Below are 72,089 nucleotides of genomic sequence, written 5' to 3' on the forward strand. Positions count from 1 at the left end.
AACGAAACAGATCCATTCTACTTCCTTGAATTTTCACAGCAACACCCATTCTAGGCTTAAAATAAGTGAACATCTTTTCATCCTCATCTTTACCCTTAGGTTGATTAAATCCTCCAAAACGTGGATCACTTGAGAAATTCGCAAAAGCCCTTTCTGCTGAACCAACAGGAGCGATTCCCAAACGTTCCATCGTTCTTAGAAAATTGGTTTCATTTCGGTACTCATTTGCTTTAAAAAAATTCATCAATAAAGGTCATTGGAGAACCACCTTCCTTCAGGGCGATGTAGAGTTTGAAAGTAAATGCAGGCTTAAGAGTCCTTATAGGTTCAACATCCTCAATAATTTCTTCCTCTGCTTATTGTTACTGAGGCTCATGTGGTCTAGCTTGAGAAGAATGGTATGGTTGAGAATGTTGTTGTTGACTTTGTTGCTTCCTTGAAGAGTCTTCTTCCTTGGTCAGATCGAAGTGCGTAGGACCCTCACGCATATCTTGTGGTCCCCTACTTGCTATCCTTGAGGATTTTCTTTGAGAAGACATTGTCCCAGTCTTTGAGAGAATTTTCGAACTTGATTCGCGAGAAAGATTAAAACTTTTAGAATTAAACTAGAGAGAAAAAAAGTAAGAAAGTGAAGTTATGTGCTCTAGGGTTTGTGAGTAAAAATGAAGAAGAAAGATAGTATATAAAGCAGTCGAAACGAGGTATACGCATCGTCATAAAAGAACAAATAAAAATGCCTTTTCAAAATGAATAACTGCCTTTTTGAAAATAAATAACTGTCATTTAAAAAATGATAACTTCCTTTTTCAAAAAAGAATAATTGCTACAACTTTAAAAACTTGGAAAGATAACATCAATCAATTGGCGATTAATAAGCAATCGTACATTTTCGAGTTTTTATCCGAAAGCTAAATTGCTAGAACCGAAATAACTTACGGTCGTAACCCTTGGTCTTCGAGTCGAGCATCTTCAGACTTTAACCCCGAGTCGAGCTTTTTCAGACTTTAAGAGATAAGATGTTAAATGGAGCAAATAGACTCAAATAAGCTTTTCTCTAGCGGTTTTGTGAATATGTTCACCAGCTGATTCTTTGAGTCAATGAATTGGATCAAGACTTCTCCATTTTGAACATGATCTCTAATAAAATGGTGTCGAATCTCTATGTGCTTTGCTCTTGAATGAATAATTGGATTTTTTGTGAGATTCATCGCGCTTGTGTTGTCACATTTGATCTCGAAACATGAGTCTTCGATTCCAAAGTCTCTTAGTTGTTGTTTTATCCATAAGATTTGAGAATAACAACTTTCAAGAGCCACATACTCTGCTTCTACTGTTGAAATAGCTACAGTACTTTGCTTCCTTGAAAACCAAGATACTGTTCTGTTACCAAGCAATTGACAAGTGCCTAAAGTGCTCTTCCTATCAACTCTGCAACCTACTAAATCTGCGTCTGAATATCCAAGGAGAGTAAAGTCTCATTCTTTGGGATACCACAAACCTAAGCTTGAAGTAGTTGCAATGTATTTGATGATGCGTTTTGCGGCGCTTAGATGAGACTCTTTTGGATCAAATTGAAATCTAGCATAGATGCAAACACTAAACAAAATGTCAGGTCTAGAAGCAAAAAAGTGAACCAATGATACTCTTATACAGTTTCTAGTCAACTTTCTTTCCTCATTCGTCTTTGTCTAGCTTCGAAGAACTTGACATTGGTATATCGGTCTTTTTGCAATTCTCCAATCCAAACTTTTTAACAAGTTCTTTAGTATATTTTTCTTGGTGAATGAAAATTCATTTCTTTAATTGTTTTACTTATAGTCCGAGAAAGACGGATAGTTCACCCATCATTCTCATTTCGAATTCATCCTGCATTGACTTAAAAAACTTTTTGCACAGGTTTTTGTTAGGTGAACCAAATATAATATCATCAACATAAATTTGAACAAGTAAAAAGTTTTTACCTTCCTTTTTAATAAATAAGGTAGTGTCTACTTTTCCTTTAACAAAGCCATTTTGAATTAAAAACTTACTTAACATGTCGTACCAAGTTCGAGGTGCTTGTTTTAATCCATATAGAGCCTTTTTCAGTCTGAATACAAAGTCTATTTTCCTTGGGTCTTCAAATCCGGGAGGTTGTTCCACATAGACTTCTTCTTGAATAAATCCATTTAGGAATGCACTTTTGACGTCCATTTGGAATAACCTAAAATTCTTATAATAAGCAAAAGCAAGCAATAATCTAATTGCTTCTAACCTTGCTACAGGAGCGTAGGTCTCATCATAGTCTATCCATTCTTCTTGCATATATCCTTTGACCACGAGTCTTGCTTTGTTCCTTATCATTTTTCTTTTTTGTCCATTTTGTTCCTGAAAACCCTTTTAGCTCCAATAATATACTTACCTTTTGGTTTAGGAGTTAATTCTCAAACATTGTTAATGCTGAACTGTCTAAATTCTTCTTGCATTGCTTCAATCCAATTTTCGTCAGTTAAAGCTTCTTATATGCTTTTGGATTCTATTTCAGAAATAAGTGTCACAACGCTAGACTCTTCTTGCCTTTTGGATCTAGTACGAATCCATTCATTAATATCACAAATAATGAGTTCTTTGGGATGACTAGACTTATGCTTCTAGTTGCTAGTCATTCTGACAGATTGTTGATCTTCTTCTTCAGTTGAATTTTCAACATCCGTTTGTTATTTTTCTTCTGGAGTCTGAGCTGCTTCAAGGGAGGTAGACTTTGTAGAGTTTGGAGCAGGTTCAGATTCTTTAGTTCGAGTTTGAATCGATTGATTTTGCAGAGAGTCTTGAAATTTGACATTCCTCGATTCTTCCATAGACTGAGTCTTCTTGTTGAATATTCTGTAGGCTTTGCTAGATGTTGAGTATCCAAGGAAGATTCATTCGTCTGATTTTTCTTCAAACTTACTAATTCGATCATTTGCATTTTTCAAGATAAAACATTTGCAACCAAACACATGAAAATAAGAAACAATTGGCTTCTTTCCTCTGAATAACTCATGGGAGTTTTCTCTAGAATATGCCTTAAAAATACTTTGTTAATAATATAACATGCTGTAGAAACTGCTTCAGCCCAAAATTGAGAAGAAATATTACTTTCAATTAAAAGAGTTCTTGCCATCTCTTGTAAAGATCTATTCTTCCTTTCCACAACTCCATTTTGTTCGGGAGTGTATGGAGAAGAGAACACGTGCTGAAAACCAAATTCATCATAGAATTTGGCAAAGTCTTGATTTTCAAACTCACCTCCATGGTCTATTCGTATTCTTAAAATATCATAACCCTTTTCATTCTGCACTTTCTTAGTGAATTTTGAAAAATGAGAGAAGGTTTTAGACTTACTTGCCAGAAAGTAAACTCAAGTAAATCGCGAATAATCATCCACTATTACTAGGCAAAATCTCTTTCCACCAATGCTTTGAGTTCTAGTTGGTCCAAAGAAATCCATATGAAGGAGCTGCAGCACACAGTTAGTGGAAACTTGATTTATTGATTTAAAAAAACTTCTAACATGTTTTCCCAACACACATGGTGTGCATAAGTCAGATTTTTGGTATTTCAGGTTGGGTAGACCTCGAACAAGCTTCTTGGAAGAGATTTTGTCAATTTGCTTCATGTTGATATGGCCAAGCTTTCGATGCTAGAAATTCGCTTCGTCTTGTATTGATATCAGGCATTGAGGTCTTTCTGGTTTTATATCCATAAGATAAATATTCCCATGTCTACGCCTGGTAAAAGATTGAGAGTGGTCTTTACTGGTTCCTGAACATGTCCATTCCTGAAAATTGATTTTGAACCCAGTGTCGTACAGTTGGCTTATGTTGAGTAGATTGTAGTTTAGTCCTTCCACCAAGGAGACATTATTGATTGTGAGACCTCCTATCTTTACTGTTCCACATCCAATAATTCTTCATTTGCTATTTCCACCAAAAGAGACTTTTCCTCCATTGATTTGAACAAGCTTTGTGAAACATCTTGAATCTGCAGTCATGTGTCTCGAACAGCCATTATCCAAATACCATTTAATTTTCTTCTTAATAGTGACCTGCAATTAAAAAAGAAACTCAAGCTTTTTTTAGTTCCCACATTTTCTTGGGTTCTGTGGAGTTAGTGCAATATACAGTCTTTGCCCAATCCTTCTTAACAGGTCTCCAAACCATAAGACATTCTTTCTCAAAGTGTTCTGAGCTGTAACACTTAGAATATTTGAGATCACTTCGACCAACATGTTTTACAAAGACTTTTTGAAAATGATTTCTATAAAAAGTTTTTGTAGGTCTCTGTTTGATTCTTTCATTTACTTTCGGAAAATCAATTAGATGAATGGTTTGAAGTCATTCCCAAACATGATTTGTTAAAGTAAGGTCTTTGTATTGAAATAATCTTTTCTAGCTTCTCAAATATTATTGAAAACCTTTTGAAATATTTGAAATGTCATTTTTCAAACATGTATTTTCTTTTGAAAGAGAGTCTGCATTTTATTTCAATATGTCAATTTTTGTCTAAATTATCAAACTTTTCTTTCCAAGAGATTTCTTGTTGCTTCAGTGTAGAATTCTCCCTTTTTAGCTCGGAAATCCTCTTAAGAAAAGTTTTGAGACTAAGACAAAGTTCATTAATATATTTTGAGACTTTAGTAGGAATTTTTAAATTGCTTATCTCAATTTCACTGTCTGAGTCTAAGTCTGTATTTGTCTCAAAGTCTAAGTCCGATTCTGATTTTGCCATTAAACAAATATTGGCATAATCATCATCACTTTCTTCGCATTTAGTATCACTCCATGTTTCTGCCTTGAAAGCCTTTATGTATTTCTCAGCTTTTCCTTTCTTTTTCTTCAACAAATGACAGTTGCGTCTAATGTGTCCATTTTTCTTGCATTCAAAGCAAATCATATCTTTATTGGATTCATCGTCCTCAGTTGATTTGTTCTGAGACCCTTGAGTGCTTTGATTCTTCCAATTGAATCTTCTTCCCTTTTTGTTCAGTTTCCTAAATCTTCTTATCATAAGTGCTAGCTCTTCATCGTCTAAATCTTCTTCAGAGTCTGTAACATCAAAATCATCGTTAGATTTTAAGGCAATAGATTTCTTACCTTTGGGATCTTCTTCATCATTGATTTGTTCCACTTCATAAGACTGAAGTGTGCCAACTAGTTCGTCTACGGAGAGTGGCATGATCTTTTTGTTTTTCCCTTATTGAAGTCTTTATGTGATTCCAATCTTTGAAGAGTCCACGCGGCAATTTGTTAACTTTCATGGGTCCTGAGATTGGCTATCCCTGATACTCTAGACCATTTACAATTTCAGTGAAGCGACTAAACATATCAGTGATGGATTCTCTTGGCTTCATCCTGAAGGCTTCATACTGTCTAAGTAGAATATTGATTCTTGTTTCTTTCACTCGATCAGTTCCTTCATAGGTAATGCACAGTCTATCCCAGACTTCTTTGGCTGTTTCACAAGAAGATTCTATTATATTCAGTGGGAGCTAATGCATAATATAAATAATAAATCGCTTTTATATCAAGAGCTTGTCTCTTGGTTATCTCTTCTTGAGTCATTTCGTCAGCTTCTGCAAATTCTTTTCCCCTCTCTGAGACTAATGAAGCTTTAGGAATGATTCCTTTTTCTACCACATCTCATTCTAGAGGATCTTTCGATCTTAGGAATGCCTTCATCTTGTTTTTTCATATGTTGTATTCCTTTCCATTGAAGTAAGGAGGTCTGGTGTTGCTTTGGCCTTCAACCAAACCTAGAGCCAACATACTAGCCATAGATCTTTAACTCAGAAGTAAAAACACTTCAATTTAATGAGTACGCAAGCTCTGATACCAATTGAAATGGCTAGTATGAGCACCTAGAAAGGGGTGAATAAGTGATCAAAGAAGTTTTTGTAAATCTTACCAAAACAAATTGACTTCTAAGAATAATAAACTGAAGTCGTGAACAACTATAAACTGTTATATAGAGCTGCGATTTAAAGTAAAGAGTTTAGGGATAGAGAATCAAAACACAAGGTTTATAGTGGTTCGGCTTAAACTAAACCTACGTCCACTCTCCCGCATTGACAGCCCACTAGCTGAATTCCACTAAGAATCAAAAGAGATTTTACAATCTCACATCCTTGATTTCACAGTGTAGAGACTTTGCTACAATTCCTTAAGGTCTCACAAGTATCTAATCTCTCTTTTGAGTATAAATTTAAGCTCAACGATTGAAACAACAAAGAACAAGAAGCTTCAGATTTTGGAATTTCTCTATCTTTTCACACACTCGAATAACTAGAGCATCTTCCTTATATACTCCTCAATGCCTTCATAATCGTTGGCACCTTCCAAAGGAGTTCTTCCAATTAACCCATTGGACAGAATCAATTAGGGAGATCTCAAGTTATTTAAGGAATATGATGATAGCCCACCAATCATGCTCGCTCATACAATCAGGTTATAGGTTTCCATAAGTAGAACCTTCCAAGTATACTTCGCCAATCAATGGGTCTAAAATGCTCGAATTAATTTCAGAGCGAATAATAGATATTGAGGTGCAATCTCCAGCCATGAAACCTTCTTCAACCGTACAAATCAAATCCTTAAAGATATACCCACATATGGATAAGTCTTCTTTAACAGATAATACTTTTCTTCATCAGTTTGGAAACTGTCAATGAGGGCAGACTTTAAATCTTGAGTCTTGAAATCTTCAGACTTTGACGATAGAGTTTTCAAGACTTCAGACTAGATTGATAGAAACGTTTTGTCAACTTCAAAACAAATAGGAAAGTTTTCTCCAACACCCTCTTTGGTTGTTGGCTCTTGACTCAAACTCTCTTTTCTCCTTGAGTTGCTTTTGCACCTTCATTGATAATTTGAAGCCCTAATTAAAAGTCCAATAAGGTTGTAATCAGACAACATCGGCAATTTTCAAACGAAGACCCCTAAAATACTAGCTATAGTTTGCTCATCTACCTCCACCACATTGCATATGAAATGCTCAAATTTGTTGGTGTCTTCTTCTCCGGACAACTCCTCTTGCTTCGTACTGTGGAATTTATCGAATGCTAATTCTAAGTACCTTCGATGCGATTGGAGGATCAAGTTCTAAAGGGTATTCAAGCACAACTTTACCCTTGTAAGTCACTTTTCGGCTTCGGAAGATATTGCTTTATTTAGTGGAAAACAGTCTTGATGGCATCCTCATATGAACTCTCAAATGAGAAAGAAATCCACTAGCTTATGTACTCGGATATAACTCCTGGAGAAATTGGAAATGGATCAAAGTCTGAAGAGAACCGATTACGTATTGTCGCAGTTATTTAAGAACAGCAAGCAAAGGGATAGTGTTTATTTGGGTTGTTCTTCTGCCTATTCATTAAAGGGTACTCCATAAAGTACACAATTGGCATCAGTACACCTCAACAAAGACCAAACTATCCAATGTAGTATTGTGGAGAATGGGGTTTAAATCCATGATAGAATATTCCCTCCTTACAAAACCGTATTGGAAGATCCACCGAGGCAAGTATACACAACCAAAGTGTCGAAATCATCCAGATACTGAGTATCAAAGCAAAAAAGATAATAAACTCAGAGGCCTCATAGGGGAAGAGTTTGATATGTGCATGATCGAAATTCAAGATCTCCCGAATGTAATGAATAAAAGGACGAGTATCATTAGGAACCTTTAAAGGAGACAAGGTAAGCAATTGACAGCATAAGCATAGGAGTTTTGGTTGTTTGGGTTTTGATGATGAATTATGCAAAAGATGATGAGGAACTTTATTGAATAGAAAGGGGAAATAGAGAGTCATCCATTCTTGTGAATCCAAAACGGACCAAATAAGACTCTACTCTCTTTAAACATCATTGAAAGAGCAACATGGTTAAGGCTCCTATATAAGATTGCCAAAGCAAGTGGTCCAAGAACTAATCTCTTTCCCCTCGCCATATTTGAAGCAAGTTTAAGGAAATCTTTTGAGACATTGAGGGTTAGATTAAAGAATACGTATTTCGAAAGCCAAAAAAGCGAAAAAAAAAATAATAATTGGCTTGCTCCTTAATGCTAACTGGGCTAGAGGTTTTGTAGTATCAATCAAGGAAGGTTCCATAAGCAAGACACTATCAGGAATCAAAAAGTCCTCGAAATCTTCAATTTGTTCTACAGGAATGCCATTTGATATGAACCCAGAGATAGTAAAGATGTCCAAAGGGTTATGGACATGGGCCCCAAGGGAAAAAGAAACAATTGGTCGACAGGGAGTATAAGCAAACAATAGAATCAAATAACCCCCTATTTAAGTTGTGGGGCAACATATTAGCCTCCAATGCCATCTCTATGTCCACATTCATCCATGATAGTCAAGTTCCCAAATCATGCTTTAATCGTAAGTACCAAGAGTGGAATTTTTCTTCAAACAGAGGGAAACTCCGAAATTTGGTAGGGGTAGATTTCCAGATATCTTTAATAGAAGAATGTCGTATGGGAAGTTTCTCATTCCTCTTGATCGAAAAGCAGGGCTTAAGAAATGATGGAACATGATTGTGATCCAAGAGGCAAGGATTAAGAAGCAGTGATTCTAGATGCTCCTCTACAGTGCTCAACAATTGAATTTGACAATATTTAGCTTCTTCAGTATGACGAAGATCATCAAATTTTGAGATAAAGGACTCAGGGACGAATGTGGGAGCTTTGGTTGCCATGGAAGACTTGAGAGTAGGATGTAGAGGGTTTAGGGTTTAAGGAAGAAGACAAAGGAGTATAAAGAAATAGATAGTAGGATGTATTATTCTATTTGGAGTAGAAGACAACAATTGAAAATAGAATGGGAGCCGTTGATTCATATCAACTGCGGATATGTCAGAACATAGAAAGGTATGATGATCATTTGGAGGGGATTGCGTGCATAATGAGATCTCTCCTTTAAAAGAAATAAATTTCCAATTATTTATTTTAAAAGAGAAATTTATTTCTTTTAAAAGAGGGCGTATGTTGACACCCAAAAATACCGTTACCACCACGTGTTGATCATGAGGGGTAAAAACCTTTGAAATCATCATCGCTGACACATGCAGGCTATGATTTAAATTGGCCTAGCCCATGGTAGTCATGGAAACGAAAGATGGCCAAGGATTTCATGAGCCTTCGAGCTAGATTTCAATGGATCTACAAGTAGAGATATATGATTTGATAATAAAGTAGTTGATCGCCACTTGTCCAAGCCAAGAGACGTTGTTGAAGACATTGCATTTAGACAAAATTGACAGTGAAATTTGGGTAGGAACGGTTGATGCTTAAAAGGGCGCCAAATTCAAATGAACGGTTAATATTTGCTGAACAAGCCATGAGAACATCATCGAACAAGTTAGAAAGCAACAAGATATGGATAAGGTGATTCAGCAAAGAACGTGGAGTGAATTTTAAGGAGGAAGCAGCCGACCAGTGATGTCTATCAAATTGACCTATAAATACCATAAGCAATCCAATAAGAAGCCTCCCCTGAACAACACACAAAATTCCTTTATCTTATCCTTTAGTTATCTTAGCTTAGTCTAGTTTAGCTGTAGCTTTAGATTCCCGTCGTAAATTCAATTCCAGAGAGTGTCTATATCATGGGTAGTGCTATTGATTAGATTACAATGCTATCCTACTGTCTGGTGTCATCGATTAGATTATGATGTTGCATCCTCATATCCATCTAAGAGTAGTGTCTGCTTGGTATTATTACCACCATCCAGTGTCATCAATTAGATTCCAACGTTGTATCCTCATATTCATCTAGGTGTAATGTCTATTAAGTGTTATTTCCATTGTCCATCGTTGTTGATTAGGTTACGACATTGTGTCTTCAAACTCAATTGAAAGTAGTGCCTTCTAGGTGCTTTTGTTAATATCCAGCATTGTCAAATTAGCTTTGACATTGTACAAACCACTTTGATTTTAATGGGCTTTCATTAGTATGTTAAAGTGAGTTTGGAACAAACTGTTAAATGGATTTCGACATTGGTTATTATTGATTTTGACCTCTTATTAAGCAACTTTATAAGAGTTGGAACTATATAATATATATCTTCATTAGTGTAACATCCTGATTTTCGACCCTATTTCGATTAAATGAAATGAGCTTTTCATTGATGCGCCTATGGTTTATTTCTCTGAGCTGATCACTTACGAGATAACTAATCTATTAAGTGAAGCCATTAAGGAATATAAAAGCGATAGACTTGAGAATTCGACCAGAAATCGACTACTCAACCGTGCTAATCGGCAAGTGTCAATACGACACCGCTAAAATCGATTAGAGACCGGAGATAGGTCGATTCGACAGAAGCACGTATTTAAATTGTGGGTGACTCCACCTGATTGCGAAACTCATGTCGAACTGCGCTAAACTAATTTTTCTATCGATTCTGTACCCGGTGCTCGTAATTGAAACTTTGAGATTTTTACGACAACTGAGAGTCGCCAATGAGTCAAAGATGCACAAACATGGATTGAGAATTATCGACCATGGGTTAAATGAGATATAGTCCCTAAAAGCTACCCGATAGGTTAGGTTACGCTAAAATTGCGTCTGATCAAAATTAACCACGAAATTGAACTCGGATTTAGGAATCGAAAGTTCAAGCATGTCACGATTTATTTTTAGGACATCGTCTCATCCTTTCGAAGAATTTTTGGCAAGCCCGGGATTTTGATGGAAAATCAAAATTTGGCAAATTAAATGGTGGAAATTTGGATTGGCAAAATTGAGGGACATTTTGGCCTTCAAAGTGAACTAGGTCGTGAAGACAATTGTGGAAATTGGTGTGGGCATCCTCCTCAACAAGTTTGTTCATTAAATTGAAGTTGTTTGGAGGGAAATTGAAGAGGAAATTCAAGAAATTCGGAGGGACCTCTTTAATTGGATTTTTGGACTACCAAATTGAATTAATTTGTGGAGAAATGGTGGAAATTCGTATGGCAGCTTCAAGGGGATTTCTTGGTCACCAATTTGACTTGAATTGGTGAGGATTTGAATGAAAAGCAAGGGAAATTCATAGGGTTGCGGTGGGGGTCTGTTTTGGCCTTCAAGATGGCTTGTTGGTAAAGCTTTGGGAGAGAAAAATTGCTTGTGGATGACCCTTGGACTTTAGGGGCTGGTTGAAGACTTTGGTAGCTACACTCAAGTGAATGATATTTCCCCCTTGGCTCTCATTAGACAGCAGCAAGACTTATTGGCCTCTTGTACCCCTTTGGTTCCCCCTCTCTCCCTCCCTTCTCCTCCTTGGTCGACCACCACACTTAGCAGACCAGCTTCTACTTCTGTTTCAACTTCTTCTTCTTCCTCAAAGCTCCATTTCCCTCCATTGTTGAAGCTGTAAACACCTAGGACCAAGCTAGCCCCAGGCCAGCACCGTTAGCCCATCTACTCGTGTCCATCTCTAGCCGCCCGTCGCACTGCTTGATCGCCTGTGCCAGCCCTTCGCCGCCTGACCGCCTCGTTGCTTGACCAGGCCACCGTCCACTGCCCGCCTGTCTGTTCGCCACCAACCCCTTCTTTGCGCCAGTAGCTAGCCCGAGCCGTCAGCCGCCGTTCCTCCTCGCTCTAGCCCCTTGGTATAGCTCAACTCAGCAACAACTCTCAGCTTGGGCTGAGACTTGTTGGCTATTTTCAGCCCTTTCTCGGCCTCCTTTGGTGTCGCCATAGGCCCGGGTTTTGGTCGTCGTCGCCGTGAGCCGATTCTCACGCTAAACCAGTGAGCTAACCTCCTAAGCTCTAATTAGAGGTTAATTGCACTTATAGAGGATTAGTTTAGGCTAAGTATATATTAAGGGGATTAGTTAGCTTTAATTGAGATTAGAGTAATTTAGTTAGGCCAACTATTTAGTTAGTTTAGTTAGTTAGTGGATCCTATTAGATTAAATTAGTTAGTTCAATTAGTTTAGTTCAATTAGTTTAGGTTGTTTAATGTAATTAAGTGGTTTAATTTAATTATTTTACAATTTATTTAATTATTTATTAATTAGCGTAAATTATACCGCGATAGCCAGTTGTCAGAATTTCGTGTTGATCGTCGTGGAAGTGTTGATTTGTTAAATTGATTGCCAATTTATGCAATTGAGTGCTAAATGATGATTTTCGATTATTATTTCAAAAATAGGGATTTTTGGTATTTAATTAGAAAAATGCCGGATGTCAGGTTTTGACACCAAAAATATTTTAAGTACTATATAAAATTGTGGAATTTTTAAAAGAGGGTATATCACGTTTTATGGTTCAATCTGATTGTGTGTCCACGCATAATTATTTTATCAGGTATTTTTAATATGAAAAAATAGGCTAAGTTCATTATTTGAAATTGAGGCATTTGAGTGCAAAGCACGATATCCTTGGCTGAGAATGGATATGCGTGTGATCGCTATGAAAACCCGTTACTCAATGAAAATCGAGGGTGATGCTCTTATATGGAATGCGTTACGTCAACGGACATCGGTCGTAGTGGAGGTTGGGCTGATGCTCCTTCGGGAATGCCGTCTAGATGTAAACGTTGCCGTGCCCAACAAAATGGGACGACGCCCAGTTATGCCGGATGACTACCAACTGTTGAGTTGGCCGTAGCCGTTGGGTCATAATTAATTAGGACACGCTTGAGTGAGTGAAATAGCCACGATTGATTATGGGACTAAATTGTGTGGCACGGAATGTAACATGTCATAACAATTTGGCCTTAGAATCGAGACTACTATGAGTGATTGATATCTGAATTGAAGTGTTCCAATTATTAAATGCATTTACTGTATGCATATATTATATGAGCTGTACTAATGTGCAGGAATGTGCTAAGGTGAGGTAAGTCTTATATGACATGTGTTTAGGCTGCCTTTAGGTAAATTATTGTCCTAATCGGGGTTTAGGGTGTAGACTCGCTGAGACATCGTCTCACCCCGTCGTGGTTTAAATTTTTACAGGTCCTTAGATGGAGGTGCGTTATGTACGAAATGGGGTCCCGCAGGAGATGGACTTTCAGCACTCCTATTTCCTTATCCCCAGGACTAACCTGACCCATGAGTTAGTTGAGTCAACGGTCTGGGTCGAAGAGGGCCTACCTCAATTGGTACCTCACCGATTCAGAGTGTGGTTTATTAACTTTCCTAACGAGGGTTGGGAGGGTCCCATATAGGGTTTTGACAGGCCTCCCGTAGAGACCAGGGAGTGGGAAATAGGGCATCCTATGGATATTGACACCCCTGATAGTGTCATGGAGGACCCAAAGCCCATGACTGAAGAGTTCGGAGTTTAGTTGGCTCAGTAGCTCTTTTTGAGCTAGACTCATGTACATAAACCTTAGGTTTGGCCTGACTGTATATAAAGTTTGTTTATAAAATATGTTTGTGTTAATTGGCCATCCCGTTTCTTCTATCTCATGTGTTTGTTTGTTGTCTAGAGATTGTTTAAGTCCGCTTCCGCATGTGTATAAAATGAATGGGTCGGCGACGCGTCCTAGGAACGTCGCAATTTGATCGACCAATGAGGGATGTGCGTGCACTCAAGGTTTGAGGTGTGACAGTTAGCATTTAACTCTCTCTGTCTAATACTAGCACGGAACCTAAGTCTCCTCTAATAAAAATCAAAATATAACATTTGGTGATATATATTTTCCTGCAAGATCCAAAACTGGCAAAACAATCACTAATCTCGTTGTAATGGTCGCCACTCTTGTTGTTGAGTTCCTAGTGTCGGGAAGGAGACACTTCCTTGCGTCTTCCTTTAAAACTTATGTTGGTGATGATAGTGTATTGTGAGCAACAAAGAATTGATCATGCTGAGGTGGTGTTGGATGTGCAATAATTAAAAGTCGATACTTGGGTTATGAATGATGATGATGATGATGATGATGATGATATTGAAAAGATTAAAAAAAAACATAAATTACATTCAGGTGTTCTTCACATAGCATGATTTGGAGTAGATTATTGGTTTGCGTGTGTTCTGTGTTGAATAACAGGTCAATTGGTCCTCTGGGGGACCATTCGGCTTGGCCCTCAAATATTTGAATCACGGTTGATCCGGGTTTGATGATAGAATCACGGTTGGTTCGAGTCTAATCGGTGAACCATGGTTGGTTCGAGTATGATGAGGAGCGGTTGAAACCCTTCGAGGTGTCCAGAGGTGGTCTTGAGCGGTTTCGGTGGATTGGGGTCGTGTTTAGGTCGGAATTGGTGTCTAATTAGTATTGTCATCTTGATTAGTGCATTTGATGTCGTCTACATGTTAAAATGTATTTGATTGGCATGGTTATTCCTATTTAGTATGACTTCTATCTTCCGTGCTTGTTTTTCAAATGTGTTTCAGTGTGTTATGCTGAGTTAATGCATGTTTGGCATGTCTTAGGGTAGTTCAAGTAATGTTAGGTCTTGGTTTTAATTGAAAAATGATAAACAATAATAATTTGAAAAGACATAAGTAGACACTATATTAAGGTTGTGATCTTAGGCATGTTGTATGATGTTTAGTCTTCATTTATTTCACTGAAAATCTGACATTTTTGAAAAATGTTTCCTAGGAAATTTACGATATTTTCTTGTTTTTTAGCTAAAACCTAAAAATGAATTAGAGATTATTTTCCACCATTTGATATGGAATATTTTCCAAAAAAAAATCATATTTTTTATATTTTATTATTTTTATTATTTTTATTTATTTTCTTTCTTTTTTTTTTTTCCTTTTTCCTTCTTCCTTGGTGGGACGGTGACAGTTGATGGCTAGCTTGTCGCTCGCCCTAGACTTTGAGGCTTGAGGCTTGCCTCGAGGTCACCATAGGCTAGTGATGCTCAAGCTCACCTATGACCGGTTGTTGTGGTTGTCAACCAATCAAGGAAGAAGAAAAAAGAAAAAGAAAGAAAAGAAAAAAAATTAAAAATAATTATAATTTTGATTTTTAAAATATTTTCATAAGAATGAAGATTCGAGCGCAAGCGTCGAGGACCTATGCATGGCCTTTATAAACCTAAGCTTGAGTGCCAAGGACTAGAGCTGGAGTGTCGAGGACTCAAGCATAGCCTTTATGACCCAAGCTCGAGTGATGGGGCATAGGACACGAGCACCAAGGGTTGGGGCCTAACCTCAATGGACTTGGGTAGAATTTTGAGTCCAAGCACTGTTATGTAGTTATATTTTAAAAATATTTCTAATTTTTAAAGAAAAAAATCAAAAAAAATTAAGACTAGATTTTCGTTGACTATGAAAATATTTTTCATGGACTCATTTTCTTTAGCAAATCAATCGTTAGAAAATGAGGAACATATTTTCCTAGAAAATGTTATTCGTGAAACAATTGGAGCCTTAGTAATATTTCATTTTAGAATCACATAAAAAAACAATGAGGTCATGTTTTGATAATGAATAGCATTTTAGGGTTGGATTTAGTTTGTTGTTTGCTGCATTTGTTTTACAGAAAATGAATGATATGAAAAATATTTTCCTAAAATAATTAGTTGTATCACTTAAAATAATTAGTCAATGAAAAATATTTTTATATCGACAACAATTTATATCTAAATATTTTTATACACGTCGTCCGTTCATTTTATAAGCATTGTAATCGATTTTTTTTTTAGAAAATGTTTTCTAAATCATTTATTGTCTAAACAAACGCTCCCTTAAATGGCATCATTAATTTATTCTAGGATGATAGCATCACATCAATAGAATCGCATGCATGATTAGATTAGGGTTTATTAATATGGCGAGAGATCCAGGGTTAATTTAAAGGCAGGTTCTTGAAAAAGATTCCCAACCCACTGCTGGACCAGCCACAATGAGGTGCACGGCCAGCACGCCTGATTCTCGTGAAGCCGATCCCCAGGTAACCAATCCTGGGGCAGGTTCAAGGATATGATGGTGCTCGCATGCATGATTAGATTAGGGTTTAGCTCATAGGGTCATGTCCTAGGGTTTAATAATATGGCGGTGTATATAATTTGTCCGACGCCCTATCATTTCTGCATCTCACTATTAAGTACTTTTATCTTGTTCGGATTATGGGGTTACGTGAATGTTAATTGTTCCTGTGCAAAATTGCAATGCTTGCTCATTTAGATGAATGTGCCTAGGAATAAAAGAAAATGAGCAAGATTGCATGTTCAAAACATTTTCGAAATAAAGAGATAATATATCAAGTTAGACATAAATAATTCCCGTTCCTATAATCTTGAGTTCTTGGAAGTGAAACAAGCTCTTGCATTTCAGTCAACTTCTAACCAGCCTTAAATAAGTTAGTGACGACTCCAAAAGAAAGAGCAAAATTTTCAAACTAATTGATTCAATTAATGTCATGATTGGTAGGATTTGAGAGAGTTCAAATCAAGCGCAAGCATCACCTTGTGAGAGGAACCTTACATGGACTTGGTAATTTATCAGCTCATCTCAAGGCAAGATTTCTAAAACTTGCTTGGCCGACCACCCTCGAGCGGGTCGGGACAATGAGCATACAACATCACATTCTTTCCCACCCCGTCTGGTGATCCATTCAAGCAAAATCAAAGAACTGACCAATTTCACTCCATTAAAAGAGAGATATAAATGTACGAAATTGACTCTCTTTATCTGTGAACCATTGGTACGGGCTTTGCGTAAATTCAACCTCAATTTCATTCACCAACCACTTGAAAAATATTATGCTCAGTTGAAGCAACAGAACTGGTGCCTCACTAACAGTACATACACAGTGTACGCAACATTTATTTCCCTACTGAGTTTGCACTTGAAAACCACATGTTCGACAAAGAAGATAAAGAACGGAGATCTTACAGGCTACCTAGACGTGAAATTATGACATAAGCCAAGCCAACATACGTATTAAAATATTCAATGTTTAAATATTCTAGGAGTCAACGTGGCGCCTGGAAGTTCTCTGATGTGAGTTCCACGAATGTCCAACATCCTCAAATTCTGCAGTTTCTCAATGCTTTGAGGTAATCCCGCAATTGATGTTGACTTCAAGTCTAGCTCAGTCAATGATATCAACTTTCTGATCGAGTCGGGGATCTCTTTCAACAAATGACATCCTCATAATAACAAGTGTTGTAGAGACATTAGGGAGTTTATGGAGTCTGGAAGTTGAGCAAGTTTATTGCATTTTCTTAGATCAAGGAGAGACAATGTTAGATTGCCTACGGAGCTGTGTATGTGGGCCAACAATGCACAATTAAAGGCATTAAGGGTTTCGAGCTTCTTCAAAGAACCAATTGATTTAGGTAATTCTTCAATCCCTGAATAAGACAAGTCCAATTGAATCAACGACATGAGGGAGCCCATGGACTCTGGAAAATTTCTAATCCCTGAATGAGATAGGTCCAATTGAGTTAACTACCCAAGAGAGCCCATGGAGTGTGGTAATACTTCAAGATATGAATAAGATAGGTCCAATTGAGTTAACGACTTAAGGGAGTCCATGGATTCAGGTAATTTATCAATCTCTGAATGAGATAGGTCTGGCTGAGTTAACGACTTAAGTGAGCCCATGGATTTAGGAAGTTGAGCAAGTCGTGGACACCACGAGGCACATAAAATCTCCATCTTCATCAAATCACCCTTTGATATTGGAATCTCTCGGATAGTTGTGTCATTTATGAGAAGCTCCCTCAATTGTTCCATTCCACCTATTCCTATCGGTAGTTCCTCCAGTCTCCTACAACCGTTGATATTAAAAGAGATAAGGGACTTGATGTGCATGATAGAATGATGAATCGTTTCCAGATTCTCACATTCTTCAAGAATCAAAATCTCCAAGCTTTCGAAAGCAGACAAGTCAGGAGTGCTTCTCAAAGAAAGACAACCCGTAAGGTTGAGAACTTTGAGCTGGGTTGCCATTTGAAGAAAAAAAGAGATACCTCAATGAGATTTTCCACTACTCTTTGTTCTTTTAGACTTTTTAAAATTCCTCAGAAAAACCCACGCTCCACTACTCCTTATCTTATGCTACCATTGCTATGATGCTCCACTACTTCACATTTGTTTTATTTAAATGTTTCTCAAGTAGTAGTGTTTGGCTATGTCACCAACACATAAATGTCTATCACAAAAAGAATGTTACGGACATAAAAGTGCCCTCTAGCACTCACAAAAATAACGGGATAAGTACACTAATGGTGCCATAAGTTGTGTAGGGCGCTCACTTTGGTGCCAAAAGTTTCCGTCGGATCACTTAAGTGCCAAAAAATTTGAAAAACGCTCACTTTGGTGCAAACTCCGACGAAATTGGCCGGAAATCCGATGTGGCCTTTTTTTATTAATTTTTTACGCCGACGTGGCTCGTCAGAGAGTTGAGTCAGCATCCAAACACCAAAACAATGCCGTTTGGTGTCTCCCCTAATTCAAAACCCTAATCTTCGACCGTTGCTGTCCTCGACGGTCCTTGCGCTCGGCGGCCACGGCTTCGACCCCGGCCTCGACCCCAACCCCAACAATGGCCACTCAATGGCAACGGCTCCGACCTCGACCCCGACCCCGACCCCGACGATGGCCACTCGGCCGTAGCTCCGACCCCGACCTCGACCTCGACCGCGACGATGGCCACTCGACGGCCGCGGCTCAAACCCCGACCCCAACCCCGACGATGGCCACTCGACGGCCGTAGCTCGACCCTAACCCCGACCCGACCTCGATGATGGCCACTCGGCAGCCGCAGCTTCGACCCGACTCCGACCCCAACCCCGACGACGGCCACGGCTTCGGCCCGTTGAAACCCTAATTTCTTCCCCATGTGAGCTAAACGGCGTCGTTTCCATGAAGCCATCCACGTAGGACGGCAAAACAACATCATTTTCTTAAGGAGGACCGAAAACGACGTCATTGAAAGGCTTATCGATTTTTATTTTTATTTTTAAAATCATTTTGGCCGGAATCTTTCGCCGGAGGCTGGAATCTTTCGCCGGTAGCACCAAAGTGAGCGCCGTACACAACTTATGGCACCATTAGTGTACTTATCCCCAAAAATAACATATAGTTCACCCTCACAAAAATAATTATAAAGCAATGCACTTATTTTGAAGTAGCGTTAACTTTTGTTTCTAATATAAATTATTCTAACTATTCAAATAGTATTTCATGTAAAAGCAGTTAGAGCATTTGTCCAAATGATAGGTAAATAGTCGCAACTTTTCATTTCCCATTAAAGAAGATAGATATAGATATATAACAAGAATCGTTAAAAAGTCATACTTTTACCTGAGAGAAATTAGCCTAGAAGCCAAAAACAATTTAGATTAAAAAAAAATCACGATAGGCAAAATACTGTAATTATATTTTTAATAGATGTTAATTAATATAGTTTAAAAATTTCTTTTTAGTATGTCCAATATTAAGCATGACTGGTTGTTAAGGTATTATCAATTTAAGATGTTAAGGTGCACAAGCTTCTAGTATATTTAGATGCCTATAAGCTCCTCTTGTATTTAGAGGAAGATTCTTAATTTGAGGAAGAATATTAAACCTTTCTGAATGAAAGAAAGGAGAACTTGGTGCGATTGGAACTTCAACAAAATGTGATTATTAACAAGAGATATGTCCTTTCTTCATCTTACCTTCAGTGGATCCCATCCTCCCCAATCATTTGAAACTCACTCCACAATAGATTGAGAACGATTGATTTTTTTGGATGAAAATTGGCTGCTTTGAAATTCGAGGGACAATGCTCCCAATGAAGCCATCTTAATTGAGGAAGTAAATTTTGAAAATCTCTAATGAAATTCACACCACACACTTGAAGGTACCTCAAGTGGGCTAGTTCTTTAAATTGTTCACCTGTGTAGCTTCTTTTGTAGCCATATTTGTCAAGATGAAGGGCCTCAATCTTACAAGTGCCCTACAATTAGGAAACATAGGAGACCGTAAGATTTGAATGATGACATGAGACCAACTGCATATAAGAAAAGACATACTGATTTCATTTACTGATATACTATTATCGTGCAGGCTTCTCGCTTTCAACTTTGTGTAGCGGTAGATTTTGATTGCATAATTAAATATCTCATCTGTATAAAAATGTAAGGCTAAGGAGGGTGTTTCGTGACTTATTCTCTTCCAATTATGCCCTTCACAATTTACACATTTTGAATTTCCAAAAAGAAAAAGAATAGAATGTCTCTCTCCATGCACAAACTACTCCAAATATATCTATTATCCTTGATATGCGAAACAATGCAACTCTAACTCATATCCTTAATACGAAAAACAAGACGACTCTTACAATTTAAATGTATCTATCAAACTTGCCATCAAGGCATCCATCAAAATTAGAGAATCCCCATGGTAATAGCTAAGTGAAACAAGAATGTCATCCAAAAGTACGCACATGTTTACATTCCTTTTTGTCATGTTTTCCTCTATGAGTGATTTTCTTTGTACTCGAAAAAAACCAATCATCGATCAAACGTTATATAATTAATTTTTACTCCTCTTTTCGTCACTGTAGATGGTTGATGTTCTCTTCTCATGCGTTGTGAAATAGCAGTCATTGATATGTTTGATCAATTTGCCCATAGATTGATGAGATCTTGCTAATAGACACATTGGCTATGAAGATCGACTAAATTGGATGTTTAAAGAGCTTAATCGTTATGTTTGGAGGATACAATTTCTCCTTCAAACTTGTATTTTTTTCAGATGAGACGCTACTTACTTTTCCTTCAAAAGCTCCTTGTAAATTTATAGTGTTTTTTCAATAACTTCATAGATAACTTTCTTTTAGTTCTAATCAATGTTCTATATTGTTGATTAGATTTCCATTTGTGCAAAAATTTGCTTGCTGAAAAGCATCGATATAATATTTTTCAGTAATATTGCTACTTCATTATATTTTGCATCTCAATGTTTATATGTGGTACTTGTCAATTAAAGATGCTCTTGTCATTTGCACGTGCTTGTGTGGTGCTTGAACAAATCATCCATATGTCATAAGTGCTTTTAGTTACGTCCATATTAACTTTAACACTAATAATGAAAACTCGTCGTCATATAAAATTCAAAACATTTTTTTTACATGACAACAAAAGCTAAATTTAAAAATATTTGAGTAAGCCATTGCTTTGAATTTATCCACGTCTTATTGATATTATGCAGATAAATCTCATTAACAAAATTTGATCCGTCACTTTTTCGAGTAATTTCTGAGATGATGGACAACATTCTCATATATATTTAATTAAAAAAATTACATTGGCTTAAATTTAAGTATTACAGGTGATAATAGCTATCTCTAACTGTGTATATAATCATATTCCAATATAACGTTGTTAATAATTGTTATTATATGAATACATGGTCCTCAAACTTATGTGATAATCATTTTTAAAAAATAGAAAAATCAAAAGTATTCTTATCCTAAATTTGATTGTTGAATTGAAAATTATATTGTAATATATTATGTTAATATTACTTTGATGTCGGCAGATGATTGTAAATTTGTTTTCTATTTTTCTCACTATTGTTCTCTCATAAATTTATAAAACCATTGTAAATGTAAGGTTACCCGATCACTAAGATATAAACTCCGATGATTCTCCATAAAAGAGATTTGTGTATACATGTTTAGTAAATATGTTGTTAAAAATTTTAGTTGTGATAATTCTTCGACATTGAAAGGTTCGTCATCATGTGATTGAAGATGTATGTTTTTTAATATATGTTCTAAAAGTAAATTACAAATTATTATCGAGACCATATCATTCCAAATGTATAGTCTTGCAAAAATATAATATAATGTCGTAGATAAATCAATAATTTCACCACTAAATATTCTTGTGTACACTTTTTACAGAAATCGTGACCTGGAAATTAATTTTTAGATATATCTTTATACACATAGACAACATAATAACAATTCTTCCATTAAATTTTCGTGATCATGAATATTTCTAGGGAAGTTTTCATTATTCTTCTAAGACGAAGTCATTTAGTTTTGTGGTCTTGGTCAAAGTTATGATGATTCTTCTACTGCGATCTTGGCCGATTTATTTATATTAACAATGATCGTCCTACATGATACTTGTTGACATCAACGTCAGTAATTTCTAATGAAATTGATATATTATTAAAAAAATTATTGTTAAATTGATCAAATTAAAATATTTATAATTAAATTTTATTTTGATAATTTTTTACCGATATTACAGTATATTTTCATTGTCATGTCTCAAATCCGTTTGTTTAGTATTAGTTGGCGTTGGAGCTTGCTTTCTTTCTTTGCCGTGGGCCCCATTTCATTTATTATCGGGGTGACAAATCCAAGCGATCCCTCTTTCTCTCCCTTCACTCTCTCTCCTCCGAGAACAGCAGAGTCTCTCACCTACCACCACGTCATCATTATCAGTAGGGCTGAGCGCAGTTCCCGGGTAACCCGGGAACCGGAACCGAACCGGAGGAGGGTCCGGTTCGGTTCCCGGTTCCAAGGGGACCGGTTCGGTTCCGGTTCCTTTACTGGGAACCGGAACCGGTTACTAGGGCAGAAAAAGCTCGACCTTGGATGTTCTAGTAACTTGTATGTGATGTTCTAGTTGAATTTTGGCTTTGGCCTCTAAATGAAAGTTGTAAAGGACTTCTTGGAGTATAACATACTCAAATTTGGGACAAAACAAACAAGTATAAGTGGGTGAAATCGTTATTCTTTGGAAAGACTGGATCTGGAGATTTTGGGACCGACCCTTGATGAATGCATGGACTGTAAGGCAACCTTTTTGTCGAAATTTCACTTCGGTTTCTTAACAAAAGTTGTAAAGGACATCCTGAGGTACAACATATCAAAAATTTAGAGAAAAAAAAAAACAAGAATAGGTAGGTGAAATCGTGGTCCTTTGGAGATGGTTAGATCTGGAATTACGGTACTACGAACAGGGATTTTAACCATCCATATTTAATTATCTAGGACGAATTTGACTTCGATTTTTCATCAAGTATCTACCTTATGGTCTTGGCTATCACATAGTCGAATTTCATAATTTTTGAAGGTCATTTGGGTATTTAATCGGAAATGTTTCTAAAACTGTGCAATCTGATGTGTTCAGATCTTGTAAGTTGCAATGCGTGGACTATATCATTTTGTATGAGGTTCTTTTGGAAATGTGTTCTGCATGAAATATCTTTCTTCATGTCTTCCTACAACATATTTAAATTTCGTAATTTTTGTAGTTCATTTTCCTATTTAACCAAAAATGTTTCAAAAACTGTGCAAGTAGAGAATAGGAAAAAGTAAATCGATTTTATCTTTTTAATCCAGAACGAATTGGATTATGATTTCTTCATGAAACTTGTACCTCTAGGTCTTAAATACAACGTGTCCAAATTTCAGAATTTTCTGAGTTCATTTAAGGGTTTAATCGAAAAAATTTCAAAACATACGTCTAGACATTCTTGTTCTAGTGGTGTTTTATTTCTACTTTCTAGTTTGCTATTTGTTTTGAAATTTCTAATTATATTCTATTATTGTTGTGCAGTGCGAAGTTAATGTGTCAAGATAACATGTCAATGGGAAGTTACCGTGTAGTATACGCGTACATTATAGTTTTTTTTAGGTAACGTGCGCATACGTTATATTTTTTTTTGGTAACGTGCGTGCACGTTATAGTTTTACAGTAACGTGCGCATACGTTATATTTTTTTTGATAATGTGCGCATATGTTATAGTTTTTTTTTTTTTTTTGGTAACGTGCGTGTACGTTATAGTTTTTTTTGGTAACATGCGCGTACGTTATAGTTTTTTTGGTAACGTGCGCGTACGTTATATTTTTTAGGTAATGTGCGCATATGTTATAGTTCAAATATGAAAATAACAAAAAACCAATCCTGGAACCTGTGATAGGGTAGGTTCCAGGTTCTCGGTTCTCACGGGTAGGTTTCAGGTTCCTCATTTTGAGGAACCTGTACCCAATGGTAGGTTCCAGGTTCCAAACGGAACCGAACTGGAACCTGGAACCGCTCATCCCTAATTATCAGGTCGACATACTCTCTCTCTTTTTTTCCGCCGTAAGGCCGATGTACCTTTTCACGCGCCCAATTTCTTTCGAGTTTCTTCTTCGTGCTCGTCACATGCCTCTGACTATGTAGACGACATCCGTTGACCTACTTTTTAACTTTTGGATAAATAAAATAAGATTCTCTAACGAAATGTTCCTGAAGAATCACCTGTCATGATAACACGTGAGATTCTGGATAATTAGAAAAATCTCCTTTGCGAACGTTGGATTTGCTTCATTCTCCGAAAAAATGGTCCACATGAGCGCTTCCCCGTCATATATGTACTATTCACCATGGAGTATTTATTTTCATTTCTTCGCCTTAATGACTTGGTTTATATTATCATTAATTATATTTGACCTCTCACATTTTCTCGAAACTGCGCCTTTGTGTTAAAAAGCAAAAAATTGTGCAAATTTTTTACAACCTTATTTCCTTATTGATAACTATTAGGAGATGAGCACGGGACAGTTGGTGTAGTTTGAATGTCAAACCAAACCAAACTGTATAAGTAAAATTTGACGAAAAATGAAACCAATTAAATCGTATCATAGTCAAGAAATAACCAAGCCAAACCATTTTTTGGGGATTGATTCCGTTTAGTTGTTGTTTCTTCTTTCATCTTTTTCTCTTTACCTATTGTAACTTCATTGAAAACAAAATTAAAAAAAAAAAACAAATTCTATACTCACAACAAGTCATAAATTCCACACAAAATAAAAATCAAACCTATTTCGATAGGCTACTTCACATATAAATGGCAGAATTAATTGACAAAATGAATAATTTATACAATAAGATTTTGCAATTTGATTTGGTTTCCCAAAAGTTGAAACCAAACCAAACCTCAAAAAATCGAGAAATGACTTGAGGAAATTAAAATTGACTTAGCTGACCAAAAGATTCTTTACGAGTTTTGAAGTATTTAGAGTTAATATGGAGATCATAAGATTGGACTAGACATCAACAACAATGGTAATACATAGCTTCCAAACTAGAGAGAAATGGCTTTGTTAGAAAATATTTGAAACATTTGCTTCCGAATCGTGAACAGGACATGCTGTGGCGACAAGTCGAGGATTATTATTAGGAAGTTCTTGCTTAGAGCACCAGTTAGCCAACCCACACCTAATAAGTGGATTTATCGATTGTGCACCATATGAAAAAAAAGAAAAAGAAAAAGTGTTTTGAAAATGACAAAAAATTTACACGTGGATGTCTAACTTAATCAATAAGGGCCATTCGTCGATAAAATCCTTATTACAAAAATATACACTTTAAATATTTGAATTTGACCCCATTTTTCATAAAAAGCAAATATGCAACTTCAGAGCAGATGCAACTTTCAAATTATAGTCAATAAAGTTAATGGCTTTAAAAATAGGGTTAATATTATGAAGAATCTAAAACTGGCTCACATATAACAAATTTACCCTAAGCCAAAAACTTCAAACTAGCATATTTGTGATAAATTTATTCTAAACAAATTTTTTGATCACCAAAAACCTCAAATTGATATATCCATGATAAATTTATTCAAAAATTAATTTTTTGACCGCTAAAAACTCAAAATTGATACATTTATGATATGAAAAATTACAAGTAGTAAACATGTGATAAAACATAGGGTAAAACCTAAATTAGCACACCCGTCAATTGCAAGTATCATTTAACTCAGCAATTTAATAGTAAATTTAATACAAAGCGACGAATGGTAAATTTGTGACAAGCATACCAGTTTATGGTTTTTGGTGGTTAAAAATTTAGTTTAAGATAAATTTATAACGAGCATATTAATTTAAATTTTTTTATGAATGTATGATATTGACTTTCTCTTTATCTGTGAACCATTGGTACGGGCTTTGCGTAAACTCAACCTCAATTTCATTCACCAACCACTTGAAAAGTATTATGCTCAGTTGAAGCAACAGAACTGGTGGCCGCACTAACAGTACATACACAGTGTTCGACATTTATTTCCCTACTGAGTTTGCACTTGAAAGCCACATGTTGGACGAAGAAGAGAAAGCAGGAGATCTTACAGGCTACCTAGACGTGAAATTATGACATAAGCCAAGCCAACATACGTATTATAATATTCAATGTTTAAATATTCTAGGAGTCAACATGGCAACTGGAAGTTCTGTTATGTGGGTTCCACGAATGTCCAAGATCCTCAAATTCTGCAGTTTCTCAATGCTTTGAGGTAATTCCACAATCGATGTAGATTTCAAGTCTAGCTCAGTCAATGATACCAACTTTCCGATCGAGTCGGGAATCTCTTTCAGCAAGAGACATCCTTGTAATAACAAGCGTTGTAGAGACACCAGAGAGTCTATGTAGTTTGTAAGTTTAGCAAGTTTATGGCATTTCCTTAGGTCAAGGAGAGACAAAGATGTTAGATTGCCTATGGAGCTGTGTATGTGGGACAACAATGCACAATTAAAGGCATTGAGGGTTTCGAGCTTCTTCAAAGAACCAATTGGTTCGGGTAATTCTTCAATCCCTGAATAAGACAAGTCCAACTGAATCAATGACACGAGGGAGCCCATGGACTCTGGAAATTTTCTAATCCCTGAATGAGATAGGTCCAATTGAGTTAACAACTCAAGAGAGCCCATGGAGTGTGGTAATTCTTCAACATATGAATAAGATAGGTCCAACTGAGTTAACGTCCCTGAATGAGATAGGTCCAATTGAGTTAACAACTCAAGAGAGCCCATGGAGTGTGGTAATTCTTCAACATATGAATAAGATAGGTCCAACTGAGTTAACGACTCAAGGGAGTCCATGGGATTCAGGTAATTTATCAATCTCTGAATGAGATAGGTCTAGCTGAGTTAACAACTTAAGTGAGCCTATGGATTCAGGAAGTTGAGCAAGTTGTGGACACCATGAGGCACATAAAATCTCAGCTTCATCAAATCACCTTTTGATATTGGAATCTCTCGTATAGCCGTGTCATTTATGAGAAGCTCCCTCAATTATTCCATTCTACCTATTCTTATCGGTAGTTCCTCCAATCTCCTACAACCGTTGACATTCAAAGAGATAAGGGACTTGATGAGCATGATAGAATGATGAATCATTTCCAGATTCTCACATTCTTCAAGAATCAAAATCTCCAAGCTTTCGAAAGCAGACAAGTCAGGAGTGCTTCTTAAAGAAAGACAACCTGTAAGGTTGAGAACTTTGAGCTGGGTTGCCATCTGAAGAAAGAAAGAGATAGCTCAATGAGATTTTCCACTACTCTTTGTTCTTTTAGACTTTTTAAATTTCCTCGGAAAAACCCACGCTCCACTACCCCTTATCTTATGCTACCATTGCTATGATGCTCCACTACTTCACATTTGTTTTATTTAAATGTTTCTTAAGTAGTAGTGTTTGGCTATGTCACCAACACATAAATGTCTATTACAAAAACAATGTTACCGACATAAAAGTGCCCTCTAGCACTCACAAAAATAACATAAAGTTCACCCTCATAAAAGTGCCCTCTACAAATGCTCTAACTGCTTTTTACATGAAATACTATTTGAATAGTTAGAATAATTTATATTAGAAACAAAAGTTAACAATAGGTAAATAGTTGTAACTTTCCATTTGCCATTAAAGAAGATAGATATAGATATATAACAAGAATCGTTAAAAAGTCATACTTTTACCTGGGAGAAATTAGCTTAGAAGCCAAAAACAATTTAGATTAAAAAAAAAAAAAAAAAAAAAAAAAATCATGATAGGCAAAATACTATAATTATATTTTTAATAGATGTTAATTAATTTAGCTTAAAAGTTCTTTTTAGTATGTGTACAGGCTTCTGGTATATTTAGATGCCTATAAGTTCCTCTTATATTTAGAGGAAGATTCTTAATTTGAGGAAGAATATTAAACCTTTCTGAATGAAAGAAAGGAGAACTTGGTGCGATTGGGACTTCAACAAAATGTGATTATTAACAAGAGATATGTCATTTCTTCATCTTACCTTCAGTGGATCCCATCCTCCCCAATCCTCTGAAATCTCACTCCACGATAGATTGAGCACGACTAACTTTTTTGGATGAAAATTGGCCGCTTCGAAATTCGAGGGACAACGCTCCCATTGAAGCCATCTTAATTGAGAAAGTAAAATTTGAAAATCTCCAGCGAAATTCCCACCACACACTTGAAGGTACCTCAAGTGGGCTAGTTCTTTAAATTGTTCACCTTTGTAGCTTCTTTTGTAGCCATATTCGTCAAAACGAAGGGCCTCAATCTTACAAGTGCCCTACAATTAGGAAACAGAGAAGACCGTAAGATTGAATGATGACATGAGACCAACTGCATATAAGAAAAGACATACTGATTTCATTTACTGATATACTATTATCGTGCAGGCTTCTCCCTTTCAACTTTGTGAAGCGGTAGATTTTGATTGCATATTAAATATCTCATCTGTATAAAAATGTAAAGCTAAGGAGGGTGTTTCGTGACTTATTCTCTTCCAATTATGCTCTTCACAGTTTACACATTTTGAATTAAAAAAAAAAAAATTAGATTGGAATGTCTCTCTCCATGCACACACTACTCCAAATATATCTATTATCCTTGATATGCGAAACAATGCAACTCTAACTCATATCCTTAATACGAAAAACAAGACAACTCTTACAATTTAAATGTATCTATCAAACTTGCCATCAAGGCATCCATCAAAATTAGAGAATCCCCATGGTAATAGCTAAGTGAAACAAGAATGTCATCCAAAAAGTACGCACATGTTTACATTCCTTTTTTGTCATGTTTTTCCTCTATGAGTGATTTTCTTTGTACTCGAAAGAAAAACCAATCATCGATCAAACGTTATATAATTAATTTTTACTCCTCTTTTCGTCACTGTAGATGGTTGATGTTCTCTTCTCATGCGTTGTGAAATAGCAGTCATTGATATGTTTGATCAATTTGCCCATAGATTGATGAGATCTTGCTAATAGACACATTGGCTAAGAAGATCGACTAAATTGGATGTTTAAAGAGCTCAATTGTTATGTTTGGATGATACAATTTCTCCTTCAAGCTTGTATTCTTTCAGATGAGACGCTACTTACTTTTCCTTCAAAAGTTCCTTGTAAATTTAAAGTGTTTTTCAATAACTTCATAGATAACTTTCTTTTAGTTCTAATCAATGTTCTATATTGTTGATTAGATTTCCATTTGTGCAAAAATTTGCTTGCTGAAAAGCATCGATATAATATTTTTCAGTAATATTGTTACTTCATTATATTTTGCATCTCAATGTTTATATGTGGTACTTGTCAATTAAAGATGCTCTTGACATTTGTGCGTGCTTGTGTGATGCTTGAACAAATCATCCATATGTCATAAGTGCTTTTAGTTACGTCCATATTAACTTTAACACTAATAATGAAAACTCGTCGTCATATAAAATTCAAAACATTTTTTTTCTTTACATGACAACAAAAGTTAAATTTAAAAATATTTGAGTGAGCCATTGCTTTGAATTTATCCACGTCTTATTGATATTATGCAGATTAATTTCATAAACAAAATTTGATCCGTCACTTTTTCGAGTAATTTATGAGATGATGGACAACATTCTCATATATATTTAATTAAAAAAATTACATTGGCTTAAATTTAAGTATTACAGGTGATAAGAGCTATCTCTAACTGTGTATATAATCAAATTCTAATATAACGTTGTTAATAATTGTTATTATATGAATACATGGTCCTCAAACTTATGTGATAATCATTTAAAAAAAATAGAAAAATTGAAAGTATTCTTATGCTGTTAACATAGTAAGTAGATATTTATCATGCTCAGGCAAAGTTCATTGGCAAGCTGTGAAGTTGATTTTGAAATATTTGAAAGGTACTTCTGATTTTAGTTTAGAGTTTGGGAAAACTAGTGACAGTCATACTAAACATATTAATTCTGATTATGCTGGTGACCTTGATATAAGGAAGTCTTTGATTGGGTGTATCTTTACTATTGAAGGTTGTACAATAAGTTGGAAAGCTACTTTACAATATACAATTGCTTTATCTACTATAAAAGCAAGGTATATAGTTATTGCAAAAGCAATTAAAGAGGCCATATGGTCAAGAGATTTATTTGAGGAGTTCAGTGTGGATTATGGTGTGACTATTGTCCATTGTGATAGTCAAAATGTTATACAGTTTACTAAAGATCAAATATATCATGAGCGAACAAAGCACATCGATGTTTGGAATTATTATATTCAAGACATTCTTTTCGATGGCTAAGATTGGTACAGAAAACAATCTAGTTGATATGTTGACAAAGCCCTTGCCCGCTGCCAAATTCAAGCATCACTTGGATTTGGTTAATATTTGTGATGCTTGGATTTGGTTAATATTTGCCGCAACTGAGTTTTACTCTAGTGGGAGGAGAAGATTTTGTTACTAATGTAAAATTCAAGCCAAGATGGAGATTTGTTGAGATGTCTTGAATTATTTATGGGTTTGGGCCAATGTTAGGGCTTAAGAGCAATATAAATATTATTTTTCTCAAGTTATTACCTTAAGAATTTAAAACGGAAAGAGTCTTAGATTTTTTAACCACCTTTTGTAATAATTGAATTTTCATAGTGGATTTTACTTTTTCTCTCCCCATGATTCTTCTCAATTTTAATTTCATTATTGTTTCCACAGTTTTAAGAATATGGATGATCAAAATCTTGAGATTTAAAGGCTTTTGAGTGTTAAGATATCTAAGTAAAATATTTATGGCTCTATCAATCCAGTTTATTGTAAAATTTCAACTTTTTTTCTTCTAATGTCTTATTTTAATCCGGAGGTCTTACCACAAAACTATGCCTTTTCGTTGTACACATATTAAATTTTAGTTTTATATATATATAATTTCTGGATATTTCATTTATTATGTGCAATGGGCTCACATGTGACCAATAAGTAACGTTAAAATAATTTTTTTACCAAATAATAATATCAAAAAGATCAATATCATATTGGACTCAAATTTGACAAATACAGAATATTAAAAGATCAATAAAAAAACATATCCATCATCATAAAAAAAAATTATATAACATGCTTTAGAAATAAATTAATATAATGAAATTAGCGGTCATAGAAGAAAAAAAAAGTACATTTTTAAAGAGTTCTGTTGCATCAATACATATATTTGAATAATGAATATAACGAAATGTATGATAAGTAATAGCTGTTGTCATTGAAAAGTTGTTTTGATACTCATTATGAGAAAATATTTTTTCGTTTTACAAAAGTGATGATAACAGATTGATAAAAACTTATGTAATATGATAGCATATATTTAACAAATGATGATATAAATTAACTAAATATTTGCTAAATAAGGTACTCACTAAGAATTGAGAAATGCAGAAATAATTATTATAGCTTGATAGCCTATATTTAACAAATAAATGTTGTCAGGGAATAGAAAAATTATCCATCGTCACAAAAGAAACAAAAAATTGTTAGCAAATTCATAGAAATAAAATTATCCACTATTATGAAATGTCTATTGAACGAAAATAGTATATGTTTAGAGGGTTATACTAACAGTGGTGCATATATCATAAATGAATACGAAAGCCACAAGAGTAAATTTGATGATGTTAACTAGCAATTGTGAGAAAGGAATTATTTGCACAAACTGCGAAAAATGAAGGACTACTTTGAGCGAAGAAAGAATAGATGGGGGACCTAATCTGTACTTAATCCAACTCGAAAAATACATGAACCAGGATAGCTAATCATTACAAATGAATTTCAAGTGAGTAAACAGAATTCCATATTCGATCTCATGGATACTTATCAAATTCTGTGGAAAGCATGGTGGTCTCCTTTATCATAGCAAACTCAAAAGAAGTCAATACTTAGTAGAAGAAAATAAAGAAAGAAAAGACCTCACAAAAAATCAAAAGAAGAATCCAAACATTTGCATGAAACTAATATGTGGGAAAAGCATGGCCCCCATAATTTATAGTTGTCAGGTTTTATCCGAAAGCGCTCTTTCAAACATAACGCTTTTTAGTTTTGTTCTTGCATTGAAGTTACCAAAAGGAGAGTGTTCTAATCACAATCCTCAGTTATGTCCTATAATCAGGCAAGAACAACAATTAATCGTACGAGCTCTTTTATTGGTAGAAGCAGCTAGTTTTGGGGATTCGAAACTAACTATAATCTCAAACAAGAAAGGAAAAATGGAATCACATTCATTGAGTAAGACGAGTAGAGGAAAACACTTACCTTGTTGCTGTCAAGCACATACGCTGCTTCTTCATATTTCCATAATTTGCTACGCTCTTGTGGTTCCTTTGGATTTTCTAGATGAACAATTTTCTGTCCCAAATCTCTTAGTTGATCATGCATCCTTAGCTTGTCATCTTCGTCAATCTCAATTAAAGACATACGACTCAATACTTCAATCCCATTTCTCAGGAAAAAACCACAGGCATCCCACATATAAGTAGGACTTTGCTTAGATGATCCAATAAGAAAACATGCTATATCCAAAAAAATTTGTTGCTCCATATCATTTAATTCTTCATAACATATCCTCAACATCTCTTGTACTTGCTGATGAGGCACTTCCATTAATTTCTTTGATATATTATTCCATACTCCTCTGCTCTGTTCATATAAACAAGAACCTATAACTTTAAGAGCCAAGGGAAGTCCAGCTATTATGGATACGATACTATGAGAGAGAATCTCATAACCTTTAATAGGATAATCCTTTTGAAATGCATGTCTACTAAATAAAATCAATGATTCATTCAGAGTCAACTTATTGACTTCGTACTTATGGTCCACCTTAGCCTCATCGAGAAATTTCTTGTTTCTCGTTGTGACGATGACTATACTTCCTGCTTTAACCCAACTAATGTCTCCAATCAAAGCATTAAAATCAGTAATGGCATCTATATCATCAAGTAGTACAAGAACTTTCTTATTCATAAATTGAGACTTGATGACACTGATTTTGTCGATAGACACGTCGTTTGGACTCCTTAGTATATCGTCAATGAGCTGCCTTTGCAGACATTCAATACCCTTGTGCAAAGATGTTTCTCGAATATTTGCCACAAAGCTAAGATGTTTGAAATGACTAGAAAGCTTGTTGTACAGGACCCTTGCAAGAGTTGTTTTACCGACGCCAATATTTCCCCAAATTCCGACAATCCTTGTATCATTAAATTTAACATCTATCCAGCTCGTAATTTGTTCCACACGTTCGTCAATTCCCATCAACTCTTTTATTAGCTGAGAAGTTCCATATAACTCGCTCCTAATTTCTTCGACAAAAGTTTTTACCAATGCTCCTTCATACCTGTCATATAACAATCAATTTCAGTATAGAATGGCTAAATTTATATTTTTTTCAAGAAAGATCTATTTGTGGGAAATTAAAAATGTTTTGGTGGAGAATAATGTACCCATTCTCATAGTTCTGTGACTTCCATCCTCTCAAGGAACAGACTGCTCGAAGCGCTTCTTTCCATTCCTCCACAACTTTTCACCCAAATTCTTTTTCCACTTATTAAAAGCATCTCCGTATCTCCCTCCAAGATTTCGCACCTGCCAGACTTCCACTTTGTAAAATATGGGAAACACCTTTTGGTCTCCACTTCTCATGCAATTCAACATCAAAGTCAGCTCACGAAGGCACCATTGGCTGGAAGCATAATTCTCTGAGATAATTGGGATCGCAATCTTTGATTGCATAATGCTGCCGAGAAGCTCCAAACCAATCTGCTCACCATCACGGAGGTCATTGTCTTCCTTGAACACGTGAATTCCTGCATCCTCGAGGATAGTATAGAGATAACTAGTAAAACCTTCACCGGTGTCTTTCCCCTAAAGCTTAAGAACACTTCACACACCTTTGCTTTCGGCTTTTTGGTTGGGACTTCATTATTGTCTATCGAGCTCATAATCCTTTTGGTTCCATTTAACGCGATCATAACTTCGTTGACAACACTTCTAACCAATTCTCCTTCATGTCTGTTAAATAGCAATAAATGTCAATATAGGACGGCAATATATATATATATATATATATATATATATATATATATTCTTTTTATAAAATATTTATTTATGAGAAATTGAATAATGTTTTGGTGGAGAATAATGTACCCAAATTCTTCCGATTTCCATCCTTTCACCGAAGTGACTTCTCGGAGCGCTTCTATCCAGTAATTCACAACCATTTCGCCCATTTTCCTTTTATGTGCATCAATAGCACCTCTAAATCTTCCGGTAAGATATTTCAATTGCAAGGGTTTCACCTTGTAATATATAGGCAACACTAGTTGCCCTCTGCTTCTCCTGCACTCTAATATATGAACTAGCTCCTTAAGGCACCATGAGCTGGAAGCAAAGTTCTCAGAGATAATCACAATCGAGATCTTAGTCTGTGCAATAACGGAAGGAAAATCAAAACCAATCTTTGCACCAACACAGATCTCTTCATCTCTGAACACGTGAACTCCTGCATCGACAAGGCTAGTATAGTGATAATCACCGAAACCCTTACGGGTGTCTCGCCCTCTAAAGTTCATATATACTTCGTAACCTTTTCCTTTCGACTTTTTGGTTCTGCCTCCATAATCACCAATATGTGCAGAGGCGGATTAGGAAAACGCCCCGTAAATTGAATCTTCTAAATGAGTGGGTTTTGCCTTTTCCACCTCGAGAGGATTATACTAATTCAAAGAGTAAAAGAGATTGATGAAGCAGAGACTCAAAAGAAAGCAGGAAACAGAAAACAGACATATATATAATCCAAGATCAAAAACTCATCAGAACTCAATTCGGAGCTACTTCGAAAAAAAAAAAAAAAAAAAAAAAACTCTCACACAAGTCATCAGAAGAAAATGGAGCAACCAAAGCTGGAAACAGAGGGGAAGAGAAGAGTAAGGAGTCATTGATTACCTGAGGAGTGCACAAGAGCACTTCGAAGTCATTCCCTTTCTGCTGTTTTTCTCCGCCTTTGTAATGTCCTCCATGCAGAGGGGTCGATGAGGAAGAGGCCCCGGAATTCGGATCTTCTGAATGATTGGGTTCTTTTCTTTTCCACTTTGTTTGAAAATTTAAGTTGAGAGGGAAATGAAGGGAAAAGAAAAGAAAGGAGTTGGACCAAAAGGGAGAGAAGGGACTCTTCATTTCCCTTCTTCTTGTTTGGATGTACATCATGCAGTGATTGACAAAAAAAATACCTTTTATTTTCTTTCAACGTAGGAGATTTATCAAGCAGAGCTCTAGAGGAAAGGCAGATTTCACAGACCCGGATCTGCAAATTGAAGAAATGTATCTCAGAATTTGATTGGGAGCAACATTAATTCAAACAAAGATACAAGAGCTCTCACACACCCTAATCTGGAGAAAATGGAGCAATCAAAGCAGGAAAACAGAGAAGAGGAGCAAGGAGTGACCGACTATTTGAGGAGTGCTAAAAAAAACACTATCCAGCCACTGCTGTTTTCCACCGATCTCGGCCTTCCACGTTTTATTACCAACACACAACACTCTCTACTAATAAAAGAACAGGAGAGCAATTTCGCAGCATTATATGGAAGGTGCGTGGATTCTATGCAGCTGCTTCTTGACTTGACTTGCTTATTCTATTAATGAAAAAAAACCAACGAGCAATAGTGTCGCTCGTTGGTCACCATTTTCTCTACTGACTAATATAAGGAAGTTGTCGAATTGATGCGTGGTTGGCGCTCTTTATAAGGAAAGACACTCACTTACCTTCCTTGGAAGCGATTTCAAACATCCTCTGGCAAATTTGAAGGGGCAGAATAACTATATATTTCGGGGAAGTCAGCCGGATGCCTGCAAAGTAGTAGATCTGGCCCGATTTCAGCAGGAAAGCTATGGAAATTGGGGCTTTCAACACCCTCAAGCAAGAAAGTCAGACGAAACCGAGATACCTCAAATCTGGGTAGCTCCAGGACAGGGACCATGAAGATCAACGTCGATGGGTCGATTTGTGCAGGGTCGAGGGAAGGCGCGATATCCTGCATCGTCCGCGACTTCTCAGGCTGCCTTGTGGACGGTTTCACCAAAACAGTTCGGGCGGCTTCAGCTGCTCAGCTGGAAGCCCTAACTCTGTTAGAAGCTCTGAAGTACATCAAGAAGAAGCAGGTGGGTGTGGTTTCGGTGGGGTCCCGACTGTCAAAAGTCTGGTAAGATCTCTCGAGTGCGCGGGAGACTTTAACTGGGACACACGTGCTGCATGGACAGAGTGCAAAGACCTTCTTCAGAACTTACCGCTGGTGGGCCTTCATTCCTGTCAAAGAACCGAAAATGCCGTTGCGGACTGGGCCGCGCGCGAGCAGAGGAAACAGACATTACCGCCCAATTGGCTTTCTTCTCCAAATGATGCCCCACTCTTGGGAGCTGCTGGATCCTCACCAGTTATGATATAAATAAAATTTCGTTTTTTGACCAAAATATATATATAATTTTGATAACGCCTACTCTATTTTTGCAGGATGGGTGTGCAGAATCAATGTCAGATAAGATTTATTATATCACAAAGATCCCTTGTTTGTGCATGTTAACACTTAATGATAGTGTCATTTGTATTGGCACAGAGTTGTGAACTTGCAATAAAGAAACTTATTTTATCAGAAAATAAGAAGACAACCACCAAATTCATGCTTAGTCACCACTTGTTAAAGATGTTTAAGGTTGATCGACGATTAGATGCGGACGTTTTAGCAAAAAGTGGAATTAAGTGAGAATTTGTATTGCAATTTGAAGGGAGTGAAAAGCATATTCGGACATTTGATATATCAACAATGGCCAAAGAATCTACAGCATATGGATACGGATTATCAAGGCAATTGACAATCGATAGATAGTAAATATAAGTGGTTTTGTTTGTGCTTGCCTTGGACAAGTTGGACAATTATGACAACATTGTTTGCACAATTAACATATAATTGAGTTGTGGTCTCATATTAAATTCATCTGATTACATAATGAGATGAATGTGGTCAATCCTTCTTTTTCCTTTTTGCACACTCACAAGGCATAATGAGATGAATGCGGTCAATATTTTTCGTTCGTTTCTTTTTGTAAGCAATATAAATGGTCATTTTCAGCAAAAAAAAAATTCAAATCAGTCATTTTTCATGAAACAAACGAAGCCTCAATATAAATATTTACCAAGTTTTATCAAACAGCAGAAAATTAGCGAAAAATATCCAGATCAACTTATCATAAGAGTAGCACTGCTCAGTTCACAGACTTCAGCTGAACTTCATAATTTGCCACAGAACAAGTATTTGGGGTTTATATATTGCAATCATGACTAATGAACCAGTTATCTTTCATCAGGCTTTTCGCTGTTATCTCCAATATCAAGTAGAGGACCTTTGACATCCGTCGTGGTGCCAGAAGGTCCCAGCGGGGTTTTCTCAGCCTAAACTGAAGTTCCAGAAGCAATGACTCCATGCTTGGCAAGTACACGCTGCAAGTCATCATTCAAAGCTAATCCTTGACGTAGAAGTGATTCATCCCTGGATTACAAGATCAAGTTGGAACTAATAAGCCATCCCTTCTTATGAAATTTAGCATGTGCATTTCTAATGACTACTAGGAAGAAGTTCCACACCTATGAGTTATGGAATTACCCTGGAGAGAGAAAGAGAGAGAGGTGGGGATATAAACTCACTTCAACCGAACCCGACATAAAGAAAATAATGTTAACTAAGAACCTCCTTCAAGTTTGGCAACCCCGAGGGAATTTTTCTTTTAAATTTCATTCAAATTCAGGAAGATCTACTGTTGATAGTCTCTGCAGTTGTGCTTTATTTATAATTCTCATCTTCTTAGCTGCACCAAAATTCATTCTTTCACTGGCTGTGAACAATTCCTGTCAGATGAGTGAGAACTTGTCATGACCTATTTTTTCGATGCACCACCTAAAACTAGGTTAATGGACTGCTAAGCTTTTAAACTTAGCTCGGGCTCTCCCAAGCCCATACCAATTCGCGACTTAAATCCAAATTTTTAAATATGCAAGATTATTAACTAGGAGTCACCACTAATCGGTTTACGGTAGGTCGATTAAACACCTAAGTAAAATAAATTGAGATTTATTTTACTCCTACGAACCAGAGACTAAGAATACGGGGACTTGGTACTAGAATTTTCTAATGCCCTTTCGGTACCATTTCTTTTTAATTTTTCAAAATGTTTTTGCAAGCAGCTGATTTATTTTAACCGAAATTACTATCATGCAAATGTGGCGACCACACGGGTGCTCATCCATTATTTAAAACATTCAAATAAATAAATTGCATCACACAAACCAAGCAATCATTTTTTTGGATTTTCTTAAAATTTGGAGTTCTTTTATAAAAATGCATTTTTAAACTAAATGACTTAATCCTATTAATATGCAAATTCTAATTAAATGGGTCTATTACGTAAATTAATTAACATGCACCTCATGACCTAAGTTTACTAATGAACAATATTCTGAGTAAATGATTCTATTATGCAAACTAGTTAACATGCATCTAGTATTTTTGTATTTTTTATTTATTGAAATTCAGAATTTATAAAGATCCTAATTAATCTAAGAAGGGATAATTTTCTAATTCGTTCTAGGGATCAATTTGACTTAAACCCTATCCTGTCTTAGAAAAACTATTTTTTATTTTTTATTTTAGGAAAAGGATGAGAATATGAAAATGTGCTAATTAAGACTCTAAAAAGGCTATTTAAGTCTAATCCTAACCTTTCTTTTAAAAAATATCTAAAAATGCAGTCCTAAAAATATGATCTAAAAATGCAATCCTAAAAATATAATCCTAAAAATTTGATTAATTAAACCTACGTGTCTATTATATTAAACCCTAATGTCCTATATGCTCATGCAATTTTTTGAATTTTTTGAATTTTTAGTTTCTTTTTAGTTTTTTTTAAGCTGAATAATTGTTAAATTAGGGTTAAATCTAAACAATCAATATGATTACTAAATAAAGGATCAAAATAATTGAAAAAATAACTCGTAGTCTCACAGGTTAAATTAACAATTATTCTAACCCTAATCATCACAACAACTCAAAATAATTAAAAAATCTAGTCCGAAGTCTTACGGACCAAATTAAATAATTATTATGATTTAACAATTGAGATTCTACCAAAAGCCCAAAAATTAAAAATAATTAGAAAAATGATCCGATGTCTCTCGGATCAAATTAATAATTATATTAATTTCGGACAAAATCCCTACGGATAATGTCTACAAAATTCACAAAGACTAACATCCGATATTACAACTTAAATAGCTAAACTAAAAAAAAAAAAAAATGCTATCAAACAAAATAAATAGAAAAATAACATGAAAAATAAAAAAAGTAAAAATAAGCCACCTAAAACAGGGAAGAGGCAACGTGATTGGTGAGCAGACCAGCAGCGTCGATGGGCGAGTGGGCGCGGTGGTGGCGTCGGTGCTTCTGGGCGGAGGCTGGCAGAGACCGGCGGAGGTGGGTCGCGTACCGGCGTGGGTGAGCAGCGGGCAAGGCAGCGTCTGGTCGCTGAGTCGCGAGTCGCTGAGGCGCGGCGTCGGGCTCTGGTGGTGTTGCTCGGTTGCGGCGGCGTCACGGACGGTGGAGCGGAGCAGGCCTCGGGCTTCGGAGGCACGACGTTGGATGCGCAGGCGCGGCGTCCGGTGAACGGAGACGGGCGGCGAAGGCACCGGGTGCTGGGCTGAGGCGAGCAACACGGTGGCGCGGCGAGGTCAGAAGCGGCAGGCTTCGGAGCTCCGGCGTCGGGCTGGGCAGCACCAGGTCGCGGGTGCAAAGGCGCGGCGATGGAGCTGCAGACGCGGGCGTTATGGATTGCAAGACCGACAGCGGAGGCGGCGTCGAGGCGCTCGGGTCGCGGCTGTCACAGGGAGCTCGGGCTCTGCAAATCGGTGACGGGCGCTAGTGCAGGTTGCTGCGGTGGAAAATCCAGCGGTGGGCGTCGGCGCAGGCGAGCAATGAGGCGGAGAGGCAGGCCGCGGATTGAGTGGAGGCTTCGCAGGCGAGGGGGGAACTCCGGCGGCAGTGGACGGCGGGCGTTCCGGCGTCGGTCTGCAGGCCGGGGGTGCAGCCGTGGAGCTGCAGACGTCGGCTCGGTGCAGCGATGGGTGAGCGGAGCGGCGAAGAGCAACTGCGGACGTCGGTGGCGGTGCGGCGGTGGCGGAGACGCGGTGGCCGGCGAACAGCCGCAAGTTCGGCGAGCAGGGGGTGCTGCACGAGGAAGAAGAAGCTTTTCCCTTTTATTGTTTTTGTTTTTCTCTCTCTTTTCTCTCACTCACCTGTCGCACGTCCTCTCACTTTTGCCGAATTTTCCCTTTTCTTTGCTGACTTTTTCCTTTTCTCTACAACTTGTCAGGACAAGAAAAGAGAAAATGGCCTTTTTCTGTTGATTGAAGATGGACGAAGGCTTCTTCTCCTCTCTTTTTTTTTTACTCTCTCTCTTGCACGAATTCTTCTTTTCGAATTTTTTGGTTTCCGCACGAATTCTTTTTGCTCTGAACTTTTCGAATGCCCCCCAAACCTTGTGCAGGTCAACTCCTTTTTATAATGGTTTCGCACGGCGACTTTCTATGGTAAATTTCAAACTTCCATCTTCTGTTGCATTAAATTAAGAATGCAAATCGAAGCATAATTTCGCAATCAGCTCGATATTTCGCCGATTCCTTCAATTTTATCAAAATCCTTGTCCTTTGTTCACTTGATTTTAAAATTGTTTCTGCATTTAACAAAATTTGAATACTCATAAGAATTTTAAACTTCCATGCATAATCAATCAAATCAATCTTCCCCATTTTTATTTTTTCTCTTTTCAAAATGCAATTTTATTTTTTCAAAATTAGGCGTCAACACAGCTTATTTTATTTAATCTTTTATTTCCTCCCATGAGTAATCAGACAAGATATCTCAGAGTTAGCCTTTCATAAGCTTGGTATTAATGCAACCGTTGGCACATGTATCCTCATGTTATTATACCCTAAAAAACTGCAAGGTAGTGGATGAAAATAGGAAACCACACAGAAATCATCTGCACCTGTGCTTATAAATTCGATGCAAGTGCAAGTTATTAGTTAGACGAAAGTAACTTTTCGTTTTACTGTATCGGATCCATAAACCTTTTAAATTTGTAGCATACACGACTTCCTCATATCAGTAATTAAAAACACCCCAGCTCCAATGCAACAGGTATGACACACAATCTTCTCCATACCTCACGAAATATCTCTTAATTCTTGACCCTTGATCTAGCAACATGCTATACGTCCATTTATGCTACTAAAATGGACAATTTGCACCACAAAGATAGCAATCAGATGAAATATCAAAGGAAGCAACAGGACAAGGCATATGAATACACTGATTTTAGCTAAACTAATTAAGGTAATTAAGAATCAGAAATCAGTCAAGCAATTGTCTATAATAGTGTCCTCTTCACCAGATAAGACAAAAGTTGATATCCACACAAGTTAGATAAAATACAAAACAATTTATTATAAAACAGAGATATAGCTATTGAACTCCACATAATACAGAGACAGCAACCAAGTAATTAGTGGGCACACATAAAATAGTCCAGTGCAAGCCAGATGAAAAGCATTTTTCATCTTGAGGAAGAGTGAAAGAGTTCCCACTGTCTCACGCCAACATCATGAATCTGCCACTGCATCTATATTGCTTATGCTGGAACTAGTCTTATAAGCAAAGAAAACATATATAAAGGTTTCCTCTTCACCAAACGAGAAAAAGGACAACCACTTAAATGTCCCACCTCTGGACATGGTAGCAAGAGTATTTAAACACCAAAAAGGAAAGCTGAAGAAGATGATAAGCATCAAAATACATTCAGCAAAAAGGGCATCTGAGCCTTACAATGTTGAATTTACAAGGTGCACCACTCTCTGCTTGTAGGTGCAGCACTGCTCTACCAAGTCAACAATGATCTCCTGCCTAAGCCCCTGCAAATATATATATTATAAATAAATAAATAAAAGCCAATAAGAGAACAATTGTAACTGCAAAAGAAACACCACCGGATGGTTTCCAAATGAATGGAAAAACTAAAAAAAGGTGAACTTCAACCTTATATTATTTCAATAAGATACTATCAGCTCCCACTAATTCAACTGCTTGATGCATAAAAATACATCCTCAATTAAGCATCACAAATTGAAAAATATACCTCCTTGTTTCCAGCATCTATGGCAATCAGCATTTCCGCGAGCACATCCATGATCCCCCGTGCATTCTGTATTTCTGTCAAGCTACACAAGAACATTAAGTCATGCCTTAAGAACCTCAAAGTATATGAAAGAAGCAACGTGCTGCAAAATTGTCCTTTAACAGGATACTAAATTATCCCATTTGCCTAGGGCTACAATCCTTTAATCATCAGTGTACTAAAAAAGTATGTAAAACAATAATCAAAGTGTTTGTTTCAACAAAATCATACCGACTGTCTAAGGATCACAAAGATAGGACCTCTGCGATACATACAAGCTAGAAGGCAATAGTGAGCTTGTTTGAATTCGCTTGAAAAAAAGAAAATTATTATATGTGAATTACGTGTCACTATTTGCATATTTTGAAAATAAAATTCAGGTGCCTCACGTTAACAAAAGTCAAATTGAGTAAGCCACAGGATTAAAGAAAATAAAAAGTACTCAACAAAAGTCATACCAAACAAACTCTGTCTTTCAAAGAACAGATTTTGCCACTTAGAAGTAAAGACAAATGTTAAGTTCCGCACAGTACTATAATACAAACAGCAGGTTTAAAATTCTTTCGACCTAAATCTGTAAGAAATAAAAAATTTTGAAAGACAAGAGAAAAGGTATCAGCATTTCTATGTATAAATGCACCTCAAGTGGGAAACTCAGACTCAGCAGAAGACTCAGATGGCTCTGGCCGGATATCAGCATTGCAGATATTTTGCGGATATGATGAAAGAGGCTGTGTCTGTGGAGGTTTAAAAACCAGCGCAGGACCCTCCTCTCTCTGAGCGAACACTGCTCCTGCTCGCTGTACGAAAATGAGTAGACTTAGTGATTAATAGATAAAATAACATAACGACCAATACCAGAAAAAAGGTAAATGGTATGGTACTGTCAAGACCTAAAGACATCATCCAAATCACAAATAAAATAAGTCTTTTCTCAAGAGAAGGAGAAATAAATACCAGCAACCCCTGGTAGGCAGCATGTTATTGAGGATATCTAGCCCTCGGTCCTCCAAAAGCTTCTTGCCAAGTATCTATCAAAATCAGTATCTTCTCTTTGACATGGATATCGGGCTGAAGAATCAGGAAAACCATGAAGTTTTAGCCAACAGGTACCTTTCAGCATCCAAATGCATTAAAATTTCTTACCTTCTTCTTCACTATTTTCACCATCTCATGAAGAACTTCTCTCCCAGCTACATGCACATGAACAATGTCTCCACAATTCCTTATAATTGTCTCTGATAACTAATAAGACAAAGAAAACCCAACTGACCTGCATTAGACAAATATCCAACAAGCATTTAATCCAGGAAAAAAGAATTCGTAAGGAACTAGAGCAGAGTTCCTATCCATACAATATGCAAATCAATTCAGATACTCCATAAAATGAACAAACTTTTCCAAAGAAAACAAAGTGTAGGTATGCAAATGCAATTCTCAGTCAATACAACAGAATAACGTAAATTGCACCCCTCTTTAAAATCTCCTTCCTGTGACTGAACGGAAACGTATTGCACAAAGCAAACAAGGTTGCCACATCCCCTATACACTCAAATGACAAGATTTCATAGGATCAAGAAAACACTAAGATACGAAACTTCCACAGTAGGAATATCAGATTATAGACGGTGCTTTTAGAAAAAAATAAGTTCATCCACAACTTTTAAAACCTCTAATGCATCTTCGCTTTAGTGAACCAAACAAGACACAGGATTAGCATAATAAAAAATTTCCCAAATTATTACAAGCATATTCTCATACTCTGGACCTTTTTCAGCATTCAAAACTATTAGACTGCTTCGGGTGGCTCATGATTCTTGTTTGACTGGCTTCTGCTTCTCATATCTACTGTTCTAGGCGACAACAGAACATGGATCTTCAAATACATTAAGGAACTCTTTGAGTAACTATTTCCTGACATAAGCATCCCAAGGCATTGAACCTCGAAATCGAAAAAGACACCCACATAGAACCTTTTGTTATATCTCTACATTCACTAAAAACTTGTGAGCAGCATTTAAATATCAAATTGAACTGTAATATCCCATAATTTGCTCTTTGTGAGAAGTTCAGTTTTTTATAGCCATAATCATTGAACATGAGCAAATATCCCTCTAATCTCTTCTTAAATAACCATTTATCCACTTTCTTTACCATTCTTTCATCTTTTTAATAGCTGATAACCACTTACTCAATCCTTTTTCCTTCTGTCCCTTCTTGCACTTACATATGTTTGTGCCCTTATACTGGTATTAATTAAATGTATCTATTTCACTGCTGCCAAACTTTTTCTCAGAGCCAAAGAGGGACCAACACCTTATGACTACTATATTGCTTCAAAATCCGCAACAATAACACGAGCGTATTCGCAATGAAAAGATGGATGAGGCACTTTTCCAGAAACTGTTATGACTGCTGCAGCTTTGAGGGTGCTGCAGCTGTGAAGAATTTGCCAAACACCTCATAAAAGTTGCAACACACTTTTTCACAGCTGCATCTACTGTGAAAAAGCTACACCAAACAAGGTAAAAACATAGATGATGAACTCCTTTAGATATGCCCCAAGTAGGCACCACTATCCTGAATAAAACTATGAAATCTATACTAAACAGCTGAAAATTAGCAAACAATATGCAGGTCAACTTATCATGAGAATAGCAATGTGACAGTTAACAGGACTTAGCTGAACTTCATATCTTGCTACATAACAAGTATTTGGGGTTTATATATAGGAATCATGACTTATGAACCAGTTAGCTCTCATTAGGCTCTTTGCTGTTATCTCTAAAATCAAGTAGAGGACCTTTGACATTTGGTGTGGAGCCAGAAGATCTTGGCCAGGTTTTCTCTAACTGAACTGAAGTTCCAGAAGCAATGACTTCATGCTTGGAAAGTACATGCTGCAAGTAAAAAACAAAAGTACATGCTGCGAGTCATCATTCTGAACTTCAAGCTACTCCTTAGCCTAGAAGTGATTCATCCCTGGACTACAAGATCAAGTTGGGAGTAATAAGCCATCCTTCTTATGAAATTTAATGTGTGGTTATCTCACGAGTGCTAGAAAGAAGTCCCACATCCATGAGCTATAAAGTTATCCAACAGAGAGAGAGAGAGAGAGAGAGAGAGAGAGAGAGAGAGAGAGAGAGAGAGAAAGCAGAGAGTACAAACTTGCTTCAACCGAATCCAGCATAAAGCAAGCAATGTTAACTAAGAACCTCTGTTGATATTGGCAACCCTGGGAAATTCATTCAAATACAGGAAGTCCATCATTGTTACTCTCTGTGACTGGGATTTATTCATTGTTCTCATCTTCTTAGCTGCACCAAAATTCATGTTTGTACCAGTTGTAAACAATCCTGTCAGATGAGCGAGAACTTTTTCTTTTATTCTTTATTATCTGCCATGAGTGATCAGATCAGATATCCTGCAGTTAGCCTTTTACAAGCTCAGAACTCATGCAATCGTTGGCACCTATATGCTCATGTGACTATACCATAAAAGCTCAAGTAATTCGTCAGATGAAAGTAACTTTCTTTTCCGTATTGGGTTCATAAACCCATTAAATTTCTAGCAAACACGAATTCCTCCTAATCAGCAATCAAAAGCAACCAAATACAGCTCCAACAGCAGCAGGTACGACACAAAAAAACTTCTCCACTTATGATGCTAGGTAAGACAAACAAATGGACAAGTTGCACACAAAGATAGCAATAAGATGAAATATCAAAGGAAGCAACAGGGCAAGGCAGCCGAATGCACTTGATTTTAGCTAAACCGATCTATGTCACTAGGAATCAGAATTCAGTCAAACAACTTTCTATATATCCACACAAGCGAGATGGAATTACAGAATGATTCATAATAAAAGGGAGATATAGCTGTTAAATCGACCACGGAAAACAGAGGCAACAGAAAAAGTGACTAGCATGCGCGCGCATATAATAGTCCAGTGCATACCAGATGGAGAGCATCCATTTTGAGGAAGAGTTCCACAGTTTCTCACACCAGCAACATGAATCTGCCACTCTGTCCGGTAGTGCTTATGCTGGAACTAATCTCATGAGCCAAGAAAACGTATCTAAAGGTTTCATCTTTTACTCACATGACAGCCTCGCTCTCATTCTCGCCACCATTCTTGCGCTCTCTCTCTCTCTCTCTCTCTCGGGAACTGAATGGAGATCCCTTCTCCCCTCTCTTCTTCTTCTTCGTCGGCGGTTCGTGTCTTCTTGGTTCTTGGTCTTCTCACTCACCATCAACGCCAACAAGCTCGTACGTAGATTCACCTCCCTCTCAACATCGCAGATTCATGTTGCTGGTGTGAATTGCCTCTCTCCTACCAAGTTCATCCCCAAAATTTATAACCGAGGAATAGTTGGGGAGGATGGGTATAGATTCCTCCATTTCAAAGATGGCCTGTGCGTGTAAATTGTATCTCTCACCTCTGTCGATTCATTCCAATGGAGATCTATGATCACATGAGCCCGGTGAACTCCATAGCAACGGCCATGGGAGGTCGGCTCCATCGATCACGAAGCCATTTTTTGGCATCGCCTGGGGCATGAAGAAGCAATCCACAATCCAGACCAAACCGCACCCGCAATTGGGATGGATGGAAGCCGATGCCCTGCTTGAAGACCATGGAACGCCACTGCTGCCGCCGCCAAAAGCATTGGTCCGGCATTGGCCCACCACCAGTATCCTCATCCTGTGCGGGCGGGCATGTTACTTCGATTTTCATTTCGGCATGATCTATGCAAGGCGAGGATGGGAGTATGTTGGGCTGGAATGCCTCCCTTCCCAACTGTATATCCTATGAATTTGAGGGGTCATGTAATCTCACCAGTACCAGCCCAGGCTTTCTTTAAAACATAAGCTACGCGGCTCGACTCGAGCACTCATCGTACAAAACCCTTCCATTCAAAGCCATCTCAGCATCCTCATCATCAACTTGCTCCAAGACCCAAATGACCCCCCAGAAGATCGTCTAGCAGAGATGCTTGGGATGTTAAAGGGAACCTCTGCAGCCATCCTGTAATGAGGAAAAAAAGAAGAAGCAAACGGGTCGGCAGAGAATCATCTCCGAAATATCAGGGAACTGTGTTGGGAAAATATGAGGAACGATTGTTAATTTTCAGGGGACTCACCTGTCATGAGCTCCATGCTGTGTTTGACACATTCTCTTGATCGAAACTTCTGTTGCTACTATTTCCGGCCTTCCAGAAATCTCATTTTTTCACAGGTAATCGTGCGAATTATCCATGGAATTCGCGAAGAGCATACACAGGATTTGTGTGATGGGACACTGATCTCCTCTCATCATAAGAGTCGTTTCTAATGGTTCATCTATCGTCAATGTATTTCACATGTCGGAGTCGATGTTTATGCACAGATACTGAGGTTACACGCTGAAACATAGCTGTCCGGATTTTGAGGTTTAGACGCTGGGTACAAACAAATTCAGTTGATTCTCGAATGAATTCGGCCGAAAGTGCTCTTCGAGTCTCAATTCTTCTCTTTGCTTTGAAAACTCGCAATGCCCCTATTCCTTATTTTTAGTCCAGCAAGAAAATCATAATGTGATCAATCTTCTAATCAACCCCACTCACACGTAGTTACACGAGAGACCTGACCTAGAGGCGATTCAAAAAGTAAGCAGTATGACATAATCTTCAAGTGATCCGAGACGTGATCTGTTCTAATTTAATCATACTGAAGAATCATTCAAAAACTATGAATCAACTAATACAACATCACGATATCGAAGCTTGCAAATCTAGACGTAGAGCAACATAATGTGATCTGAATTAATTAGACATATGACATCACATTTGTTCCCAACTAATCTTGAGGTCGGGTAGGGCAAAACTGAATCGATCAGGCAATCTTGTTATGTTAGTTCCACAAATGTCCAAGATCTTTAAATTCTTCATATTCCGCATTCCGTGGGGTAACCCCACAATTCCTGTAGATTGCAAATCCAACTTAGTCAATGATGTCAATCTTTCAATCGAATCAAGTAAGTGTCTTAACAAGTAGCATCCTTGTAATAACAGGTGTTGTAGAGACATGAGGTCTCCCATGGATTGGGGTAACTGTTTAATCCCTAAATAAGATAAGTTTAAATGGGTTAACGCCTTAAGGGAGTCCATGGATTTTGGTAATTCTTCAATCCCTGTATGAGATAGGTCCAATTGAGTTAACGACCGCATGTAGCCCTCGAAATTTGGAAATTGTCTAATCCCTGAATGAGATAGGTCCAACTGAGTTAACGGGGAAAGCTTGTAGTAGAAAGTGGGTAATTTTTCAATCCATGAATAAGATAGGTCCAATTGAATTAAAGACTCATTAAAGGAAATGGTATAAGGTAATTCTTCAATCCCAGAATGAGATAGGTCTAGCTTAGTTAATGACTTAAGGGGGCCACATGTATTGGAAGTTGAGCAAGGTCTTCACAATATGAGGCACATAGAGTCTCTAGCTTTTGCAAACCACATTTACTTATTGGAATCTCTTGTATAGCAATGTCATTTATGAGAAGCTCCCTCAATTCGTGCATGCTATCTACTCCAGTCGGAAGCTTCTCTAGACTCCTGCAACCCGAGTTACTTAGAGTTTTTAGCTTCTTCAAACCCCTTCCCGACATCGGAATATTTCGTATAGAAGTGTCATTTATGAGAAGCTCCCTCAAATTTTCCATTCTACCTACTCCTGCAGGTAGCTTTTCCAATCTCCCACAACACAAGGCATTTAGAGTCTCCAACTTCATCAATCCATCTCCTGACATCGGAATCTCCTGTACAGCAGTATCGTTTATGAGAAACTCCTTCAATTCTTCCAATTTACCAACTCCAATGGGTAGCTTCTCTAGTCTCCTACAACCACTGACATTCAAGGAGATGAGGCATTTGCTATCCCTGGTAGAAAATCTCACATTCAAGGAGATGAATCTCTTCAAGCTTTCGAAAGTAGACAAGTCAAGAGTTCTTAAAAATGGACAACTCGAAAGGTTGAGAACTTTGAGCTTTGCTGCCATCTGAAAGAAAGAGAGGTTACCTCTAAGATTAGACGTTGCAATACCTGATTTTTCACTATCATTGATTTTTCATAACTCGGTTCGCATGCTGTCATTGCTATGATTCTCCTTTGCTTCACGTTTGTTTTGTTTAAATGTTTCTTAAGTAGTAGTGTTTTTTTAACATACCCATTGCATAAAGAATGTTAGTAATACACAAGTGCTAACTATATTTTCTTATTGTATTAGGCTTACCTTCCAATTTGACTGAAATAAATATCAACCGGTTAGCACTCTCAAAAATAACATTTAGTTCGCCCTCACAAAACTATAATAAAGTAATGCACTTATTTTGAAGTAGTGGGGTCAACTTTTGTTTCTAAAATAATTATCCTATCTACGATAATTCAAATGGTATTTCGTGCAAAAGCAGTTGTAACTTTTCATTTCTCGTGTAGGAAGATTAACATAGAAATATAACAAGAATCGCCATACAGACATACTTTTACCAGGGGAGAAATTGTCTTAGAGCAACAAACCATTTATTTCAAAAAAAATTAGGACACGCACAAATACTATAACTATATCCTTAATAGATTAGTTGAAAAGGTATGCCAAATGTTACGCATGATTGGTTGTCAGGATACCATTAGTTTAAGATTCTAAGGGGCGGAAGTTTCTGGTATATTTAGGTGCCTATGAAAACCTCTTCTATATAAAGGAAAATCCTGAATCTAAAAAAGGATATTAACCTTTTCCGAAAGAAAGAAAGGAGAATTTGTGCAATTGACCCTTGGATAACATGTGATTATTCATAAAAGATATGCCTTCTTTAAATCTTACCTTGATTGGACCCCATCCTCTCCAATCCTCTGAAATCTCACTCCTTGACAGATTGAGCACAACTAATTGCTTCGGATGAAAGTTGGCCGCTACAAAATTTGAGGGACAACGCTCCCAATGAAGCCATCTAAGTTCACTAAGCATGTTCTTGAAATCTCCAGTGAAATTTGCACCACATACTTTAAGGAACCTCAAGTTGGTCAGTCCTTTAAAGTTTTCACCTGTGTAGCTTCTTTTGGAGTCATGTTCTTCGAGACAAATGGCCTGAATCATATCGGTGCCCTGCGAATAAGAAATATTGTGGAGCATAAGTTTTAAATGATGAGATGAAGCCAACTGCATATGAGAAAAGACATACTAATTTTAATTTGTCGTGATACTATTTTGGTGTAGGCTTCTCACTTCAACATTGTGAAATGATGGATTGTGGTTGCATATTATTTATCTAATCTATGTAAATATGTGAAGCTCGAAAGGGTGCTCCCTGACTTTTCCTCCTTCAATTATGCCCTTCACAATTTCCACCTTTTGAATTCCCAAAAAGTACATCATTTCAAAATTACAATAAAATATCTCTCTTCGTGCACACGATAGTTTTAATATATCTGCCAAAACTTGTTTCCTTTATACGTGAAACAACGAAACTCTACCTCCATATCCTTTATATGTAAAATAACATGACTCTTACGACCCAAATACATCGATCAAAGTTACCATTAAAACAGGTATCAATATTGGAATATGCTAATTGTTGAATACCATTAAAACAGGTATCAAAATTGCAAAATTTGTCCACGTTAGCATTGGCCATGCGATATAGGATGGCTGGTGGTTGGCCGACATCCACATTAGCGATTTTCAACCAAAATTGGTCGAAATAACTAAATGGGCAAGCAATCAAAATATTTAGAATTAACTTAACAAATCATCATAATGTTTAGGACTAAATCAGTATTAACACCTAAATTTTGGCAACCCGTTTAGTCATTTATTGCATTAAAAAATTATGGGTTAATTGTATCCCTGAAAAAATATTTATTTTTAATTTGCATTTACATTGAGCCGGTGACGGATGGGTTCGAATTGATGCTTCAGAAACTTTAATTTGATGAGTCGGGCTAAGTCCATGAAGAGAGCAAATTGGCCCAAGCCTGTATCATTGGAGAGATTTTACGGATTTATCTTTGTGAGATTTCAATTCAAAAGAAAATGTTGCGTTTGGAAAGGCAAATATTATGTTTAGAAAAGAAATTTTTGTGAATATGATTTTGGAAAATTAAAAATCCTAATCCGTGACCTATAAATAGATTAATACGCATGCAATTTTGAGAGAGCCACACAATAGAAATACACGGCCACTTAGTTTTCACGGCATAGGGGCTTTCGTTTTCCTCTCGAGAAAAAGAAAGATCAACACAATAAAAAGAGGAGACTTCAGCGATCGTGGGGTTTCGACCCCTCCATTTTTATGGGCGCCTCCACTACCTAGCTCGGTGCTTCGTCTTTCTCGTGCCTCAGTTCTGCTCAACTCTCTCTCGTCCCGCATGCTTCTCTGCTCGGCCACGGAGGGTTGTTCCCTGTGTTGGTTTTCTAGTTTGCTTGTTTTGCCTTTCTAGCTTCTTTCTTTTCTTTTACACCCGCTCTCTTTCACTCATTAACGTTGTGTTCTTTGAGTGATTGTTCCTGGCGCCGGTGTTTTGTAAAGTGGTTTCGAGCTTTTATATTCTTATCTCTTACCTAAAAAAAAAAAAAAACACAATAAAAAGAGAGAAAAAGCCCCTCCGGTCTTTTCTTCCTTCGAAGAGGAACAGAAGCAAAGAAAAAGCAAAAAGGCAGCAGAAGAGCAGAGAGCGCAGAGAGAACAGGGACAGAGGGAGGAGACGTTTGACCAGCAGACGTGCGCAGAAGAAAAAAAGGAAAAGAAAAGGAAAAACAGCCGTTCGTCTTCTTCAGAGAATTCTTTTGCCGGCGTCCCTTGCTACTCGATCCCTTCGCCGGCCACGTCCGTCACCGACGCCAGCAGACCGCCTCCGCAACGCCGCCGCATCCCGCGAACGGCCCCCGTCACTCGTGCAGCCGGTCCCGCAGCAGCAGCTCGCCCTCTGCCGGCTTCCGCTCCTGTGCTTGAGTGACCGCCGCCAGCCACCGCCGCTGCGGCCTGCTGCTCCGCTCAGCGCCCAAGGCAGTTCCTGCCTTCGCCGAAGATCTGCTCCTGCTCAGTCCAGTGCCCAACATCGCCTGTTGCGTCACCGTCGCTCGACCTCCCTTGCTGCAGCGCCCTCCGCCGTCGACCTTGCAGAACCGAGCTCGAGCCGGTCGCCACTTCATCCGATAACCCGAGATCCACAGCCCGAGCTACCGCACCAACGTCGCTGCTCAGCCGTCGACCTTCGCCTCAGCAGCCGTGACCCGACGCACCTGCAGTTTTCGCCTCCTGCTACTGCCCGACGCCACCGGAGCCCACTGCCGGTCTGCTTTGCTGCTGGTCGCCGTCTCCGCCGGTCCACCAGTCGCCGGTGCTTGCCGGAGCTCGAACGCCAGCGACCCACCCCCGGTGACTCCCCACAAAGCTGCCAAGCCGTGGGTGAAAAGGGTGAAAAAGAAAAAAAGCAAAAATCAATTTAGGTAGTTTTTCTTTTATTTATTTGCCTTATTTTATTTATTTTTATTTGTTCTTTTTTAGCATGACTATTCCTTAATGTAAGATTAAGATTGCCCGACATGAAATTGCCTCTGAAATTTGGGATTGACAGTCCGATTTTCGCGCCCGAAATCCAACTCGCAATTGCAATCGCTTGAAAAATTGCACAATCCGATCTCACATCCGAGATTTGATTCGCGATTTATTTAAAAAAATTTGCCAACTCGATGTCATGTGTGAGATATGGTTCGTCAATTTTTGAGTATCAATCTTATCTTGCTTGATTTGCTGTTGTGGTGTTTTAATCAATTTTATTTTCATAAAAGGAAAAAAATCAAAAAAAAAAATTTGAATTAGGATTAGGTTCGTTTTAGAATATTCCTAGTCTTAGGGTTATCTTGCATATTTAGAACTAAAATCTTATTTCGAATTTTTAATAAAAAATCCAAAAAAAATGCGTTCATTTAGGATGTTAGTTTTCTTTAATTTAAATTTGCATGTTTAATTATTTGGCAATTTTAATTTCGAATTAAAAAAACACAAAAAAAAAAAATCATTTTGCATATATCACGTAGAATTATGACATTTTTTGTATGTCACTGCATATTGGATAATATTGCATGTCTCATTTTGAGTTTAAATTGATTTTTAGATAAATTGCATCTTAGGTTAGAGATTGCTAGGTTAAGATAATATCGTAGTTTAACCACCCGTGGTGGCGGCGTCGCTAGTTGGGCGCTGGTTCCTTTCACGAGAGGTCCAAAGTTCGATTCACGGCGTCGTCAAGCAACTTACCCGGGGTAGTAAGGGTGGTGGTGACTCTACTGCTCCTCCAAGGTTTACTCCATCACGAAGTGGCGCACAGGACTTTCTTGGGTTACCAAAAAGAAGAAGAAGATAATATCGTAGTTTAAATTAGGATTTAGTCTGACCTGATCCTTAATATAAGCTGGATAGAGTCTTAATCTAGATAGGTATTTTTGCATTTTTCTTAATTTTGAATTTCATGAAAAATACAAAAAAAATTGTCTATGAATAAATTCATTTCATTCTCTAGAATAGATTGCATTTTTAGGAAAATAAAAATCATGTGCATGTCATATAGAATTAGGTTAATAAAATGCATGTCATTTAGTGATTGCTAGGTTCGTTTAATTAGAACTTCCTTGTCATTAGAGTTAGGTCATTTGATAAATTTAGATTGCATATTTATTGCATTTCTTTGGAAGTCGTTTTACTCATTCATATATTTTAGGTCATATTACCATGTCATATCATTGCATGTTAGATTAGTAACATTGCATGATTCTTATTAAAAAAGTGAAAACAAAAATTGAGTGATTGAACCACCGCTTGCGGTGGCTCAGTTGGATAAGGCTCCCATGATCCTTTGCGAGAATGAGAGAAGTTCGAATCCCGTTGGCCACATGGGATCTTAAGTGCGACGTCGGGGTGGTGGGTCCTCCGCTAGCGTCGCCCCAGGGTTTGCCCGCCGGCTGTCAGCTTACGGGATTCCCCGGGTCATCAAAAAAAATAAAATTGAATGATTGCGTGTTAATTAGAAATCATATATAGGACTGTTAATGTGAATTCTAATATAACAACGCGGATGTTTTCATTACCCTGAAGTAAGTCTTGCAATTTATTTATTGCTTTACTTGAGTGTTAAATTAGTGGTCTGTGCACCCACATGATCACCTCACATTTTAGGGAAATAGATTTAAAATCAATCCAAACTACTTGCAAAAATATTTTTGAAAATATAAAGAAATGGTACCGAAAGGGTATTAGAGAAGTCTAATGTAACTAAGTCGCCGTATCCAAAGTCTCGGTTCGTAGGAGTAAAATAATCCTTCCATTATTTTACTTAGGTGTCTAATCGACCCATTGGAAACTGATTAGTGACGACTTCTAAATAAAATCCATTTGCATGTTAAGAAATTTGAACTTAAGTCGTGAATTTGTATGAGCTTAGGAGAGCCCGAATTAAGTGTAGGCTTAACAATCCATTAGCTAAACCCCTCTGTGGTTCACACCCGAAAATTTGGTCGCGACAATCAGCACAACTAAAAGGTTTAAAACTATATCAATAAGTTCTTAAAAGATTTAGGATTAAATTAGCACAATTGAAATGTTTAGAGCTAAATAAGCCGTTGTACAATAAATCTAGGACTTTTTGGACAATTTTCTGTTTCTGAGATATGCTTCCTCCCGAGCTCCTTCGTTTTATCCAATGTTTCGACACACTGCTTTCCTTCACGAGTTCTTTGACACTTTAGATTTCCCACCAAATCAAAGCATGCCTATCTAAGCTTGATGGCCACAAGCTTCACCTTTCGAATCAACACTATATTCTCATAATCAAAAACTTGCTCGATTTTGTCAAGCCAATCTACGAAGTCTTCCGATACATAGTGCTTTGGAAGTTTGAAATGTCTACTTTAACATCCAAATCATTAGAATCACGATTCCAACACTAGTGATGCAAAGGAGCCACTTCACAAGTTGCATAAAAAATAAACATCATGGAAGGTGTTAATCTCTTCTTTTTGGTCAAGGTAGGGATTGTCAGGCCTTAACAATCAAGATTGCTCCAATTCTTGTTGGAGATGTTGTACTTGCCTTCTCAAATCGGCTAGACCAGCCAGATTTAGGCTCTATTACCAACTGATACAATTTTACTATTGCCCAAGGAAAGACTTCAGATAATGTCGATTTTCTTACTGATAGATTTAGATTATCAAAGTAATTCGACCTGCCCATGTAGGCATCATGCGTCAATTTGTCAGTGTTGAAAAAATTTCCTGCGGCCAGATTTCTATTGGAAATTTGACAAGGGTACTTAGCTTATTAGTTGGCAAAGAACCCGTTTGAAAAGTTTGTAGATGCTTATGATGGAGAGCGTCAAAGCCCTCATTAATAAGTTATTGACTTTGGATGCACATCATCTCTCAATGCATCATCCAATTACGTCGGCAGCTGGGATTTTCAATTAGTCTCTCCAAAGAATTCTAAAGATTTGTAGAGAGACATTGCTAAAGATAATTATACCTTACTGTAAATTAACTAATGAAATTTACGAACGAGTGTGCCTTTTTCATTGATAATTGCTGCCCGACGACCGAGAGTTAAGGTGCATTATTAAGTTTTGGAATTGTTCAAATATAGAGTTAAACAAGAAGTCTCTTTCTTCATGAAAGAGAGAGGTTAGGTCTTCTCCTTTCGCTAATCAACTTTCACTTTTTGCATTAATCAACGCCCCGAAAGAAAAAATTTGCCATGCGCAGAAGTAACATCCCCAATGTACCATACTATAAAAATCGATTGGGAAAGGAGAAGACCAAGACTGTTTGTTTCCCACGGATTTTTTGGAAAGTAAGAACAGCTCTTCTGTGACAATTGTGCACCAGTCTCTGCCCACAATGGCCTGTTTTGTTCGGATGAGCAGCAACGAAAGATTGAAGAAATATATGTCAAATAAATCGTGCATTTGGAAAATTTATACGCGCACCGCACCGCACAAAGACTTCATCACACAAGGATTTGTAGTGGAATCGTCTCATGAAGGTCTCCAGGACCTGTCGTTGTGAACTCCACGGCTTAAAATAAGCTAATAACTACGATCCTTGGACCAGAAAAAGGAATTTTTTTTTTTTATTCTTGATGATGATAATTCTCCACGAATGCATATCAACCACAATCGGGAAAATTATCCAAAAAGTCTTCAACTTATTGCACTTTTACTAATTCAATCATAAACATTTCAATTTTGCTAATTCAATCATAAATCTTTTCACTTCTTATCAATTCAATCTATCCTGTCAATTTTGGTTGGAAATTGCTAACGTTGATGGCCGATCTTGACGAGTCACTTTTTAAATAATATTTTAATAATATTTTGATTTTTTTTTATGATTTTTCTTTTTTAACTTTTTTGTTTTTTTGTTTTTTTGGGTTCATATTTGGCTGGCCTCAGCCATAGGTGAGGGCCAGCATTGGTCATAGGCAAGGGTCGGCAACCCTCACTAGCTATAGGCAAGGGCCAGTCGACCCTCGCCAACTTTGGGCGAGGGCGTTGTGCCCTTCGCAAGCTTTGGGTGAGGGTCGCGACGCCCTCGTCGCGAAGGTGAGGGCATGCCAGGCAAAGGCCTCGAGCGAGGTCATCGCCCTTGCTAAATCTAGCTAGGCAAAGGCCCTGAGCGAGGTCACCCCCCTTGCTTGGAGCCAGCGAGGGTCACCAAGCCCTCGCCTTGCTAGATTTGGTGAGGGCGTCACAGGCCTCGCTATTTCTAGGCGAGGGCTTGTGCTCCCTCGCCCCAGCTGGTGAGGGTTGGTTGACTCTCGCTCGCTGGCCCTTGCTTGTGGCTGGCGAGGGTTGGCCAACAACCTTGCCGACTAGATCCAAAACAAAAAAAAAAAAGTAAAAAATCATAAAAAAAAATATTTAAAAATATTATTTAAAAAAAAGTGCCACGTTAGCGCTGGTCATCCACGTCAGCAATTTTTAGCCAAAATTGGTTGAATGGACTCAATTGGCAAGAAGTGAAAAGGTTTAGGATTGAATTTGCAAAATGTGAAAATGTTTATGACTCAATTGGCAAAATTAAAAAGTTTAAGACTAAATTGACAAAAGTACAATAGGTTTAGGACTATTTGGACAATGTTCCCTTCACAATCCACATTAGTTGGAAATGTTAGCCTAGAAAAACGAAAAAAAAATCCACATGCGACGTATCTTTTCTTAGCTTAAAAGTACATAACGGAATCTTATTTCAACATCTTAATTTTGTAACACAACAATTTAAAAAGTCAATATTTTACCTCTTTGAAGCTAGTTGATTAATTATTTTGAAGCTACCAGTTACTCCTTTTTAGAATGCATATATACAGTCTAGAAACAGCAAAATACAAATTTTCAGATTATAAAATCCATCCACCTTGAAACACATTTCATGCAGACAATCCCCAGCTCAAACCACTCTGCTCTTGTTGATTTTTCCTCTTTGTCATTCTCTTGTTTTGGGGTTGTGATCTCTCCCTCACTGCATACGCTTACCGTTGATTTGCTAGACTTCTCAAGTCTTGGCAATGTAATGAAAGCACCTTGCATTTATCAATGACACAGTCAAAGTTGGCGGGCAATAACAAATTCTGATGTGACCTATTGTGCTACATAAGAAATTGTCGAGGAAACCAACCCCATTGACTTGGCATTTACCTGGAACTTTAGGTCGACCATCAGCAATTTTTGAAAATCAATTTTAGACTCCCAAAGTCCTTTTAGTTAGCAATGATCAGATCTCGGACCATATCTGTGGTTTTACTTTGAATTGGAAAATGTAATTTGATTTGAGGATTATGTTTTCTATTGTGTAGATTTGGACACTGCAGATTTTGTTCTTCTGCTATATATAGGTTGGTTAGTTTTTGTTCTTTTCAGATTTCAAATCGAAACGGAACCGACTTGAATCAATAGTTTTTTGCTAGGGTAGGTTGACCGGTTTAGGCTAGGTTAATTTGTTGATGGATAGTCACATTTGTTATATCTAATTGACGGCCCAAGCGCGGGGTGTGTCTCTTGTCCCACATCGCTTAGGGGGGGAGTCCTGGGGCTAGTTTATAAGGCTTAGGTTCCTTTAATCTGTATGACGCGTTTCACGTATGCTTCCGTTGCGCTGAAAATAAACCCGTGAGGAGGAGGTTGCTGCGTGCATGCCTCCAAAGCGGACAATATTGGGTTGGGGGAAGGTGGCCGAACCCTCGGCCACCTTCCCCCAGACGACGACTTTTAAAGTCATGATGACTTAGTATCCAAAGTTGATAATATTACATAATGGGGCCCGGGTCGTTACAACAAGGGTACTTAGCTTATTAGTTGGCAAAGAACCCGTTTGAAAAGTTTGTAGATGCTTATGATGGAGAGCGTCAAAGCCCTCATTAATAAGTTATTGACTTTGGATGCACATCATCTCTCAATGCATCGTCCAATTACGTCGGCGGCTAGGATTTTCAGTTAGTCTCTCCAAAGAATTCTAAAGATTTGTAGAGACATTGCTAAAGATAATTATACCTTACTGTAAGTTAACTGATGAAATTTACGAACTAGTGTGCCTTTTTCATTGATAATTGCTGCCCGACGACTGAGGGTTAAGGTGCTTTATTAAGTTTTGGAATTGTTCAAATATAGAGTTAAACAAGAAGTCTCTTTCTTCATGAAAGAGAGAGGTTAGTTCATCTCCTTTCGCTATAAACTTTCAATTTTTGCATTAATCAACGCCCCGAAAGAAAAAATTTGCCATGCGCAGAAGTAACATCCCCAATGTATCATACTATAAAAATCGATTGGGAAAGGAGAAGACCAAGACTTTCTGTTTCCCACGGATTATTTGGAAAGTAAGAGCAGTTCTTCTAGGACAATTGTTCACCAGTCTCTGGCCCACAATGGCCTGTTTTTTTGGATGAGCAGCGACGAAAGATTGAAGAAATATATGTCAAATAAATCGTGCATTTGGAAAATTTAAACGCGCACCGCACTGCACAAAGACTTTCACACAAGGATTTGTAGTGGAATCGTCTCACGAAAGTCTCCAGGACTTGCCGTTGTTAACTCCACAGCTTGAAATAAGCTAATAACTACAGTCACTGGACCAGAAAAAGGAAAAGAAAAATTAAATTCTTGATGATGATAATTCTCCACAAATGCGCATCAACTACAATCGGGAAAATTATCCAAAAAGTCTTCAACCTATTGCACTTTTACCAATTCAGTCATAAATATTTTAATTATGCTAATTCAATCATAAATATTTTCACTTCTTATCAATTCAATCTATCCAGCCAAATTGGCTGGAAATTGCTAACGTAGATGGCCAGTGCTGATGTGGCACTTTTTAAATAATATTTTAATAATATTTTGAATTTTTTTTAGTGATTTTTCTTTTTTAACTTTTTTTTGCTTTTTTTTTTTTGGGTTTGGATTTGGCCGGCCTCGGCCATAGGCGAGGGCCAACATCGGTCATAGGCAAGGGTCGGCGACCCTCACTAGCCATAGGTGAGGGCCAGTCGACCCTCACCAACTTTGGGCGAGGGGCATTGTGCCCTTCGCGAGCTTTGGGCGAGGGTCGCAACGCCCTCGCCAGCGAAGGTGAGGGCATGCCAAGCAAAGGCCTCGAGTGAGGTCATCACCCTCGCTAGATCTAGCTAGGCAAAGGCCCTACGCAAGGTCACCCCCTTGCTTGGAGCGAGCGAGGGTCACCAAGCCCTCGCCTTGCTAGATTTGGTGAGGGCATCACAGGCCTCGCTATTTCTAGGCGAGGGCTTGTGCGCCCTGCCCTGAGCCGGTGAGGGTTGGTCGGCTCTCGCCTGGCCCTCGCTTGTGGGCTGACGAGGGTTGGTTGACAACCTTTGCCGACTAGATCCAAAACCAAAAAAAAAAAAAAAAGTAAAAAAACCATAAAAAATATTTAAAAATATTATTTAAAAGTACCACGTTAGCACCGGTCGTCCACGTTAGCAATTTCTAGCCAAAATTGGTTGAATGGACTCAATTGGTAAGAAGTGAAAAGGTTTAGGATTGAATTTGCAAAATGTGAAAATATTTATGACTCAATTGACAAAATTGAAAAGTTTAGGATTAAATTGACAAAAGTGCAATAGGTTTAGGATTATTTGGACAATTTTCTCTTCACAATTTATATTAGTTGGAATGTTAGCCTAGAAAAAGGAAAAAAATATCCACATGCGACGTATCTTTTCTTAGTTTAAAAGTACATAACGAAATCTTATTTCAGCATCTTATTTTTGTAACACAACAATTAAAAAAGTCGATATTTTACCTCTTTGAAGTTAGTTGATTAATTATTTTGAAGCTACCAGTTACTCCTTTTTAGAATGCATATATACAGTCTAGAAACAGCAAAATACAAATTTTCAGATTATAAAATCCATCCACCTTGAAGCTCATTTCATGTAGACAATCCTCAGCTCAAACCACTCTGCTCTTGTTGATTTTTCTTCTTTGTCATTCTCTTGTTTTGCGGGTTGTGATCTCTCCCTCACTGCATACGCTTACCGTTGATTTGCTAGACTTCTCAAGTCTTGGCAATGTAATGAAAGCACCTTGCATTTATCAATGACACAGTCAAAGTTGGCGGGCAATAACAAATTCTGATGTGACCTATTGTGCTACATAAGAAATTGTCGAGGAAACCGACCCCATTGACTTGGCATTTACCTGGGACTTTCAATCAACCATCAGAATTTTTTAAAAATCAATTTCAGACTCCCCAAGTCCTTTTACTTAGCAATGATCAAATCTCAGACCATATCTGTGGTTTTACTTTGAATTGGAAAATGTAATTTGATTGAGGATTATGTTTTCTATTGTGTAGATTTGGACATTGCAGATTTCGTTCTTCTGCTATATATAGGTTGGTTAGTTTTTGTTCTTTTCAGATTTCAAATTGAAATGGAACCGACCATCACCAATCGCCAGCTCAAAGCAGTTTGCTCTTCATGATTTTTCTTCTTCGGCATTCTTCTATTTTAAAGTTATGATTAGGGATAAGCAAAAGGATCCACTTGGATGGGACTAGATCAACCAGTTTTGGACAGTTCCTGGGGGCACCAATCTAGTTCTCAACTCTATAAAATTGAAACTAGTGAATTTCAGTCCGATTATTAGTTTCAGGTGTGGAACTGCTCACCTGGGTTAGATCAATTTTTTTTTTTAATTTCCTTATAATTTGTAAAAAAAACCCTAATCTATCTCACATTTTAGACTTCACTCACACATACAAACAAGCACGAGTCGCACGACTCCTATTTCACTCATGCATGTGAGTAAGATGACAAGAACAAATCAAAACATAAACAATAGTTGCTCATTCTAACCAAATTTTGCCACAAATTGGAAAAAAATTATGTGAGACCTACAATGCTACACATAACTCACTGATTGTAGAAACATCTTGGTTATCAAGAACATCTTCAATTCGTCTTGAACATTAATGACAAATAAATAAAAATAAAAAAATTGAACACGCCACCGGTTCCATGATCCACGTAGGAAATGAACCAGATTGGTTGGTTCGGTTTCAGGGGCACTTGTCCGGTTTCATGGTTTTAGAAACAAAGAATCAATCCTTTTGGTCCAATTCTCGATTTTGGGGTGGGAACCAAATCATCCGAGAATTGATCACTTCTAGTTGTGATCTCCCATTGCATACGCTTAGTACTTGCTTAGCTTTTCAAGTCTTGGTGCAGTAAGCATCTCGTCTCATTTATACTCTCTATCAATGATGCACCCAAAGTTGGTTGGCAATAACTCCGGACAAGATATATTGTTGCACATGAGAAATTGCCAAGCAAACTGACCGCCTTGACTTAGCCTTTTCCCAAAAATTATAAAAATTATATACTATAGCGATTTTTGGTCAAGTTTGAACAAAAAAATTAAATTGGTAAACTTTCAAAAGGTTTGAGTTTTAATTAGCACAATTGAAGATTTGAGAAAATTCTCAAAATAAATTTCGGACTCTTGAAGTCCTTTTACTTAGCAAATCATATCTAAACACCGCAAATTTCGTTCTCATTCATCTTCTATATTTGGGTTGTTTGGTGCTGTTTTGATTTTCAAATTCAAATTCGAATCGACCCAAATCAACAATTTCTTGCTTTATCTAACTAATCTTTAGTACTTACCATCGATGTACCTAATTTTTTTTAATTGTACATAGCATAAATTGAAATATTACTCTGCGCATAAAGATTTAAATACGATGTTGATATTTGTACAAATATTTAAGGAGTTCATACATTAGAGATGTGCATGCAATAGTTTATGAGTACCACCCATCGAAACTAATTCTGAGATTGAAAAGAAAAAAATATCTATCTAATCACGACTTTTATTATTTGCAAGTCAGTTTGGAAATTCCTACGAATGATTGCGACGCCACAATGTGAATCACGACAGGCTTGTCAAGGCTTCTTTAGTGAAGAGCCATAGAGAGTGGACAAAACCGTATGATGGATTAGTAATGATGTAATCAGCGCGAAGACAATCAATATAGTGGGGACCATGAATAATGCATATACTCCTTAGCTTTCTAGAAGCTACATCATCGCTTATAAAGGTTGTCATCGGGCTATGAAGCTCATCATCTTGTTGCAAAATATCATCTCATTTCAGGAAGAATATGGGTGGATCCATGCTGCTCCATAGACTTCCCTTGAGAGTTGTGCTGTTGTTGTGCTCATTGGTAGCTCTATTCTCAGTAGTTACTGCGGATGTAGTCCAAACAACAAAGCCCGGATGCGCGAACAGATGTGGCAACCTCACCTTCGCGTACCCATTCGGGATGAATGATGCCGGCAACGACTGCTACTTCAAAGAAGAATCAGAGTCTTTCCTCATCTTTTGCAACGACTCGACTGATCCTCCCACTCCTCATATGTACAGTAAAGATTCTGATTTCCGAGTACTTGATATATCTATGGAGAGTCACGAGATTAGTGTAACGGTATTTGTAGCCAACGATTGTTATAATTCGTCCGGCACATCCATATACAAGAATCTTCCTGAGTTCGCTCTTCCCATATTCCCAATATCTTCTGCCAAGAACAAATTTATCGCCGTGGGATGCGACACGTACGCGACCTTCAGCGGCCGACAAGGAAACACGTATGTGACGGGGTGCGTGTCCTCATGCGACAACATCTTGGACGTGATTAATGGGTCGTGCTCGGGCATCGGTTGCTGCGAGGCTGGCATTCCTCGAGACGCCTACCAATACAACATCTCTGTCACTAGCTACAACAATCATCTCGGCGTCTCTGATTTCAATCCGTGCGGATACGCTTTCGTTGCCCAAGACGGTTTCTTTAGCTTCTCTACGGACAATCTGCGCGAGCCGCCATTTGATATGGTCCCTCTAGTTGTCGATTGGTTAATTCCAAATCAAACATGCGATGATGCAAAGAAGAATGCAACGACCTACATGTGCCCAGAGAACTCCAATTGTACAGATGCTGAGAATGGAAATGGCTACCAGTGCCACTGCTTGAAGGGTTTTCAAGGGAACCCCTATCTCCAAAATGGTTGTCAAGGTACCTTTTCCCGTCTTTTCATTGGACCCACCTCACATCCGAACGAGTGCTCCTGTATAGAATCGTGGATCATTATTTGCATAAGGGCGACCATGTTAAATGGATCCAATTGCATAAAAAACCCAGAGAAAGAAATTCTTAGAAACTTCAAGTCAGAGGACCAAATTTTGACTTGATGAATGGTACGTGTTTCAAACGATTCTCCTAGTAATCACATAACATTTATAATCTTAAAAATCATAACAATCTAGGCTGTTAAGCACAATCATATTTTTTTTCCTTTCAGATGCACGAATTTTCATTGCTTGAAATTAAATATGACCTATGAAGCGCTTAGTAATAATCTGTAAATTTTCACAGCTATCATTCCAGATATAGCTAGACATTCTTCTCTCTTAAGTTTAATCCGTACAATTGTTTTACAAACTGAATCAGTCAAGTGCAATTGAGTTTATAAACAGATGGTCCATACCGAACCCTCAATATGAATCGGTAAAGTTAGCTTCTAAATCAATTTCATCTACCGATGTTAAAACATCCAGCATTACTCTGTATTTATAGACAATTATTTTTGAATTTTTTTCCATGTAATGTGTTATTCTAATTAGTAATGGCACAATTTTGTTGGATAATTCTTAAATCTTCTATTCTAAACAAAGATCAAATGCTTGGTTACGCTTAGGCTCTTGAGATAATGACCTATCACTTAAAAAGTGTGGTGAGGTATCACGATCTCAGGAAAAGAAAATTAACTTGATATGTCCTCTCATATTGAAAGTGTTGCCAAATCATGGAATTCTATTTACTTTTTCAACTTTCTTCCAATTGAAATGGTGTCGGATTACTTATTCCATTTGGAATATATTCCTCCAGATATCGATGAATGTGTGATTTTACAACCCTGCATTGGAATATGTACGAATTTGCCGGGAACGTATAATTGTTCATGTCTGAAGGGATCTCGAGGAGATGGAAAAAAAGATGGCAACGGTTGTACTCCTACAAAGAGGTTTCGCTCACTGGACATCGTGCTAGTCAGTAAGTCGTACACATTGCTCAAACTTTTTCATCATATAAAAGCTTCTTTTATCTTGTAATTTATTCACGTTCTTTAAATGTTGTTGTTATGCCATTGTTCCATCTTTTGCTATTAGTTATTGAGGTTTTTCGGATGTAAATCTTTCTCTTTGAATTAATTGTGTCCGTGAATTAAATTGATATTAGATACATGTGTCGTCATCTCAAGTTATTCAATTCGATATTAACAAAATCAACCACTTGCTCTTCTGTTGTTGAAAAAGAATCAAGCACGTTTTATCCACTTGATGCATTGAATCGTTCCTGTTATCATAAGTTACTCTCAGCATAATTATATATTTAGGTTTATTTTGCTATTATCAAGGTTTTTCTTAATGAAAAAGCTTCAAGTTGATGGAGAAGAAAAAGAAAATAGGACAGAGAAGTAAATTAACACAAGATTGTTTGAGTAATGAAAAAGAAAGAGTCAAGCAAATTTCGATTCTGTTTTTTTTCTTTTCTTGGTTGTGAGAACATATGTAGTGTGATGGACAACTAATTTGTTTGTTCACCGAATATAATGTCTTTTACTAGGCGTGAGCATAAGCTTCCTGCTGGTTCTTTTGGGCGTTTCCTGGTTATATTGGGGGCTTCGAGAAAGAAAAATCAGCAGACGGAGAGAGAAGTTCTTCCAAGAAAATGGGGGCCGCCTTATGTTGCAGAAAATTCTTTCTGAGCGAAGGCTCCATTGAATCGGCGAGAATATTCACCGATGAAGAGCTCAAGAAGGCCACGGACCACTACCATGAAAGCCGAATCCTAGGCCAGGGAGGCCACGGAACTGTATACCGAGGGATCTTAGCAGACAACACGGTTGTCGCCATCAAGAAGGCCAAGATTTTGGACCGAAGTCAGGTTGAAGAATTCATCAACGAGCTGATCATCCTCTCCCAAATTAATCACCGCAATGTGGTTAAGCTAATCGGTTGTTGCTTCGAGACGGAGGTCCCGTTATTAGTCTACGAGTTTGTGGCCAACGGCACCCTTTCTGACCACATACACAAGTGCGGCCACGAGTCCACATTATCCTGGAGGGCTCGTCTGCGCATTGCAGGGGAGACCGCAGGTGCACTCTCGTACTTGCACTCCGATGCATCCGCTCAGATTTTGCACAGAGACATAAAGAGCGCAAACATATTGTTGGATGAAAACTACACCGCAAAGGTCGCTGATTTTGGAGCCTCCGGGCTAGTCCCCTCGATGGCACACGAGCTGACCACGCTGGTTCAAGGCACGCTTGGGTACTTGGACCCCGAGTACCTCCGCTCGAGCCAGTTGACCGAGAAGAGCGATGTCTATAGCTTCGGGGTCGTGTTGGCTGAGTTGCTAACTGGACTGAGGGCCTTGTCCTTCGAGCGAGCCGAGAATGAGAGGAACTTGTCCTTGTATTTTGCTTCTGCAATAAAGGGCGAGAGGCTGTTCGAAATCATTGACCCGATGGTGCTGAACGAGGGGAACCCGGAAGAGATTATGGAAGTTGCGATGCTGGCAAACCAATGCCTGACAGTGAAAGGCGAAGATCGGCCAACCATGAAGGAAGTGGCAATGGAATTGGAGGGACTGATGAGGGTGATGGACAGGCATCCATGGTTGAATCGGAGCGGTGACCTTGAAGAAGCTGAGCATTTCCTTGGTGAGAGATCAAGCGAATGTGATGGCATCCTCAGAAGCAATGCATCAGGAAATGATGATAGCATACGTAACCAAGTGTCCTTCGAAATTGAAAGTGGAAGATGAGACGTCATGGCAATGTTGGTCCTTGTACTATTTGTTGAAAAATAGATCACTATCATTTTTAGTATATTTTTTTTCTTTACAAGGCTATATATATACATACAAGTATTACTAGATAAACAATCGCCTATTAGGTAAAATATTCTCTTTCTATATGCATTACCCCCACAAATCAACTTGTGCAAATATAAATATTTTCTTTTTATACATATCACTCCTACAAATCAGCTCACGCCAACACTCACCCTCAAGTTGGTGCTTAAATGTCGCTAATGCCCAACTTGTCAACTGAGATATAGAAGGCTCTACTCGAGACTGCCTTCGTCAATATATCTACTAGCTGATCTTCAGACCTCACAAATGGGAATTGAACTATCTTTGCATCCAAATTCTGCTTAATAAAATGATGATCAACCTCAATGTGTTTGGTTCGATCATGCTACACAGGATTATGTGATATGTCAATAGCTGTCTTGTTATCACAAAGAGCTTCATCTCGTATCTAGGAGGAAATCCCAATTCGGACATCAGCTTTCTAAGCCACAAAAGCTCACATAGCCCTTTGGCTATCCCTCTGAACTCTACCTCTGCACTCGACAAAGCCACCACTTTCTGTTTCTTACTTCTCCAAGTGACCAGATTCCCCCCCCACAAATGTAAAATACCTTAAAGTTGACCTCATGTTGTACACACTCCCCACCCAGTCTGTGTCCATGTAACCTTCAATTCCAAGATGACCATTCCTCAAGAATTTTAACCCTCTCCCTGGAGATGCTTTCAAATACCGAATTATTCTCACCACAGCATTCACATGGTCTTCATTAGGAGCATGCATGAATTGACTTACGATACTTACCGCATATACAATGTCTGGATGCGTATGCAATAAGTAGATTAACTTCCCCACTAACCTTTGGTATCTCTCCTTGTTTGTTGGTACTTGATTGGGATACTATGGCACCTCCAAACAACTAAGGTCGCCACAGATACCTATCGCTCCACCTAATGAATACTAGTTACATATCTTTGTTTCGGGATTAAAGAAGAACTGTAGTTCATAGGCATTTTTTTTTTTTTTTGAAAACGGTCCCAGCGCAGCTTATTAGCGAAAGCATAAACAAGTCTCACCATTTCTCCCTCCAATAACCATAATGCAATGCACACCAACTATGAAAAGATAAAGCCGAGCCACTTTTTATTTATATTTTCATGATGGACTTCTTGGGTTGGTACAACCAAAAAGGCCAAGACTTTTAGCTAAACTTGGCTACAACTCAAAAGAGAGATCTCAACCCCCTATATCGATCACGTATAACCCTCCATCTACAAGTGTAGGCTATCCCCAAAAAGTGTCAGCTCCCACTCCTCACGCAGGCCATCACACCCACCCCGGTATGTCGGGCGGTGGCGGTGGCAACATCCCCCGCATCACTCCGTCACGGCAAATGTGGACAGACAAGAACTCCTGGATGACCGGGCCCCCAGCCAGGCCCACGTCATACATCACCAGCACACGAACCCGTACGAACATCAAACCAGGGATGGTGACACAATCAAGCTCCATACACTCGACCTCCACGTCAGATGGAAGGCCGTAAAAGGTATCCCGCGTGACCAGAGGGAGAGGCATCTTTCTAATATGAAATGTTAGTCCCCAAAGGGGTGAGTACAACCACTCAGCAGGTAAAAGATCCATTAAACTACTCAATGCATCAAACAGAACAATCAAGGCATCATAAACAAAGCACATATCATTCATGCATCCAAACATAACTTACCTTGCAGTCATGCATATGTTATCAGGCCATATGTGCATGCACCATCATGCATTCATCATCAAGCATTCATGCATATACTATCATGCCATATGTGCATATACAACCATACACTCATCATCAAGCATTCATGCATATACCATCATGCCATATGTGCATATACAACCATACACTCATCATCAAGCATTCATGCATATCCATGCCTTATGTGCACATACCACCATGCACTCATCATCAAGCATTCATGCATATACCATCATGCACTTATACATATTATATCATACAGCCATGTATACATGTCACAATACCAAGCATGATTCAATTTCAGCTTTTTATCTTTCAATTGGGTCACCACTTTTTTCTTTCCCGGGACTAGTAATTGCATCCCACATTATATCGCTCGCACCCAACCTGGCATCGCGAGAAACCTCCGACACACACCTCCGGGCATCTCGTACCCCAACTAGCATCACGAGGTATCCCCCCAGCACACACCTCCAAGGCTTCCAGCACACACACTCCGGGCATCCCGACACTCCCGGGGCATCGTCGGCTCACACCTCCGACGGTATCCTCATTTATCATAATTCATATTCACATTTGTGTCTCAATATCAACATGGCACATGATGTAATGGTAACAATATCAATTTCAGCCTTTGATTTTATATGTAATGCCAAATATCATCACATGTGCAGCAAGATTCAATCACTTAAAACAATATAATTCATGGGGCAAACTCATGGATTATTGCTATTATTTTAGAAACGGAATGCATTCTTTTAATTTACACTTCTTAAAATTTAGTGATTGGCCCTAATAATTTCTAAGAATTTAATACATCATAGACAAACTCTAGAAGCATTTATCTCATGAAGAACACAACACCACCAGAATTTCATACAAAACAGAATAGTCCATGCATTACAGCTTTTGAAATTCGCACAATCCAGCTTGCACAGTTTTAGAAAACATTTTAATTAAATACCCTAATGACCTTCAAAAATTATGAAATTTGAACATGTGATAGTCAAGACATAAAAGCAGATATTTCATGAAGAACACTACACCAAAATATCCCCATATAATTCGGTATAGACCATGCATTACAGCACTACTATTCTAACAGTTCAACTTGCACAGTTTTTGAAACATTTTTGGTTAAATAGGCAAATGAACTTCAAAAATTACGAAATTTGAATATGTTGTAGGGAAGACATGAATAGAGATATTTCATTGCAGAACACATTTCCAAAATAACCTTATACAAAATGATATAGTCCACGCATTGCAACTTACAAAGTCCGAACACATCAGATTGCACAGTTTTAGAAACATTTCCGATTAAATACCCAAATGACCTTAAAAAATTATGAAATTTGACTATGTGATAGTCAAGAACATAAGGTAGATATTTAATGAATACATCAAGGTCAGATTCGTCCTAGGTAATTAAATATGGACGGTTAAAACCACTGTTCTTAGTACCAAAATTTCCAGATCCAGTCTTTCCAAAGAATAAAGATTTCACCCACTTATACTTGTTTTTTTTGTCCCAAATTTGAGTATGTTATACTCCAAGAAGTTTTTTACAACTTTCATTTAGAAGTCAAAGCCAAAATTCAACTAGAACATCACATGCAAGTCACTAGAACATCCAAGGTCGAGCTGTTTTTCTCAAGAACAGCATACTAGACTAGAGCACCACTCTTATAACTTCAATTTTTCACATTCTATACATCCGAAATTGTTACCATTTAATCACACATACGAAGCGCAGCATGCAAGACTAGATCAAGGGATCCCACTTGCCTCTAGATCGAGCAAACGGCGAGCACAATGGCGAGACACGGCGGCGACGGATGGTGACGCACGGCCCATCCTCCTTCCATCTTCCCTTCTTCCTTTCTTCCTTTCTTCCTTCTCTTTCTCTCCTCTCTCTCTCTCGGACGAACCCTCCTCTCTCTCTCCCTCTCTCTTGCTTAAACCGGCCACCCTTTCCCCCTAATTTCCTTCCCATCATCATTAGCCATCATTACCTTTTGCATGGGTGACACTTGGCCTCACCATGGGACAAATGGGGGGAGGCATGCAAACCGGATTCCCCCCCCCCCCTGCTCCTTCGTGCGACAATAGCCCTTCATGGGCTTATGGGCCGGCCATTAAGGCCCATCTTAGGCTCAACACTCTTGGGCCTAAGACCCAAGCTTAAATAAATCCAGAATTGCCCCTTTTAAAAAAACTAACTAAATCCCTATTAAACCAAAGTACTAAATTGCAAATTAAATGGCTATACACTTGCAATCATAAATCTACAAGTTCCAATTTGTAATACATATGGCCAAAGATAGAACTTTATTTCCCAAAATTTATCCATTAAAAGCTTGGCCATAAATCTCATTGCGAATCATGGATCAAAAGGCTACAAAAATACAATAACGGTGTTTCCATCACCTATCCATGGCTCATGGCATACTTAGGGATTTTCATGAAATTTAGGATGCCACAGATACTCTCCAAGTTTATGATTCTCCACGATTGGGGTATCCGCTGGCTTACAATCTAGCATCCCTACTTCTGCCAACAAATCTAGTACATACTTCCTTTGAGATAGGTTCATTCCCCCTTTTGATCTCGATACCTCTATTCCCAAAAAATACCTTAGTTCTCCCAGGTTTTTCATCTCGAACTCTCTAGAAAGCCTCCTTTGGAATGAGGTGATTTCTTTCACGTCATCCCCTGTAATGGTTATATTGTAAACATAGATAATCAATGCAGTTATCTTCCCTTCTTGTCATCGAAGAAACAAGGTATGATCCGACTCACTCTGTCTGTACCCACACTTCTTCATTGCCACACTGAACTGACCAAACCAAGCCCTTAATGATTGCTTTAAACCATACAAGGACCTTTTCAATCTGCAGACCACACTTGGATGTGAGGAAGACTTGTATCCTGGGGGTACATCCATATAAATCTCCTCCTCCAAGTCACCATGGAGGAATGCGTTCTTCACATCAAACTGATATAGTGGCCAATCTAAATTAACTGCAAGAGACACCAAAACTCGAACAATATTAAGTTTTGCAACAGGAGAGAAAGTCTCTTGGTAGTCAATTCCATACGTCTGCGTGTACCCCTTTGCTACCAATCTTGCCTTGTATCTTTCGATGGACCCATCCGCCTTATATTTGACAGAAAACACCCATTTGCATCCCACTGTTTTATTTCCCTCAGGTAAGTCCATCAATTCCCACGTTCTATTTTTTTTTTTTACAATGCCTTCATCTCTTCTTCTATAGCCTGAACCCACTGCGGATCCTCCAAAGCTTCCTGTACTCCATTCAGAATTTGAACTAAAGATACAGTCAACACGAACTGCTTCAATGGTTTAGATAACCTTCCTATTGAGACATAATTTGCGATGGAATATTTCGATCTCCTTTCTCTAGCATCTGGTGAGTATCGATTTGGGGGCTTTCCCCGATTATGTCTAACAGGTAATTTATATTCCACTGACAGATTAGATTCATCAAATAAACCAGAAGCAGTAGAGGAGATTACCTCAGGAAAAACCTCACGAACTTGGTCGGAATGCTTGGAGGAAGGGG

The 72,089-nt window shown here is 37.8% G+C and overlaps 3 protein-coding genes and 1 long non-coding RNA gene across 8 annotated transcripts; 1 reads left to right on the plus strand and 3 right to left on the minus strand.

Moving 5' to 3' along the window:
* Positions 1 to 26,687: 26,687 nt before the first annotated feature.
* On the minus strand, positions 26,688 to 33,548 carry LOC104429994 (disease resistance protein RUN1-like). 2 transcript variants are annotated; one of them, XM_039309087.1, is made up of 4 exons: positions 33,458 to 33,548; positions 32,268 to 33,351; positions 27,991 to 28,272; positions 26,688 to 27,182 (listed from the first exon to the last, which is right to left on the minus strand). In XM_039309087.1, the coding sequence occupies exons 2-4, from the start codon at positions 33,267 to 33,269 to the stop codon at positions 27,168 to 27,170; spliced, it is 1,299 nt and encodes a 432-aa protein (XP_039165021.1). In that variant the 5' UTR covers positions 33,270 to 33,351; positions 33,458 to 33,548; the 3' UTR covers positions 26,688 to 27,167. The 2 variants fall into 2 exon arrangements, with proteins under 2 accessions (XP_039165021.1, XP_039165020.1); XM_039309086.1 differs by having other exon boundaries at positions 26,688 to 27,216.
* Positions 33,541 to 36,163, minus strand: LOC120291528 (disease resistance-like protein DSC2). 3 transcript variants are annotated; one of them, XM_039309098.1, is made up of 5 exons: positions 35,960 to 36,162; positions 35,778 to 35,877; positions 34,161 to 35,316; positions 33,905 to 34,025; positions 33,541 to 33,820 (listed from the first exon to the last, which is right to left on the minus strand). In XM_039309098.1, the coding sequence occupies exons 3-5, from the start codon at positions 34,583 to 34,585 to the stop codon at positions 33,674 to 33,676; spliced, it is 693 nt and encodes a 230-aa protein (XP_039165032.1). In that variant the 5' UTR covers positions 34,586 to 35,316; positions 35,778 to 35,877; positions 35,960 to 36,162; the 3' UTR covers positions 33,541 to 33,673. The 3 variants fall into 3 exon arrangements, with proteins under 3 accessions (XP_039165032.1, XP_039165031.1, XP_039165030.1); XM_039309097.1 differs by having other exon boundaries at positions 33,541 to 34,025; positions 35,778 to 35,861; positions 35,960 to 36,163; XM_039309096.1 differs by having other exon boundaries at positions 33,541 to 34,025; positions 35,960 to 36,163.
* Positions 36,164 to 37,226: 1,063 nt separating this feature from the next.
* On the minus strand, positions 37,227 to 49,204 carry LOC120291529. Of its 2 annotated transcripts, XR_005549643.1 has the most exons (9): positions 47,432 to 49,204; positions 46,245 to 47,316; positions 45,091 to 45,187; positions 43,434 to 43,560; positions 43,245 to 43,358; positions 42,928 to 43,087; positions 42,249 to 42,330; positions 41,939 to 42,024; positions 37,227 to 37,555 (listed from the first exon to the last, which is right to left on the minus strand). It is a non-coding gene; the product is annotated as an uncharacterized LOC120291529 (long non-coding RNA). The 2 variants fall into 2 exon arrangements; XR_005549642.1 differs by lacking the exon at positions 45,091 to 45,187.
* A 13,740-nt stretch (positions 49,205 to 62,944) lies between these two features.
* LOC104439296 (putative wall-associated receptor kinase-like 16) lies at positions 62,945 to 66,731 on the plus strand. Its single transcript, XM_018870098.2, is given in 4 exon segments — positions 62,945 to 63,892; positions 64,766 to 64,930; positions 65,504 to 65,645; positions 65,647 to 66,731. Coding segments are annotated over 4 exon segments (2,277 nt in total). The 5' UTR covers positions 62,945 to 62,982; the 3' UTR covers positions 66,707 to 66,731.
* The last annotated feature ends 5,358 nt before the right edge of the window (positions 66,732 to 72,089 follow it).

The sequence above is a fragment of the Eucalyptus grandis genome, chromosome 3 (assembly GCF_016545825.1).
Source record: "Eucalyptus grandis isolate ANBG69807.140 chromosome 3, ASM1654582v1, whole genome shotgun sequence".
Classification (NCBI taxonomy): domain Eukaryota; kingdom Viridiplantae; phylum Streptophyta; class Magnoliopsida; order Myrtales; family Myrtaceae; genus Eucalyptus; species Eucalyptus grandis.

Excerpts from the sequence above, each read along its gene's own strand:
- LOC104429994 (XM_039309086.1), bottom strand. The coding sequence starts at position 33,269 with ATGGGAATTGACGAACGTGTGGAACAAATTACGAGCTGGATAGATGTT. Across the intron at positions 28,273-32,267 it reads ATGTGCTTGACAGCAACAAG|GGCACTTGTAAGATTGAGGC; the intron begins GTAAGTGTTTTC and ends TCCTAATTGTAG. Across the intron at positions 27,217-27,990 it reads GAGGATGGGATCCACTGAAG|ATGGCAACCCAGCTCAAAGT; the intron begins GTAAGATGAAGA and ends TTCTTTCTTCAG.
- LOC120291528 (XM_039309097.1), bottom strand. The coding sequence starts at position 34,585 with ATGAACTTTAGAGGGCGAGACACCCGTAAGGGTTTCGGTGATTATCAC. Across the intron at positions 34,026-34,160 it reads TGGAAATCGGAAGAATTTGG|ACATGAAGGAGAATTGGTTA; the intron begins GTACATTATTCT and ends GCTATTTAACAG.